At 36.2% G+C, this 61,883-nt stretch overlaps 4 protein-coding genes across 6 annotated transcripts; all 4 read right to left on the bottom strand.

Annotated features, from left to right (window-relative positions):
- Nucleotides 1–16,362: 16,362 nt before the first annotated feature.
- rragca (Ras-related GTP binding Ca) lies at nt 16,363–31,000 on the bottom strand. Its single transcript, XM_056475337.1, has 7 exons — nt 30,652–31,000; nt 25,741–25,944; nt 24,260–24,459; nt 21,974–22,088; nt 21,563–21,705; nt 17,921–18,069; nt 16,363–17,839 (listed from the first exon to the last, which is right to left on the bottom strand). Exons 1-7 carry the CDS (start codon nt 30,829–30,831, stop codon nt 17,688–17,690), a joined length of 1,143 nt encoding a protein of 380 aa, XP_056331312.1. The 5' UTR covers nt 30,832–31,000; the 3' UTR covers nt 16,363–17,687.
- Nucleotides 31,001–33,882: 2,882 nt separating this feature from the next.
- LOC130243073 (gap junction alpha-9 protein-like) lies at nt 33,883–36,826 on the bottom strand. The gene is made up of 3 exons (XM_056475121.1): nt 36,739–36,826; nt 36,086–36,325; nt 33,883–35,886 (listed from the first exon to the last, which is right to left on the bottom strand). Exons 1-3 carry the CDS (start codon nt 36,824–36,826, stop codon nt 34,973–34,975), a joined length of 1,242 nt encoding a protein of 413 aa, XP_056331096.1. The 3' UTR covers nt 33,883–34,972.
- Nucleotides 35,891–38,489, bottom strand: LOC130243902 (gap junction alpha-9 protein-like). The gene has a single exon (XM_056476205.1). The coding sequence runs from the start codon at nt 38,475–38,477 to the stop codon at nt 36,981–36,983; it is 1,497 nt and encodes a 498-aa protein (XP_056332180.1). The 5' UTR covers nt 38,478–38,489; the 3' UTR covers nt 35,891–36,980.
- Nucleotides 38,490–43,273: 4,784 nt separating this feature from the next.
- On the bottom strand, nt 43,274–54,584 carry rhbdl2 (rhomboid, veinlet-like 2 (Drosophila)). Of its 3 annotated transcripts, none has more exons than XM_056476068.1 (9): nt 54,232–54,584; nt 53,909–53,964; nt 53,564–53,790; nt 52,583–52,731; nt 51,928–52,040; nt 47,392–47,492; nt 47,247–47,307; nt 47,078–47,139; nt 43,274–45,418 (listed from the first exon to the last, which is right to left on the bottom strand). In XM_056476068.1, the coding sequence occupies exons 3-9, from the start codon at nt 53,780–53,782 to the stop codon at nt 45,236–45,238; spliced, it is 888 nt and encodes a 295-aa protein (XP_056332043.1). In that variant the 5' UTR covers nt 53,783–53,790; nt 53,909–53,964; nt 54,232–54,584; the 3' UTR covers nt 43,274–45,235. The 3 variants fall into 3 exon arrangements, with proteins under 3 accessions (XP_056332043.1, XP_056332042.1, XP_056332041.1); XM_056476067.1 differs by having other exon boundaries at nt 53,909–53,983; XM_056476066.1 differs by lacking the exon at nt 53,909–53,964 and having other exon boundaries at nt 54,232–54,583.
- Nucleotides 54,585–61,883: the final 7,299 nt, after the last annotated feature.

Genomic DNA, 61,883 nt, shown 5'->3' on the forward strand with positions numbered 1-61,883 from the left:
GAGACTAGGCTGAAGGAAAATGAATGAACTTTAAGATGTGTCAATTATTCTGAATTATTCTGAATGTTTCTTCTACACACCAAGGTTACATTTATTTGATCAAAAAAATGCAGTATAGACTGTAATATTGAGTATTATTAGTTATTATTATTATCAGTGATTAAAACTGCTGCCTCATATATCTGTCTAGATTTTTTTAAGAGCTATACACACTGTTATCCTGTACATGTTTTGTAACTGTAATTTAATTATTTTTAATAAACAATTGTAACTGCTGTAATACTTTAATAAAAAATATTAGAGATGCTCTGATCGATTGGCCGGAGATTTGTATCGGCCGATAATCACATTTAATGACTCGATCGGTACTTTCTCATCTGGCCTGTCCATGAACCGATCCCAAATGTTTGTTTATGCGTTTACAAGCAGAGGAAGATGCATGTGTGTAACTGGGTTATACATACAACAGCAACTGCATTTATTTAGGCCTTTTTACATATAAGAACTGAAGGTTTTGTGTTTTTGACAACATTGCAAACCTGGCTGGAAATATTAGATAAATAAAAAAAAACGTAAAAATTATTTTTAACATGAATATTTATTAATATAACTTCTTGTAATTTACTTATTGCAATAAACAGTAGCTTATAGAACTATTTCCTTTTAGTAAGTAAGTAATGGATTTATAGGTGTGCCTTTTAACTTCTTAAGCATCAAATATGTGTTCCAATCTTTTTTTTGATTGAGATGAGATTGAATTCTTCTTTCATCATTTGCCGTGTTTTCAAATTGAATTGTTAGTACATTTTCTTACCATTTTTTTTTATCTGTGCTATCTATTATGTTCTGTAAAGCTGCCTCTGGCAATGACATATTCACATCTAAATGGTTAAAAGAGACTCTTCTCTTGGGTAAGGAGAGATCTCCACTTAAGCATCATAGTTAGAGGGAAAATGTGCTTAATGCATTACAAAGCTTGAAGCATCAGAATCGTTATCGGCCGATCACCATGAAAAAATATCGGTACTTGGTATCGGCTGCAAAAATCTGATCGGAGCATCCATAAAAAATATATTATATAATTTAATGTACTAAAGTTTTAAAATGTACTTAAACATAGCATAGATGTAAAAATTACATTTTACAAAAACGCCATTTCTAGTTTTAACTTAACTTCCAAGCTACATGCAAAATGTCTTTTTAATATACAGTTTAATGCTTAATTCTTTCACATTTCTGCCATCAATGGGAATAATATTTATGGCGAAATGTGATCTTTGTTCATTACCTAAGGGGAACTTTCCAACTTTCCAACACAAAGAACAAAAGTGACTGCGAAAGAACTGAAGAAAAACTTTGAATATCAATTCATTTCAAAAATAGTACAGCCTAACTCTACAGAATAAAAGAGATCCAAAGAGAAGGGAGAGCGAGGGAGTGAGAAACGAGGCCATAGGATTAAAAGCTAATAGCCAGGGGTGCTTGTCCTGTCTGATTTGCTCTTAGTACAAAATGTTTTCACACAGTAAAACCGCCCTATCACCACAGGTGTTGGCACAATGCTGTGATTGCCCTTGACAAGAGAAAACAGCGGAAAGGCTCCAAAACCTGGAAACTTTGAAAGACAAGGTCACAACTTTGCTTGACATCAAAGGTTAATCCAAGAAAAAGAAGAAAAAAAAACAATAAACCAGCAAGTTTATTCAGCATCCTTGAGACATCACCTTCACCCAAAGCGAATAATGGCTCTTTTGTGTTTGATATTTTTTTCAGTTCATGTTTCTTGGACAATGGTGAAGATTTAAATGAGAATCAGAGTGAGGGAATCTACTGGTAAAGATCCAAAGCTCAAATAACGAAAGGGCGGCACGACTCTTGACTTGCAGAGAAAAAGGAAGAAAGTGTGTGCAATCAAGAAACAGCATAAAGCAACATTAAAACAAAACTGTCTAGCAGAAACTGCATTTACAGTTTGAGCCAAAATGTCTCTATGTGAAGCCGGCTGCATCCATCCTGCTTTTGTCTTATATACATTTACGCTCACAGCCAGGGCCTGAATCTAACATTTTGCCAAACCTGTCAACCCTGGTGACCTAAGAAAACTTTTACAGACATTTAGGAGGAAAATCAACCAAAAAATGGTAGATGACTTAATGAGCAATAGCCAGTGATGAACATTTTATTGTTTTTCTTTATTTTTTTTTACTGTAAGAACTAGGGATTTTCTGATCAAGATTTTTGTAGCCGATACAAGTACCAATTCCTTGTCATGGTGATCAGCCGATATCGAGTACCGATTCTAATGCTTTACAATGCATAAAGCACATTTTCCCTTTAAATATGAAACTTCATTGGAGATCTCCCTTTACCTAAGAGAAAAATAAAGGATGTTGCATATAATCCCTTAAACGCATCTCTTATAACCATTTAGGCAAGAATATGTCATGGCCAGCAGCAGCTTTACAGAAAACAATAGATAAAACAGATAAACAAATTGGTAACAAAAATGACAAACAATGCAATTTGGAAACATTGCAAATGATGAAAAAAGAATTTATCTCAATCAAAAAAGGTTGGGTTAATTTTCCATTACTTCTTTACTTAAAAGACATGGGCCTATAAACCACTGTTTATTGCAATAAATAAATTACAAGAAGTTATATTATTAAATATTAATGCTACAAATATCATTTTTAAGTTTTTTTATTTATCTAATATTACCAGCCTGGTTTTAGTGAACTTGCAATATTGTCAAAAACACAGAACTTTTAGTTCTTATATGTAAAAAGGCCTAAATACATGCAAGGTCATTCAAATATTATGCTTATCTCCAAATACTGACCACAGCTTCAGACAGCCTCACAGCAGCTCAATGAGAAGTAATTCGGTTGAACACTAGTTAGAGGTAACTGCTCCGCTCACATAACAGCAGCTCAAAACACTGAATCGATCTTCAGCCGATCGATTGGAGCATTCCAAGTAAGAAGTTCATGTATGTGTAGTATAAAAAAACTTTAGATCATCACATGACCAACCAGTATCACTTGCAGTCGACTTACTGCTCTTCCTATTTCCCCTCCTTTGACCTCATGCTGGGGGCATTTTATAGATCAGGCACAAAAATAGCATTGCAGTCTCACTCATAATTATCTATTCACTCGTAATGATCTAATATCTATTCATATTATCAATTCATATTTTACTCTTAGTTAAAGTTGCGATGATATCAAAATGTACGTTTTGTTATAAACAATGTTAAGTGCACTTCATTATGTTAAAATTAATTCACCCTGACAATCGTTTATCGAATACCATACCTTCCCTCCTGCCTCGAAATAATTTTTTATACACTTCTGGTCTCATAAAATCCCTTTAGGGCGGGGTTAGCAGGGTGTGTCTTGGTTTTGGCCTGCCTTCATAGGAGGCAGTGGTTTGAATGATTATGATACGATTCCATCTGTAAAATGTAGTTCTCATTAGAGCTGCTTATTAGAAAAAAACTGACATTGCAATATGTTCATTCACTGCCATATATACTGTGATATAAATGAAATTTCAGCAGATGACTTGAATCGCTTGTAAAAAATTCATAATTTTAGATCAATTGGGATGATTCTGTAAGGGAGCGTATCTGCATAAAATATCAAATATAAAAAATGACAAGCTTAATAACAACAATAATAATAGTATTAACACTGTATCATTTTAATTATGTAATTATATAATGTTCAATAAATCTTTAAGCTACAAACGTTTAATTTATTGTGCCCAAATGGCTCAAGTTTGCTTCAAATTCTTACAGTCAGGCCTTAAAAACACATGCAAATAATAAACTTTCCCTCAAAAGTTAAAATTTGAAATGACTCCACTATGTTGTAACTAAAATGTCTTGTCAACTATAATCCAGACTACATGGCAAATGCATGCGATATGACTATTGCAGACTCACGCATTGCGATATCGATGCTGAAACGATATATTGTGCAGCCCTAGGTCTCATCATCATCAGGCATCTGAAAACCTTCACAACAGGGAGCTTGCCATGGTGAATGCGTTGGAGAGTAATCCTCAACAATTGAGTGCAAATTATCATTTAAATCTTCCTGCATTTTGTTAGCAACGGTTATCTTCCAATGATTCTATTGATTCCCAAAGAACAAAATCATGCAGCGCCCTACATTTTTTCTCATTTCAGAAACCATTTCAATCAAATATACGTCATGAGAGCAGAAAAATGAACAATCTAAACATCATTCTAGTCTCTTCATTCAAACTTTCAAAGTTTCATTCCAACTTTAAAACAGCTCTAGTCTGGGACAAAATAACCAAATTTGGAACATCCTTTGATCATTTCCTTACCCTGACTCATGGATAGCAAAAAAAAGTCCATAACTCAACAGACAAAATAAGTCATCTAGTTCATTTTCACCAGTACATATAGCAAGGAAGTGTGCATTTTCAGATGCAGCACATGTTATAAGTGACTCAGACTTAAAGCCCTTCCAGAGTTAAAGGTCATGGGGTAGAGTTTTAAGAAAACCGAGCCACTTAACACATTATTAACGTCAGGATTTTTTAATTCACAATGCTGCGCATAAGAATACATATGTCTAATTACAAAATTACCAAAAAGTTACCATCCAACTGACAATAAACATTCACAGACTATACTAGCATTTTGTACTTGCAGAGTCTTAATTTTAGGCCCAGCTCACAGCATATCTTGTTTAGGTCTCTTGTTCTCCATGATGTATATTTCATTTGTGCAGTCAGTCTTTGCTGTAATTCTCTCCGTCCTTTGCTCTTGCTTAGTTTGCAGCTTCACTGCTATGTAAGCACTCTCAAACGCACACTGTGCCCACAGCAGCAGGTCTCCAACTGTCACTTCTCTTGCTCCACAGTCGTTCACACTCTCTATCCGTCATCCAGCGAAGGTCTTAAGCCTGACAGTTGCAGCAAACACCATCACGTACAAAAAAAAAAAAAAACCTGGGAGTCATCACTTTTAAATCCAGCAGAAAGAGCATCAATGAAAACGGTATGTTTTCCAGAGATCTGACATGCACTTGCACAACTGGCTGCTCAATTATAACCTTTGGGCTGATGTATAAAATTCTGCTGATGGATTCACTGGACCAGGAGAGGCACATGCGGTACAGTAAGAGTACAGTAGCAATGTCTCCGTCATTTGCAGCGGTTAGCATATTTGACTTGTTGAGCTGTGGTTTTCATTTCCAGCCCTCCAGTCCAATTTTAATATGAGTTTGTAAACCCCCCGGCAGCAAAATATGGTGAACATAAAAAAAATCATCCTAAATGTTGAGGTCACTGCTTGGTCCAATTTAAATTATTCTAACAAGAGTAAGCATTTTAAATCCTATTTTATGAGTTACATATATTCTAAAGCACAGCATGAACATCTTAAATATCTGAAAAAGATTCAAGTTGAGTCGGCGCAATAGCCAAGTGGTTAGCGCGCTGACATATGGTGCAGTAGCACATCAGGGCGTCCCGAGTTTGAATCCCGGCTTGAGGACATTTCCCTACCCTACTCCCCTCTCTCTCTCCGACTTTGCTTCCTGTCTCTATACTGTCCTATCTAATAAAGGCCAAAAATAAATCTTAAAAAAAAAAAAAAAGATTCAAGTTGAGCCATCCCAGTTATTAGTGTTAACCTGCACATGGTGGTAAATTACAAAATAATCTGACAACCCCTAATTAAGGGGGACCTATTGTGCAAAAATCTCTTTTATAAGGGGGTTAAACATAGTTGTGTGGCAACAATGAGTGAATATAGCCAGCCTGTAATAATAAAAATAAATAATATTTTTAATAATCGTACCTGATAAAAACAGTCTGCAGAAACACTTTGATTGACATTCTCCCTTTGTACATGTCATTAGAGGGGGAAAGCCCCACCCATTGATGACAATCTTTTCCTCATTAACAGAAACAGCCCTGAGTGAGAAGCATTTAGCTGCCATTGGATTTTTCACCTGCTGCAGATAATGTTAGCAACTAAGAAGCATTAAAAAAATATGAAGTTTTAGAAGGTACAAATGAACACTGTAGCCTCCATAGACTGCCTTATTCTGAGTCACTTCTTTTGACATAAAAGTGTTTCACAGAGATAACGTTAGTCCTGTTTGAATCTGCCACTATGCTGATGCACATGCCTTTATAGTTCCGCCCCCTTTAAAAAAATGTTTTTTGAATTATTTTATTATTTGAATTTACAGTGACAGTCTTCAAAATAGCACCATTAGGATCAAAGCCTAAAAGAAGCTATAGTCAAATAGTTATTAAAAATTATGTGTGTGGTATTTTGAGCTGAAACTTCACGTACACACTCTAACGACATTACTATTTATACATCTTGTAAAAGAGGCATAACAGGTGCCCTTTAACTGGCAGCTTAATTGTCCAGTTTTCACTAACTTTGAAAGATTGTGAGGTACTCTAAAGTAAATAAAACCCCTCTGACCGCAGGTTGTTCAGATGAAGGTCAAAAGGAGGCTTTTTCAGCCACAGAGAACCTGATCATTTCAAATATGAGATTTCTAGAGTTTTATATCTTTACAATGTCATTAACTCATTCGAGTACTATAATCTAGTGTCTCAGCATACAGTTTCTTGTCTTTTTAAGATAATTTGAACTAAAAGTCCACCTTGTAGTGACCAAAACTCCCATAAGCAGAAGAAAATCATTACGGAGCATGTTATGAGGTTAAATTACTGGTCCAAAGTTCACTACATTGATTAAAGTGAGTTTAATTGACTTGGTTATTATGGGAAACATTATTGTTTATTCCCTCCATTCATCGTTAATCATGATTGCTGTTCTCAAACTAAAGGATTTTTGTTGAGATTATATCAACAAACCCTGTTTTACATGCATGGTCTAGCCGCATCTAAAATTCTTTAACATTCTGAATTATGCAGTTTACAATATTTCTGAAAAATAAATCAACACAAAGTTCCGAAAGAAATAAACTTTCTATTGAATTAAACTTCGTATTGATTAATTGCTTTTATGTACATTACAATACTGTTATTGTATCCATTGAAAAAAAACAGAACTGGGAATGGACATTGTGCATTGCCATTTGAAGCTGCTCGAGTAGGCCACATTTCTTAGGGAATCAGCTGAGTGCTCTGGCAGTGACCATGCCCTTCCTGACCGTCTGAGAGGTGTTACTGTCTGAGATGTGGTTTCAGTGGGATTTATTACCACACTAGTGTCTGTCCTCAACTCTTACACTGCAGTAAAATACTGCCCACAATCTCTGCCTATATCTCCAAGAGGCTGCAAGCATTTTCATTTATTAATCAATGTTTTTATTGCAAATGTGTGAAAATCTCAGATGAGAATTAAAGATCAGTCCTTTCCCAACTTCATAGGTGATCTATGAATACTGTTACATGCATGTTTAACCTGATTATGCTTAATGAGCAAGCAATGCATGTCATGTAAAGTCGTTGACCTGTTTTCTTTTATCAGAGTAAGGTTATAAATGGCTCAAACACAAACGTATCGTCGCAGCTAGATGTTGCCCCTTACAGCGATTTCGCCCAGCATGTAAACGCATTAGCCTGCTTTCTGTCATTTTATTACAGTGCACACGTGTGATATGTGACAGAAAAGCATCCTTACTGTGGATTTAAGCACATCCAGACAGAGCAAACATTTTGCTTTAAGGGAGGAGGAAACACACTGCAAATTCAGACGTTTTCTTGAAGCAGAAAACTGTAAGAATGTGTTCTTATCTTGTGCAGTAGAAGTAGTACAATCAAAATGTTGCATCTCGAGAAAGCAATATATGAGCTGTAAGCTTTCCTACTGAAATGTTGTAATACTCTTTGGTTTTTATTGATTTTCTTTTTAAATTGACATACGACTTAAATGAAGTACTTAAATATAGATATGCAAATTTGGGGGTGGGTGGGAGTTAGCTATCAGCATATTGCTATTCACATGTACATTTTTTAAAAGCCTGTGAACTGATTTTCATCACAAGAATATGCTTTTTTCTCCCCTAATATACAGTATAAAATATTTGGTTAAGTTAAAGAGCCCCTATTATGCATTATAAAAGGTTATATTTTGGTTTTGGGGGTCGCCAACAACAGGCTGATATGCATGCAAGGGTAAAAAACACCTTCATGTTCTTGTAATATGCATTTATTTTTACCTAATTATCCCAATGACTCCCATATGATTTGTTCAGCAATTTATTTGTTCCCAATCCCTCCTTTGCATGAGACTAATCTGCTGTGATTGGTCCGATGACCCAGTCTGTTGTGGTTGGTTGACTGGGTTCTGTCACAAGACAGAGAGAAATTCAGTATTAATCCACACAGTGGCAAAAGTTGAACTATTTTGAAAATTGGCCGTGGCGCAAGTGTGAAGAACAGGTGATGTTGGTCAAATCAAAGATAAACTGCAGAGGATCACGAGTTCAGAAACACATTTTCAAAGTGGTTTTGGACACAATATGTGAATAGCCCCCTGAAGGTTTAACCTGAGATATACAGTACAAGCACAAGATCTATAATAGATAAGTGATAACAAGCTGCGCGGAGTTACAACACACTATTAAATACATATTTTGCAAACTACAGAAAACGAGGCAACAATTTTAATCACACTTACATGTTATGATCTGGAGGAAGAAGAAACTAGTCCATATGAACTGCAGCAGTTACTCTGTCAGTCTCTGTCAAAGTCCGACAAAGTCCCATACATAATAGTCCCTACTGCTTCTTCCTTTAATAGCAAACGATCGACAAATCCCGCGCTGCAGTGTAGGTTATTGTATCAAAAATCAGAAAAATTACAGGAACAATCACAGCAGTAGGTTGGCTATACTGTAGTATTGTTGTAAAAATAAACGTTAACCCTTTATTTCCCACAGCCGAATCTCCATCTGTCAGTGATCGTCATATTCATGTCATGATCAGTCCCGTGATCCCCCGCACTCTGCTAGTGTCTAAAGGGAAAGGCGCGTTCACGTTTTACCAGATACGACACTACATATTTGGTGATGTACCGTATTGACATCAACGCAATCAAGAAAAATATCCGAACCCAACACGATTTATTAGTTATTGACTATTTCGTTAAAAAATCAATAGTTTTAAAGTGCACTTTCAGATTTAAACCTCAGCTGGATCCCATAATCGGGGCTCTTTAAATATCTTTTTTTTTTTTATCATTTCATGCATTCTTGCAAACACCCATTTTCTTTTAAAGATTTTTAAATCATACTGACCTCAAATGGTACACATACATTTGGAAGTAAATGAACTGTGCAATAAATGCAGTATAAAATATGGCATTGCGATTTTGGATAAAATTGAGCATTTACAAAGGATCTACTATAGTAATAAAAGCTAAGCAATATACGTCTTGCTTGCAACCTAAATCCTAAATGGCTGCCAATGAAAAAAAAAATACACTTTTTTTCCAATGGATCATGCTAGCCAGCCAAAACCTTGACCCGTTGATCTCAACAGTTGTGAAAGAATGTGTAGGAGTTGGACCACCTATCATTGTAGCTGCAAAAGATGTAGGAGAATGCAAGATCTTAGCGATCATCTTGTCGGTTTGGATGTCCAAGATCTGTCACCATCATCAATAGCGTATCGGTAAGGACTGCCACCCCACTAGTGCAGGTAGTTCTGAGCTGACAAGACACTGAATGGAGGACAGGAGAGAGAAAGGGGACTCTAGGGTGAAGGACTGAAGGACGAGAGGCTTCAGGAGTCTTTGATTAGTCCAGCAGTGTCAGGATAAACCTGCAAGACACCAAAAGACCCAGAAGAAAGAAGAAAGACAGTCGGTCGAAGTGGCAGCAAGACAGCCTGGTCACTTCATCTGCCACTGCCTGTGGAGGAAGTGGAAGTAGAGGAAGAAAAAGGGAAAGAGGAACGGCATTCAAATGCATATGCCTGTTCTTCCCCTCTCTGGTTAGTCTCGGCAGCTTCACGTCTGACTGGAGACTCCAGCAAATGACTTGATGGGTGCCAATCCACTGTCAACACCCATATAGCTGTCCCACATCACTGCACCAAAGCGAGCACGGATCACATTTGTTATACCCCCAAAAAATGTTGCCTAATGACTCCTTCTCGCAGCCTGGGTCGCACGCTCTCTCGCCCCACCGCCAGAACGTCCCTGGCCATGCGAGAAGAACATGTTTTAAACCCGAGCTTGATGAGGGTGGAAGGCCAGCAATATGTTTTTCATGATGCCTGTGAATAGGCAATGAGGAATGGGTAAGTTGAGCGACATGTCTCATGTGTGTATGTGTGTGCACCGCTTCGGACAGTGCAAAGAAGAACCATCCGATTACCCGATCCATCGTGTTCCATTAAGTTTAAACAAGCACTCACATGCAACCTCGGCACTGGGCTGAGATGTCCGGGACGCTGTATCTGCACGAGGCTGAGATAATGGCATCTGTCGCTGTTCCTTTAGTCACAGTCGACCCAGCGCTGCCCATTAGCCGGCTGCTGGCTGACTGCCCCAGCTCGACACGCTCTGATGGCCCAACACAAAAAAAAAATACAGGATCCGACCGGCGCTCCTGTCTCGCTCCTTACTTCCCCTTTTTTCCCTCCCCCCCAATTCCTACTGTCATGACTAGAGGCTGTCTGGTGTTGGATTTTGTTGGCAAAGCAGCGCTCTAATAAAAGAGGGCCCTGACAGTGCTGAGGTATGACTACTGCTTCCCTCTGATCCATACCAGAGTAGGACAGGCCAGCGGATCAGGTCCCTAATTCACAATCAGAGCGCTGCTCCTGTAAGACAGATCTCTCCTCACAGGACACCTCGCTTGGATCGCGGAGCTGCCAGACAGCGTTGTCTTGATGTAAAAAATAACCAGCACCTGGCGAAATGGCAACCGGAGCGCTTTCCTCAAGTCACATCGCTTTGTTTGGGAGGAACAGAGCGTCGTTTCATCTCCTTGGGTGACATGAGATAAGAGCAAATGCGCAGCTGACAAATGTCTATCAGTTTCCACTCCAGTGTGGCACTTTCTAAACTTAGCATAACCAGCCATCAGAAAAGTTACAGTCGCTTTGGTGTTAGCACTGTAGCATAACGGTGTCAACATTACAGCTGGTGCAAGAGGTGTGGAGCGATAAGCGTTCCCAATTATTAGCCAAGTTTGGTCATTAATGTTTGAGAGAAGGGGGGGTGGAGGTGGGGTGTGCAGTCACGTCAGTTTTGATAAAGCAAAGCAATTTCGGCTGCTGCTATTCAGCCAAATTACAGTTGTACATCATGCTGGTTTCTCCCTCATTGTACAAGTGTCTGATGTTAACATTTCATTAGCATGTTGGTCGCCGCTGAAAGGGTGAGAGAGAGAGACAAGACAAACAATAACTAGGCATAATGAAAAAAGAGAGTATTCAGGTCTAATTCACAGACATTGGCGACATCTAGTGGATTAAATCAGCACTACCAAGCAAATCTATTTGACAAAAAAGCCTAGGTTAAAAGAAAAAGTTTTAGGGGAAAGCCTAAGGGATAGTTCAATCATTCATTCATTTTCCTTCGGCTTAGTCCTTTTTCATCAGGGGTCGCCACAGTGGAATAAACCACCAACTTATCCAGCATGTGTTTTACATAGTGAATGCCCTTTCAGCTGCAACCCAGTACTGGAAAACACCCATACAATTCACCTATAGCGCATGTCTTTGGACTGTGGGGAAAACCGAAGCACCCGGAGAAAACCCACGCCAACACAGGGAGAACATGCAAACTCCACACAGAAAAGCCAACTGACCCAGCCGGGACTCGAACCAGCAACCTTCTTGCTGTAAGGCAACAGTGCTTACCACTGAGCCTTTCCAGTTGTAGAGGCTGTGTATTCAAGGTAATAATGCTGTTAATATATTTAATTTGTGTGCACAGACTGATCTTTTGAATTGATAAGACATCAGTGTTTATCTTGTATATCATTTTTCAACTCAAAGTGCTGGTAAAAATCAACTTGGCATTCCCATAAGACCATAGTTTAAACCAGGGGTGGGGTACCTAATCTTTTTCATATAAAGGACCAAAAACCAAATACCATTATGAGCTGTGGGCCAAAGATAAATATACCAAACTGTATTACATTAAAGTTGCCATGGTTAATTTCCTAATTTATTTCATAATATTTAAAAATAAATAAATAATAAAAACATTACTTTAAATTGTATTAACCAATGCAGTGTAACTTTTAAAAAGATAACTTACTGCAATAAAAACATCGGAGTTCAATGTTGAATAGACTAGTTCAGCAGAATCTGCCTTGACTTTAATTTGCTCACCAAAGACTCTGCATGGTCCTCTATCCATCATGTGACAGTATGTACATATAAACTAAATCTGATTCATTTGCAACATTTAATTGAAACATTTCATTTCAATTAGCTTTTAACAATAAAACAAGGTTACATTAGATTTGAAATGACAATCTTTAACCCATCCCCATCATTCTTCCTCTCTTCTCAGATGGGATGGTGGGCCAAATCATCAAATCAAAGGTTTCCATGGGCCAACTTTGGCCCGCAGGCCATAGTTTGGACATCTCTTGTTTAAACTAAACATCTTTATTAATGTTTTCCTTAAGAACGGCTTTGGGCTTAAGCATTGATGGTTTGAGAATATATACAGTTGAAGTCAGAATTAACAGCCCGTCTGTTTATTTTTTCCCCAATTTCTGTTTAACAGAGAGAAGATTTTTTCAACACATTTTTAAACATAATAGTTTTAATAACTCATTTCTAATAACTGATTTCTTTTATCTTTGCCATGATGACAGTAAATAATATTTTACTAGATATTTTTCAAGACACTTCTATACAGCTTAAAGTGACATTTAAAGGCTTAACTAGGTTAAGTAGGTTAACTAGGCAGGTTAAGGTAATTAGGCAAGTTATTGTATAACGATGGTTTGTTCTGTAGACTATCGGGAAAAAACAATTAGCTTAAAGGTGCTAATCATTTTGACCTTAAAATGATTTTTAAAAATTAAAAACTGCTTTTATTCACGCCGCAAGAAGAAAAAATATTATCAGACATACTGTGAAAATGTCCTTGCTCTGTTAAACATCATTTGGGAATTATTTTAAAAAAGAATAAAAATTCAAAGGGGGCCAATAATTCTGACTTCAACCGTACAAAACAGCATTTTTTCTTTGGGTGAACAAACTGTTTAAATGCTTAAAATGATGGCAAAATAAAATGTATTATGACTGAAGATTTCCCTTTGCCGATTATTGTAGTCTTTTCAAAATATATTACAAAAAATATTACAACAACTAGTTGTCATGTCACTGTAGTTGTTATTGATATAAAGCTGTTTGTTACTTGGCATAAAAGAGCACTGAAACCTATCAGTTTATCAATTCTGATAGTTTGATAGTCATCTCATATCAATCTGTTGTGATTTACAAAGTAGTTTTTACAGTAGCAATAATAAGTTAAGTAACATTATACAACAATATTAATAAAAGCTGTAACTGGGTTAAACAAATATAGTTGTATAGTGAGAAGTTATGTCCAAGTAATGAATCATTGTTCATGTAAATATTATAGTATGGAGTCAGATCAGTCTCAAAAATAATACATTTACAAAATACAATTCATACATCCACAGCATAATTAACATTTACAAAATCCCATTTGTAAGTTTTAAACAATTAGTAAAATACTTAAAACCAATTCATACATTCAAAACGTGATTTGTAAATACAAAACACGATTTAGAAATAGACAAATCCAGTTTGTAAATTCAAAATAGGATTCATAATATATACAAATCCAGTTCATCTGGTGAAACTATTTATGATTTTTACTTGTGACTTCACAAATTGTGTGTTGTATTTATGAACTGTGATTTGAATTTACCAATTGGATTTTGTAAATGTGAATTGTGCAGTGCATGTATGAATTTTATTTTTCAGATGTATTATTTTTGAGACTGATCTGGCTCAGTTTTTTAGTGAATTGATTGACCTTAAAAAAATGTGTCTGAAAGATGAATTCAAAAAAGTTAAACACACTGACTTAATGATCCATCCCAGACATTATAATTATATGAAATGAACAGCTTAATTAATATTATACATAATTATATTACAGATATTTTGCCTATATTCAGTACCACAGGATAATGTGTAATGCTGATATGATGAAACTATAAAATTTGAAGTAATTAGGCATAATTGGCTTGTGAATGCTTGTTTTTTTAACTTGTTTCTATATTGCAGAAGCCATTTATACGGATAATCTTCTTCATAACAAAATTTTAAATCTAAACCAGACTCCTAATTGACCAGAATTGTTTAATTATTCTTTCACAAGTTGCAAGACGAGTTGCTTGTTTTGACCAAAATTTCTATAGCACATCAGAGCAGTAGCCATTTGAAGGATTTTTACAAGAAATTAGAAGCTTAATGAAGTGCACAGAACTGCTGTCGGTGTTTTATTGCCAGTAAATTGCATTGACGTGGAGGTCTCATAATGAGTCTTGACAGTAGCTGCGAGGCGTATCTGCTTTTTATTGGCTTCATGTGATACAACTGCGTTACTCAAGCTTGTATTTAACAAGACTCCACGAGTAATAATGTCTGAGCCAATAGTGTTCCCATAAAACTGAAATAAGCTTCAACACTTGGAAAAAATATATTTAACTAATAAAATGTATAATTATTAGCATTATTATTAATTGGCCGCCAAGCAGAGTACCAGTTGTTTAATGAGGCTAAGTCATTTTGTTTTGAAGTATAAAAGATTAAACTGCTTGAGCAGTAGCTCAGCACAGGAATAATACATAAGGGACATTCAACCAGAAACGTGCATTTTCACTTATAAAAAATGTGACAGGGCCTGACTTAAGCTTGTTGTCTGGAAAATCATACAAAAAAAGCATAAAATTATACAATTCAATGATAGAAAGCTTCCTTGATCACTGTCAGCTGTTCCTCCATTAAATGATGTCACTTCCGATACACACATTTTATGTTTAATTTAATGCAAATGTGACAGGACTGACAGAAACATGGGGACAATTGTAAAATAATATTTATTTTTAGAATTTATTTATAATTGCATGTTTTTAAATTAATTGATGGGAATGAGAACAACTTAAACTTGCTATTTTTTTTCTTCTTCTTCTAAATAACAGTTTTTAGCATAATAACAAAACTACTGGGTTCAATTGGGTTGAGGACAACGACAATAACAGGGTTAGATTTGTAAAGCGTTTTAAATAAAGAAACAAATCTGAGAGCCAAATAAATGACATATTCATTTACAGAACAACTCACAGAAATCAACCATCAGTCCATTTTAGATATTTTTGAGATGCATTTTATTCGCTCTATTTATGTTTTTATTTTAGGAACAGATAATGTTCGTTCCTGGTAGAATGCCCTATGAATAAAAAGGATAGTCCACACCACGCCATTTGTGTTGTTTACAACATTAATGGCCGTTTAATTGCAGACAGTCCTCTGGCGCCCTCAACTGTCAACAAACGGAACGTCGAACCGAACTTCAAATGAAACGGGACAAATTTGACATAAAACAAATGTAAAACATAACACACAACTTGCCATCTCTGTTACTGCCCTGTGATTTAATCATACTGCTCATAGTCTATGTTTTGTCATCGGTTAATTTTACCCGTCAAAATGACACTAGAAAATGAGGTAATATTTACTCGAATGTGCTATATTTTCAATCCATGTTATAGTTTTTTGAGGAAAAACGTCGAGTATATCAACTGTTAAGTAACTTACTTATCGATAATCCACTTAGAAGAGAATGCGACCGACGAGACTGGATTTGGTGTCTGTTGAATGATTCGTCAATGAATCGTTTAAAACAGTTGTGTGAACTGCAGGCGTGAACTACTAGATTGATGAACTTAAAGATTCGACTCTTTAAGAACATGAACAAAACTAGTTTTCGGTAAAAAATGTAGACCGTACAATTCAAAATGTTCAACGAACCCATCATAGTCTACATGTTTTACAAGTGTTATTTGGACAACTTTTGTGCAAATTAAATTGGACCGTGACGATACGAGTGTTACACTTGAGAAAATTAACAGGCGAGTACATTTAAAAATATTAAGGCATACCTGCCACATTTACCTCATGACATACATTTTAAAGATTTAAGGAATAAACCATAATCTTAGCATGTTATTTGAGCAAAAATGCTAGATTTCAGTGTAAATTTTTTAGACTTTCAACAATTGTGTATTTCATTTTTGCTCTTCCAAGTTTAGTAACTAAGCGTTATAATAATCATAAGATGTCCCCATCTCAGTTGTGTGGACAATGATAGCACAAGAATACTGTTTTCAGTGTGTGTTTTATTTCTCATAAATGATAACACCTTTGGCAAAATGCTAGACAGGCATAACGTGTATCCTATAAGCCTATGTAGTCTGAGAAACAAGAAATCACCAGCAAGCTTGAAGATAAATGTGTTTTGTGTTCTTTAAAGTTAATTCAGTTGCTGTTAAACAAAATTAGATTATACTGAACTGATTGTAAGACAAAATGAAGCATCTCTACGGACATGCTTGGAATGGGTTTAACTGATTCAAATGTCCTGCCACTTCAGCCATCTTTAATATCTTTATTTTACAGCAGATTTCATCAGAATTAAAAACAACATGCTGATTGGTGATTGGGTAAAGTGAAAGCAAAGATTATGGAGTTTTAATGTGAGCTAAACTGCATTGGCACCTCAGAACCGGAATGTAAGTAATTAAGGTTCATCCTACAATGTCCTAGGATTGCATGATCTATCCGCCAAAGATGCTGTAACGTAACTAAAGGGCAACAGTACAGCAATAGCAGTTTGAATTTTGTTAGTTAGGATCCCTGACATCCTCTGAGGTAAGTGCAATCACAGTGTCCCAGAGGTCAGTTGGAACAGCACAACTCCTCATACTTCAGAGTCTTGTGTGTGACGTCACAACATCTCTGGGCCCCAAGCCAGTGTGCATACACAACACCCACCCACCACACACATACATTTGCTCCCACAGTCGAGACACATTAAACCACATTTCAATCCCTTTCATACACAAAACATTTGGGTGACCGAGTGTGCATATGTGCATTAGGGGCTTGCATTAGGACAACTCTACGTAAGGCTTCAGAAGTATACACTCAATATTGTTGTGCACCGCAAAATTTTCACAGACGTCTGCCACATTCATGTGTTTAGGAGTAAACCAGTTTAAACTTGGCTACTGTGTTAAGTGACCAGCAACATATCATACAGCATTCATCCAAGTTGTCAGGCGGTTCAGCTTGACAGGGTGAGAGGTTTCTTGCTGTGCTTTTTTCCCCAGTGACTTGCACTTTGTTTATCATGTTTTCTTGAGGAACAGTTTGTTAATGCCTTTTAGTCACAAAAAAAGTGTTCCACCTCCTTTTGTGCCTCTTCCCTTCCATGCATGCGTGACTTTGCAAGCTTACCCACATTACATTTCTGCCCCACACACTGCAGCATGTTTGTTTTAGTGACTCTTTTGCTTATAAAGCTTCCAGGAGCATTAATGATGGTCGGCATATTCAGAATGCGGCCCATCCTGTAGTCTTTCTCTTTTATTACCTCATCCATCATCTCCACACTTTTCATCATTGTCTTTATCACCTTCTCTCTACACAGTGCTCCTTGGGGTTCCATTTAAGGCAACAGTTTTCATAAGAGGGGTGCCAACTGGCTGGTTGCTGGTCCTTGAGGTGGAAACTCCCACCTCGAACACCTCATGAATGGCTTTCCGGAAACAGTGGAAATTGTAGTCTATTAATCCTGTGGCACAAAAAGGAGAATCAAAACAACTGTCGATCTAGAAAATTAAAGACTCCAATATAATGTATTGCTGAGGTGTACCTTTGCGCTCAAAGCTCTCTTCTCTCAGGATGCAGACCAGGGCGAGGAACTTGGTGACCTCTTTCAGGTAGAGCACTGTGGTGTTGTTGAGTTTGATGATGGCCATAGATTCCTTATCATATGCGCTGCCACTGCCATCCTCTTTTAACCTACACAATCAAAGCATACACTTACAATGCAAAACAGTCACAAATTTTGTTTGTCAATTCTTCTTCGTCTTCAAAAGTTTTCCCACAACAGGGTGCATGTTCATAACAAAGACAATGTGTAACAATGGTCTCAAACTGAATTTCTGGAGGGCCGCAGCTTTGCACACTTTTGCTCCAATCCCAATCAAACACAGTTAATCTAGTAGTGTCTAATGCTGCGTCACAATTCGCATACTATAAGTCCTAAATAGCATTTGAAAATGGAATTAGTATGTCCCAAATTGTAGTATGTTAAAGAGTATGCCAAAGGTTCCCGGATGGTTTACTATTTGTAGAAGCGTCCATACTAACCGCTTATATTTCCCAGAATACATTGTGCGTTGGACGTAAATTCGATCAGAACTACAAACTCATGTGAAAAGTGTAAATAAACTACAAATATGGAGGCGCAAGACCAACCGTCAAGTAGAGAGGCTTCTGTAAAGATGTTTGTATGACGTAATTAATATCTAGCCAACTGGAACATGTTTCAAATCGCGTTTCCCCATGTTATATTTCATTAGCGACAACAACATGAACTTCTACGCCATTAGCCCACCCAACCGGAAGTATACAACATGAACTTCTATAAAGACGTGTTTCAACAATAACTTTTAAATGCAGAATTATTCAAAGACCTGAGGAGATTTCTCTGCATGAAAGACTTGCGAATGGGAGATTAACCTGCTGCTAAATCTCCAATAAGGTAGGAAATTAAATATGAAAGAAATGTGGATGATTGACAGGGCGCAAAACGAAGCAACATAACAATCGGTTTACAGGAAAGTGGTGTGTCCTAAAGTTTGCATACTCTTCTGTTACACACTCAGGCTTTTATATTTTTCCTTTACAAAAAAAGAACATACTTTTAGGGCGTAGTATAAGTATACAAATTGGGACGCAGAGTAGTAGTCTTGAACACCTTGGTTAGTTGGATCAGCTGTGTTTGATTAGGGTTGAAGCAAAACTGTGCAGAGCTGCGGCCCTCAAGCAACTGAGTTTGAGTCCTATGATGTGCAATGAGTGTGGAATCATGGGAGTTGTCATCTTCATTACATCTTATGGGACTCCTACATAAGATTATGATGAGCTAAATCTGTGTTTCTCAAGCACATTCCTGGAGGACCACTAGCCCTGCACATTTTCTGTCTCTTTAACCAAACACACCTGATTCAGATCATCAGCTCATTAGCAGAGACCTGTAATGGGTGTGACAGACAAAGGAGACATCCAAAACATGCAGTGTTGGTGGTCCTCCAAGAACACAGTTAAGAAACTGAGCTAAAGTATTCCCTTTTCCAAACTTATGAAGCAGAGTAGGGCTGCACAATATAGGAAAAATCTGACATTGTGGAATTTTATTTTACTGCGATATAGATTGCGATATACTGCATCTATATATATAAAAATAAAAAAAGTTTTTCCAAATGATTGAATACCATTTTTGGGAAAGAATTTCACACTTTATTTAAAGTTTCAATTCTTGCTACTAGCAAACCATTAAATATGACTTTTGCTTCAATAAACTCCTAATTTTGTCCTTATTAATAGAGCTTGAGGTAGTTTAGGTACTGGGTTTGGGAATAAGATCACGCAGAATATGTAGTTTATACGTACAAATAAGTACCCAATATCTCAATAACATGCATGCTCGTAAGCAACTAGTTAATAATGAGAATTAGTTCCTAAAGTGTTACTGAATGTATTAATTTTGATTGATTGGGATAATTCTGCAGGGGAGTCATGCATAAAATGTAATAAACAAACTACAAGCATTGTTGAATGCAATAAAGCAAAGATAAAAGTGAAATAAGCAGTGCATGCTTTATAGTTTTGTATATGTAAAGGTAAAAAATACAAAGTGAACTCAATGTGACTATTGTGACCGGATACACACATTGCAGTATCGATGCTGAAATGATATATTGTGCAGACCTAAAGCAGAGTAAGGCTGAAAGCAATCAAAGCAAAATTACACGGTGTTCCCCATTTTCTATAAAACCAAACCAAAAATCGAGGGTGTGTGATCTCATTAGCACCGCCACAAAAATCACTTATTTCTCAGGATTTGAACATTCCTTGAAACATCTGGGAGAATGCATGTACACAAGCATAATTTATAACATGGTTCTTGTTGGGTTTTTCATTTAAATAGGAAAAACAACAATTCATACACTGAAACTTGTTTTTTTTTTTTTGTTCTCCTAATATGTCATTTTAAAGGTTCCTGGTTTTGTTTTGGAGTTTCCTGTTATAGGATTGCATGCATCCAAAGTCTCAAATGATTCAAATATGCCTTTATAAATCACTGCTTTCCATGAAGCCACTATGTCCAATTGTGACTGCTCTACCACTCACATGGTGTTAAAAATGAAACAACATATCTAAATTTCAGTTCTAAAGGCTTTCTTAATATTCTTACTCACACTTGAAGGACAATAAATATGATAATGGGGCTGTTTACACCTGGGGCCCATTTCAGAAAGGAGGCTAAGTGAAAACTCAGAGTATTTTAACAATGAAATGAGAAACTCTGGGTTTTCCGTTTCAAAATGGCAGGTTTGTCAAACTCAAGAAAGCAGGATAAGTCAAGCCCGTTTCTGAAAGAGAGGTAACTTTAACTCGGAATCAGTGACTGTGGTAACTTACTCTGTGAACCTAATCTGGTCAGGATCAGGTTTTATTCTCTAAACTCCGAGTTTCTGTCAGTCAAAACATATGCGCATAACTGAGAAGTGAACTAAACTTTTATTCGATAAGAAAAGATGCGCATAAACTATGATGGAAACACTTTTACTGAACAAATTACAGTATGTGCATTAAAAAAGGTTTGTTATAAGACATGATGATGAAAAATGTGTGTGAATGGATAAACCAGCAGGCTGAACACACTGTAAAACATCTGAAATGTTGTTTTGGTCATTCTAAAATGCCTTAACCGTTTTAGTATTAATGTATATTATTAGTTACCTCCAGAGCGTCTGTAGCGTGTCAGGAGCGTCTGTTCTCTGCGTCTCATAGCTTCAAATGCCACCACGCGTTCATTGTGTGTCAGCATTGTCTTCTGAGGCGCAAGTACATTTATTAAATAAAGAAGAGATTCACGCAGCTTCTACTACCGCACTAAATTCTGTTTTTACTGTTGACATTTGGCACCAGTTAATAAGGAAGTGATTTTGTTCTCTTTGATTCATTGGATGAAAATGCTTTATTTGCATCCTTAATGCGTTATTCAAGTTTTACACATAAATTTAATTAATATTTTTGAACGGAAACATAGCTATCGCCTACTTTTTGTGAAATCTTGTGAAACTGTATTTATAATCACAATATTTAATCGCTAGAATTTAAAATATAGCAATGTCCGATTTTTCCAATATCGTGCAGCCTTAATCACAACCATGGACATATTGTTTCCTATATTTGAAAGTAGAAATAACATACAAAGTCTTACCCATAAATACAAGACACGTCAATGACCACATCGATCATGTCACAGCAGAGCTCGTAGGACTGCATGTCCACCGGTGAACTGTCAGTGGCGATATAAATCTTACTGACTACGTCAAACAGGAAGGCCTTCTCGATCCCTGAATTCTATTAGCAGAGAAACACGTATACACATACATTGCATAATGCCCTGCAGGTTTGATATGTGATCCTACAGTATTGGGAGCATAATAAAACATGCATGACTACGACTGAATCAGAGACGGGGAGTGAATAAGCCATTTCCATTGCAACAACACCATTACCATGTTCTTCATAATGCCAATAATGTTATGACCAAAGTGGAATGGAAAATCATTTAGGCACAACAATTATTAGGGCTTCATGTCACATCTAAATCATTAATGGAACATACAGATATAAAGATGTTGAGAAGGTTCTCCAGCGTGGGAAGCTGAGGGATGAGCTTCTGGACAACTTTACTGAAGGCCTCGAAGATGGAGTGATCGTATATACTTGTCAAGTAGAAACTGTAAAAGCACAGAAAAAAAAATATCTAAAAACAGATCAGGCAGGCTGACAAAAAACAAATATATCCAATTCTCATTTTATTAGTTATCAGTAGTCCAAACTGTCTCTATCTTTTACATTTAGTTAAACAGTAATGATAATACATTTCACTATGGCTCCATTTAAACAGTGAATAGGGAAAGGAATTTTCATGCGTGCCTTTTTATTTCCAATGTGTTTTATCAAACTCAGGGTTCTTACACCTTTTCCAAAGTCACTTTTTAAGCACTTCCGAGGTACATTTTCAAGCTTTCAACCCTTTACAATTGTGGCATATTTACAAACATACAATGTAATGATGTATATGTATACTTCATCACATTATATCAGATGCTATTTGGTATAGTATTCTACAGAATAGTAAAGTATTCTAAGGAAAGATTTTTGATGACATGTTAGCCCCAAAATCGAATTACTGTCATTTACTCAAATGCGTCATCATTCATTTTAAATTTAATTTAATTCACCAATCAGTCATAAAGTGGTAATCTCCATGCATTTTGTCTAATCTCATTGCTGAATCTGATCATTACATGCACATCTGGAGATTCCAGAGTCTTCAATTAAAATTCAAGAACTTAAGGATTTTCAGTAGCCATTATACCTCAAAAAAACTAAACCTTCCCTAATTTCAAGGTTATCTATGTGAAAAACTTTTTTGCTGGGTTTAATAGGATTTCTACATTTTACATGGATATCCAAATAAACAGAAAAAAGTTACAGAGATACAGAACAGAAGTGGCTTATAGGCTCTGCAATGTTGGAAAACAGCATTTCACAAATTTCTCAAATATTAGGTTGATTTACACACATCTCTTGTGCAAGTGTAATGAAAAACAGACATTACAAAGCAACAACAGTTTGTAAAGTCAGTAAATGATTAATAATATCCACATTCATTCATTTTCCTTCAGTTTATTCCCTTATTAATCAAGGGGTCGCCACAGTAGAATGAACTGGCATCTATTCTGGCATATGTTTTACGCAGATGCCGTTCCAGCTACAACCCAGTACTGGGAAACACCTATACACTCTTGTGTTTACACACAATCTACACTAAGGTTACCTATAGTTACACCTATAGTGCATGTCTTTGGGCTGTGGGGGAAACTGGAGCACCTGGAGGAAACCCACACAAACCACTGAACCACTGTGCAACCCATCCACATTCACTTAAGGATTATATTATTTAGGCTTATTATCAATAATTAAGGCACTGACAGCAAGATATATCCTTTCTTACATCATACAGTGTTGGGTTGTCTATGAAAACCAAAGAGAAACTGACACTGCTGTTCACAGTATGCAGAACATGCTAGCAATTCACCCATGCTTGTTGTTCACAAGGCATTGACTACTCAAGTCTCCTCATGTTGTACACTTAACTTGTTCTACTGAACAGAGCTGAAGGAAAACAAGCTTCTTGGGTCCAGCAAGTAAAAATACATTTGTCTAAGGGCAAATTTCTTGACAGGGCACACAATAATAAAAGTTCCCAAAAATTATAGCAACCAAAAATACACTTTTTTTTTTACCTTCCTGACAACTTAAACATTTCACTTTTTCTTGTGACACTTGCTTTAAACACATTTTTATAGATGCCATATCAGTATTGATACAAAGCAAAATATAAAACAGATGTAAATGCAAATATTAGCAGATAAATGGACCATTAAGCAGACATTCTTATCTAGATCAGAGATATCAAACAGCAAAATTCTGAAGTGTTTGCAGAAGAACCAAGTAATAAAATCCAGCCATAAGTGGCACATTAATCTTTTATTATCCAAATTAATTTAGCAAATGCATATAATCACTGGGATTTACCAAAGAGTTCGTCATTAACACTATTTTCTTTAAGAAACACTTTGACATTAAATCCATTACACCCATCGTTAGGTCTGAATTAATGGTAAATTATGAATTATGCAAGATAAACAAACCAAGAAACAAAAATCAAACTGACTTCCTTTTCACAAACTCACATATTGATTAGATGTTCTGCAAAATGAAAACAATGACATAAAAAGGGTTTCCATTCCATTATCTCAGATTGCAGAAATAGTGGCCCATACTATTAGTCAAGCATTCAATCAATAAAAGTATCAGAAATAAAAGTGCAAACGTATACCTGAGATGTAGTTTCTCTAAGCTTGCATCTGCCAGGTCATCATTAGCCCTCTGATGTATGTCTCGCTGGGTCTCGATCTTATGGTCATCAGACAGGCCATCTACTTTATGGATGAACACTTCAAAGTTGATCTCAGGGTTCACCCTGTAGGCTCGTGATACTGTTAGGTGGAGTCGACTAAGAGCCTCCACATAGTCATCCTGTAATACGAAAGTGTAAAAGGGTAAGAATTTGCAATGTTCAGTAAATCTACACTTGAGGTTTCCAAACAAACGGAAATTTACATGCATTTATTTAAAACTTTTTATTGTGTAAATAATATGTAAGAAAACATAACAGCTAAACTGTTAACAGTTCTTGCTGATATAATAACACTTCTACAAGTTATTGGTTCTGCAAACCTGGAATATAAGATCATATAATAAAATAGCTTTTAGTAAGATAAACGCTGAAGGCCTGAGAGAAGAAACTGTCTCCCCTCTTTCTCAACAGAAACAATGCACTTATTTTTTTTTTACCTCAAGTCAATGGGCTGAGCCTCTATGACAAACAACATTCAATTAAATGAAACCAGAATGTCTGCACTCAATGCCAAGACTTAAATAAGCTAACTATTTATCATTAACACAATTCAACTGCAGTTAAATGATCTTTAAAACAGCTTCCCTAATGCCTACATGGAATTTTACATTTCTATTAAATAAGAATCAAACTTTCTTTTATTTATTCCCATAGATTTGCATTATAAAAGAAGATTTAAATAATTTCATTGATTTAGCATGACAGCAGAAACATCTCACATTTATTTAAACTCGACTGAAGTTATGAAGTGAGTTTGGAGAAAACATGTAATTATATGTTGTATTTTCATATGCACCATTTGCTACACAGACTATTATTCATAAAGAATCTACACAGACAGCTGTTATGATCACAAAACAATTATTATTATCATCATCTGATTAAATCGATCTAATTTTTGAACACACATTTGCTTAGCTTATCTGTATACAATGAATCTATGTAGCAAATGCTGCTCCATCTTAAAGCATGTGCTGGAGGTTTACTAGAATTGGCTTTACTGACAAAAACGAGCATGAAAACTACCTTCAATTAATTGCCCAACACTAATTCGTAATTAGCAACTACTTTTTGCTAAAGATTCCCCCACAAGTCCAAAAGACATGCACTTTAGGTGAATTAAAGAAGCTAAATTGGCCACAGTGAACGTGTGAATGCAAGAGTGTGTGGGTGTTTCCCAGTGCTGGGTTGCAGCTGTAAAACATATGCTGGATACGTTGGCAGTTCATTCTGCTGTGGCGACCCCTGATTAATAAAGGGACTATGCCGAAAAGAAAATGAAAGAAATGAATTTTGCTAAAGATTCCAGCCATCTCAAATAATAACTAACAGAACTGCATCACTATGTTGTTTGGGTGTGCAAAGTGATTGGTGTCAAGTCTTTCAATTTCCCATTTCACCTGTGCGTCGATGACAAATATCAAAGCCCCAGTTCCTCTGAAGATCATCTCGTAATCAAACGTTGGATCAAAAAAGTCCACTTGACCAGGGAAGTCCCAGATCTGGAAGTTGACAAAGGAACTGCTGGAGATGTCATCTTTATAGATCTTGTTGGTGCTCTCCAGGAAGAGGGTCTCGTTGGGCGACATCTTATGAAACACCACCTAAAGAAGTTACAAATGAAATATAGTATTAAAGCGTTCTAAAAGCACACCATTTTACCTCCAAATGGAGAGCAATGAAGTCAAACAGTTGTGAATCAAACTAAAAGCCCAGTCACATGCTTAATGAGGAGCTTACTGGTGGCAAGGCTCAAGTCCAGGGACTCGCATTCAAATTCTATTAAGTCATAAAGGTAATCATAGACACCTTAAAAGTTCAACTCTGTATGTTTTTATTTTGTTTATCTAGTGTTCAGTTGTTACAGAAAAGGTCCTGATATACTTCAAACAGAAGTTATTTTGCTTTCTTTATTTAAGGGTAGTAGGAAGTTCAAGAAGGCTGACACTATAGTGTTTTTGAATATTCCGACACCTCTGCTGTGAGAAGAACAGGTTTGTAAACATCTGGAAGTAGCATTGATCTGATCATTGGCACAAAAAAAGAACAAGCAACATTGATGGTGAGTTTGCTCTTTTTATTTAGCAAATGTGGAACACAGATAAGAAAGAAAATGCACAGGACAGCAATTTCCACTACAGTGAGACTGGTCTTTACGTTGCGATTACTAGCTTGTCAAAAAAGGCTAGTAGTTCCAGAGTTTCAGAAGACACCCACCGATTGAATAAATCACATTTAGGAGCCAAAAGGAATTCCAATCCATTTCTCAAAAAACAGGCTATCTGAAATTTTTCCCAATATTGATGACAGATGTGACCGATGTCATGCACCAAGGTGTAATTTAAGTCATATGTTCTTTATGTACCATCTGTTACAGAATTATTGGATTAATTATTTTACAATTATGTCTAAGGTGTTGCAGGTAAATATAGACCCATCCCTTGATGTTGCCATTTTTGGGGTTCCAAAGATTTGGTCCCAGTTCAATACTAAAGAACTTGATATTTACATTTTCATTATTAGCTAGACGTCGTATTCTACTTCACTGGAAATCAAATAAGCCTCCAACTACATCCCAATGACTTGTAGATACCATGCATTTTCTATTGTTGGAAAAAGTTAGATGCTCTGGGAAAACTAATTTCTTTAAAAGTGGCAATGTTTTATTACTTACTTTAACTCTCTTAAGGTCTTGCCTTCCAATTACAAGTTGCACTCTCCTTCCTTTTTTATTTATTTTGTAGTAATTGAATTTTCGTTTGTTTTTAACTATTACTATTTTATACTGTTTAATTGTAAATATTTACTTTCACCATTGACAATGTATCTGAACATTTGATTGTGATTAATGAATGTCTGCATTCAGTTGGTTGTAATTTTCTGTACACTTATTAATCGTTTCCATTTTTCTTTTGCCCTTTTATTATTATCATCATCATCATCATCATTATTATTTTTCCTTTTTATTATAATTTTTTCTCTTTTGTAAAATCAAATAAAATAAAAAAAGCAACAACACAGATAATGATATGTAACTATTTGTACTGGTATAGTGTTTGTTTTTTCACAATAAAAAAAAAAATTTAACCTAAAAAGGAATTCTGCCCTATGGTTTAATTTTGTGAAAGTGCCAAAAAAAAAAACAAAAAAAACAACAACAACAAAACAAATTTTATTTTGGCCAAATTTTTGTTCAAAATTAAAATTCTGCAATTTTGTTTCAGGTATATCGGGGCCTTAACAGTTGTCTTGGACTTTATACTTAAACAATTATGGATGAAAGAAGTCAAACAAACATAAAATACTAATAAATTTATATTATAATAATATACGCAAAGCTTTTAAATGTTTTTTTGTTCCAGTAGTGGCAGAATTTAAAATCAGAAGGTAATACAATTATCAAATAAATAATTCCCATCATCAAATAAACACAAGAAAAGCAATGTTCGCTAGAGACACTTGCTCAGACACTTTCCGCTGCAGAATTATTAACTATATTCCAGATTTTGTTATTAAAAAAATCATGAAAATCACTTTATAGTTTGCTGGCTGGTGACACATATTGGTGTGGATGCATGACATTGCAGCTGCTGCTACACAGTACATGTTTATGATTTCTCTCCCTGTTGCATTTGTGTGTTTCGTGGTGCAGCAGTTGTGACGGTCATGTGTTCATGTTCAGTGTTTGATGATGATACAGCATTTTTCACTGGAGGTGTAGAAGCTGTAGTCATGACTTGTTTGATCACACCAACAGGAACTGCTTGTTTGTATAGCTTTTTGTTATTGTTACACTGTTTGGCACTTTCATATTTAGAAAGTGCCATAAAACTATTGACATTGTTAGCAGCAGCATTGAAATCACTTGTTTGACTTTTAAAAACAAAATCAAACACTTTCACTATCCCCTAGATTTTGTGGCAAACTGGCATCACCTGTAGTAGTAAAATCGCACGTATAAACCTTTATTAAATAATTAATTGAAAAGGTATGTATATATTAGATCACGCTGTACCCACATCAAACAAGGAATTTGGATGGATGGATGGATGGATGGATGGATGTTTTGCCGTTATTCTCTAGCCACTCTGAGTGTGCATCAGGTGTACACATCTTTGCTTTGCATTACGGGATTGACTGAATGCACTGCATAATATCCACTGCTGTTTCAGACACTACTATAAATGACTAAAATTGTGCCCCATTTAAAGGTACAGAGAATTTTTATTTGGATGTATTATGTCTACAACACACAATAAAATGTTCCAAATACAATAAAACAGCTTTATCACATAGAAACTCCTCTAGAACAGGGGCTTTCAAACTGAGGCCTGAAGTGGATAGTCCTTAGAATTGTTTGGATAAAGAGCATCATGTAAAAATAGTTTTAAAATAATGCATAAAGCAAAAATTGCAAAAAATGTATAACTTAATTGACAAAATGACAACTGAAAAGATTAAAATAATCACACTTTTTTATGATAAATAAACATTATTAGAAACACATGACTTAATGATTTAGTTAAATGGAAATCCACAATACTTCAGGGTTTCTGCAGGTCTCATCAAGTCAAATTTAAGACTTTTTAAGACCCTTTTAAGACCATTATGAATGAAACCTTAGACTTATACAGGGCTAAATACTAATGATTATTTCTAATGCTTTATTTCTAATTGTTTATACTTGCCATGAAAAAAAAATCTAATGCAATTATTTCTTAGTTGACATACTTTAATGTGTCAAATAACATAATTTTTTTTATAATTAAAAGTTAACATAAGGGAATATATTGCTCTGTTATTTCCATGAGGAACTGTGAAATTGTTTTTAGTTTTCTTTCCCTGATTTTATTGCGATGGATTATTGGTGATTGGATGGATGTCGGCCCAATTGGGTAGCTTTACTTGGACAGAGGAAAATTAAGACCCTTGAAAATGATTTAAGACACACAACTAGGCATGGGAAGATAACCGTATTCAAGTTATACCGCAGTTTGGAAAAGTCAAGGTTATAAAACAGTCACAATTTTCCGCAATACCATTCCTAAGGTACGAGTAAGATTTTTTTAATTTACATTTACAGTGTCTCTGGCAGAAAAGATATCCAAAGATGCCATTTTAAATTGTAAAAAATAAATCTGTTTTTGAAACAAATGAAGACAGCAGAAGTCAATGATTCATTTGAATGATTTAGCCTGACATGTTTACTGTTCCAAAATATCTTTAAAGTTTCCCAAATTAAGATATATTGTGATCAAAGGGGAATTTTTAGTTTTTTACCCAGACATTTAAAAAGAATATATTCTAGATCAGTAATCTCAATACCGTGATAATTATATTCAAGGTTATCATACCGTCAAAATCTTATACCAGCCCATGCCTACACACAACACAATATTTCAGTGAATTTTAGACTTTTTAGGGCCTAAAATTCTGTTTTTGAAATTTAAGACATTTTAAGACCCTGCGGACCCTGTCCTTACTACTTACTGTAAAGTGATGTAAATAAAATATGGATAATAACAAAATAGATTAAAGAAAATAAATACAAATTATATTAAATTAACAATTTCAGTTGCTTAACTGATTTACAATAAATAATAAAATTACATTAGAATAAAAAAAGTGTAAACAAATGAATGAAAACAGTACTATAATGCATATAAAATGTAATGTAACTGAACGGAAACTAATAACTTTCAGTTATCAAATTTAGTTACCCATTTACATTTCCTTACTTTATTTTTAATTTAAGTAGAATTTATTTTATGCCTGTATCTTTGTTGGTGGCTTTTACATTTTAGGATGGGGGTATCTCGAACAAAGCATGATGACATTTGGGGGTCCGTGTGATCTATAAGATGAAAAATCCCTCTATATAAATACTGTCCTCTGGAATTAGCTACTTTAAAATGTTAGAAAAACGTCTTTTGGAGGAACCTTTTATAGAAGTAACCTGCATTGTGAGCCTGTGATGGATGCTGAAAGTATGAATAAGCATTTGAGGACACAGGGCAGAAATGAAGAAGAAGAAATCACGTGCCATATCAATGCCGGTTGAGTCGCCTCAACATGACTATGGGATATGCTACATAATATCTTCATTCACACAGCCATCTCAGTGTTATGTATGTAGGCCTGTATGGCATTACATCAGTAAATCCTCTCAGCTTAATAAATAGGTTGTTTGTAGCGACTCTGGGGGGTGATCTTGACCGTGTCCGGTGACAGCAGACCCGGTTCTAACTCGTTCGGCTGAGAAGTGAGCAGTGGAGGAACACAGACGGTCTAATATCACATATTCCTCCTACCTTCTGGATAGAGGACTTCCCGCTCCTCCTCAACCCCATTAGCAGGATTCTTGGTTTACTGTCGGAGGGAGTAGGACTGTCCTCAATGTCTCCCTCCTCTTCCCCATATCCGAAATCTTTGGGAAACGAGTCCGCCACCCCGTAGCTGTCCGCCAGCGGTGCCTCGTACTGGATCGACATGTTGACCCCCCTCCCCAACCCCGTTAAATTTTAACCTTCGCGATTATTAGTAATCCAATCAACATGAAATAAACGCCGAGTAAACAAACATAAAACCTCCGTGTGCTAAATGGATGTGAGCAAACTTATTATGGATTCTCCTTTAAATCTTCAGTCTCTTGTGTTTCCCTTCTCGACGAAACGCCTACTTGTGAGCGACAGTCGAATTTAATTGGGCAGCCGTGTGGTAACTCAGACGCTGATTGGCTAAAGAAAATGTCACTCTGGTAAGCCGTTGAAATGCAGGCGGATCGTTCCGAGTCATGTGCCTGATGGTCACCTGACAAACGTATTTGCGCGAATGGGTGTTTTTTCCCCGACCTTTCACCTGAAACTTCCATTTCTTATCTTAAAATGTTGATAAAGATTTGAAGGTAAATGTCGTTTATCCCATTTAATGGTGCTTCCCAGCTGTGTCTCACGTCATATGAAACAAATTACTTATTCTAAAACAAGATATAAATAACAATTTTCACATTGTGCATGTCAAATATGCTAAAATGCTCATTTGAAATAAAAACAGAGGTTTGGGGTCAGTCTTTCAGTCCCTGAAGCCTTATTAAACGTTATAAAGCTGTTATATGTAATGACTATTATGGCATAACTCATGTCAACTTGAACAAAATTTTGATTATAGGCCTTCAGACAATAATACGGACTGATCAACTTGTTGTATTGGCAGACCACAGCCACAAAATTGTTATTGTTCAGTTTTACTAATGTACATACCTGCACATAATACTTTAATGTTAAATTGCAATGTCCCAACCATAAAAAGGTAAATACTTAAATAAATAATGTGGCAACACAGTGGTTCAGTGGTTAGCACTGTCACCTTACAGCAAGAAGGTCACTGGCTGGGGTCCCGACTGGGCCAATTGGCATTTCTGTGTGGAGTTTGCATGTATTCCCCGTGTTCGTGTCGGTTTCCTGCGGGTGCCCCGGTTTCCCCCAAGGGGGTTGAAATTACGGGAGTTTTCCAGGATAAATAACAAAAAGGGAGGGTGGCGGGAGATGGGTCTGAAATACGGGAGACTCCCGGAAAAAAACAGGACTGTTGGCAGGTATAGTGTGAAAGTAAGTGTATGGGTGTTTCCCAATACTGGGTTGCAGCTTGAAGGGTATCCGCTGTGTAAAACATATACTGGATAAGTTGGCGGTTCATTCTGCTGTAGCAACCCCAGATTAAAAAGCGACTAAGCTGAAAAGAAAATAAATGAATAAATGATAAAATAAATAACATTAACCATATGATGATCACAAGAAAGTTGATCTTGAAAATTTGAATGCATTCTTCAAAATATCTTCTGTAGCATTCAACAGAATAAAGTCACAGATAAAGGTTTGGAACCATCTGAGGGTGATAAATAGTGAGTAGATGTTAATTTTCAGGTGAACTATCCTATTAAGACATCTAGAAATAGTTCTAGTAAAAATGATAATTCAATAGGAATGTAATTGTCTTGCAGAACAGGTTCATCTGAGTAACTCTTTGGCAAGCCATGGATTGTGTTTTGATATTTAGCTTGTGCTTTGCGTTGCTAAAACTCCAAGTAATTAATGTAACCGATCCAGTTCCTACAGTACAACATGTATGCGAAGACTCAGAATATATCAGCTGGTCTTAAACACTGTATTGTTACAGTTTGGAGAGTGGATAACAACAACTACTATGGATATCGGCCTTATTAATGTGAGGTAACACTTCACAGCACAAGACGTTGTGATTCATTTTACAGTAAAATGTGCTTCAGTTTGGTTTCTTCAGAATAACAGCGCGATGAAGAGATGACAATTTTTTTTAATGACAACAGATATCATCTAGCTGGCAGCTAGCTCTCTGCAACTCTTACATGGTCGCCCACTACAGATAAGCAGGGCTTTGCCTGGTCAGTACCTAGATGGGAGACCACATGGGAAAGCTAGGTTGCTGGCGGAAGTGGTGTTAGTGAGGCCAGCAGGGGGCGCTCAACCTGTGGTCTGTGTGGGTCTTAGCACCCGAGTATGTTAATGGGGAATCTATACTGCTCCGTGCGCATCATCTTTCGGAGGAGATGTTAAACCTGTGGTTGTTAAAAATCCCAGGATGTCCTTTGAAAAAAAATAGGGGTTTAATCCTGGCTAAATTTGGCCTCTGTCTATCATGGCCTCCTAACCATCCCCATATCATAATTGGCTTCATCAATCCACCAATCAGCTGGTGTGTGGTGTGCTGTCTGGCGCAATATGGCTGCCGTCGCGTCATCCAGGTGGATGCTGCACACTGGTGGTGGATGAGGAGATGCAGACTTTGGTTCTTGCAAACAATTTTCTAGCACATTATGCTTTTTAAATCTTTCTGAGATTCAGTCAGTGTAGAAATGTTGATTATCCAGATGCTTTTAAAAGACAGACTTTTACTACAGTTTTTCTTTTTGTTTGTTTGTTTGTTTGTTTAAAATTGCAATGCAAATCAAACTGGCTTATTTATTGGTAATATGACATACACATGAAACGTTTCTTACAGTATCATATTTTTGAATATTTTACAGATTTCTACCATTGCATTATTTTTGACTTCTGATGCAAGAAGTACTCAAGAAAGCAATGTCCAAGTGAGAACAATCCATATATGACCAAATACTACAAATGTTAATTTAATATAAGGTGCGTCCCAAATCGCAAACTGATGCAAATGTGGTTATACTCATGGCAGGTATTATTTGGTCGTTTGGTCAGTTATCTCGCTAATCTGGCAATGGTCAAACGTCATCTGGGAAACTATTGAATTTGCAGTTAGTAAAAAAACCTTAGTGTTTCATTTGGGATGACACTACATTCATATACTATGCTGTTGACTGTGAGTGCATAAGTACATAGTGCATAGTGTGCCATTTGGGATGCAGCCATACTGTTAAAGTGAACATCTGAATTGATATGTATATAGAACAGTGTAAACAATCCAATAAGGAATGCCACAACTGTTTAAAAACTTTACAAAATTTTCATTTTGATTGATTCTGCATTACATCAGATGTAGATTTTACAACAAATCTACTTTTTTTCACCATGAGTCTGTGGGAGCTGTTAGTCTGCAACTGGCACTTCTGAGGTGCTTCAAGCTCAGTTGTTCAACTGATTCAGGAGAGATGGGCCTGCCCACCTTGCAGCTGGATCTGGACAAAGTATATGCCCACACAGTGGCACAGGGATGGCAAGCTTTAATACCTTCCTGGCAATCAAAGCCATAATCTTCTACAACAGTTCCAGGGTGTGCCGACCTATTATTCTTTTCCTTGCTGGATGATGTGCAAGAAGAGTTCCTGGTGTGGCTCGAAGTCTTTGACTCCTGGCCTTTCTTGCGCAGAGGTAACGGATAAATAGAATCTTCCAACTCATCTTGCTTTGGTGAGTTGCAAGGTGACAAGGTCAAGTCACTGCTGGTGTTGTTGGAACTGCTGTTGTGCACTGTGAAACAGTTCTGCAAGTACTTTGGTGCATCAGAATTATTATATACAAATACTGTGTAAACAAAACTTTTAGGAGTACTTTTAGAAGTTGGATATTTATCTTGAGTCTGAGCTTACTTTTGTGCTCATATCAGAGTTGTAAACTTAAACAGTCACTCTGGTCATTATCCAACTGTAAACATGACTTGTCCATAATGATTTTTTTCTTCTATCTGTAAATCTGTGGGCACTGCTTGTCTGCTACTTGCAAATGATGGCATGTTGACACTGGTGGACTGTGCCATGCCCCAAATGAATCAGGAGAGGTGAGCTTGCTGAGTTTTGAATCATACCTGGATGATGTTAAGCCTGCATCACAGAATAAGGGCAGAGAGCTTTGGTGCCTTTAGAGTCTAAGCCATTCGCTTCTACAAATCTTGAGCAGCTCCAGCAGAGCCTGAGCCATTCTGAGCAATTCTTGAGCAGTTCCAGGGTGTGCTGTTCCCAGCTGTTTTCCCATGCTAGATCATGCACGGGAAGATTTCCAAGAATGGCTCAATGAGTTTTAAGTCTTAGACTCCTGGCCTTTCTAGAGAAGAGATAACAGCTAGACAGAATCTTTGTCTTTCTTCTGTTGTGTGACTGAATTGTACGGAGGCCATAATGAGCTTTCCTTAAATCTGTAAGTCTGTGGGAGCTGCTCGTCTGCTGCTGGAACTGCTGGCCAATGAGGCACGATGGCTCGGTGACACTCGTGGACTATGCCGTGACTCAGAGCTCGATTCTTCAACTGAATCAGGGGAGGTGGGTCTGCTCAGCTTGGTATCAGACCTGGAGGAGGTACGTGCCCGCACCGCAGAATAGGGACAGCGAGCTTTGGAGCCCTCCAGGGAATCTGAGTCTGAGCCATTACCTTCTACGACCGTTGAGCAGTTCCAGGGAGCACTACCCTTCCAAGGTTTCTTTCCCATGCTGGATGAGGCATGAGAAGATTCTCTGGTGTGGCCCGATGATTCTGAAGACTTAGACTCCTGGCCTTTCTTGTGCAGTGGTAAAGTTTGGACAGAATCTTCCCCTTCGTCTTGCTTTGGTGGAGTGACAGAGTTGCAAGGTGGTGAGTGCGAGTCACTGCTGGTATTGTTTGAATTGCTGTTGTGCTCTGTGGGACTGTTTTGCAAGTACTTTGGTTCATCAGCACCGTTTTTAGCTGGTAAATCACCCTGAACAGGCAGGAAAGCAGAGGATGGGTTAATCAAAGGAGGATAAGCAGCTCCATCAGGTGGTCGATCAAGAAGAAGGTTGTATCCACTGGGTGCAGATGCAATGGTGGCCTTACGGCCAGTGGAGGTACCAATGCACGTCTGATGCACCACAGAATCTTTCTTCACTTTGTTGGGATAGTAGCTGTCATTGGGATCATCCCTCAGCTGTGGGTAGTAGTTAAGAATGACCTTTTTAAGTTTCTTGTAGCCCAAGTGCAGGATCTCCAGAATGTTGAGGAACAATGAAATGCCAGCTATGCATTGCATGAACACCATGAAGACGCTTTTCTCAGTGGGTCGAGATACAAAGCAATCCACTGCATTACATCAGATGTAGATTTTACAACAAATCTACTTTTTTTCACCATGAGTCTGTGGGAGCTGTTAGTCTGCAACTGGCACTTCTGAGGTGCTTCAAGCTCAGTTGTTCAACTGATTCAGGAGAGATGGGCCTGCCCACCTTGCAGCTGGATCTGGACAAAGTATATGCCCACACAGTGGCACAGGGATGGCAAGCTTTAATACCTTCCTGGCAATCAAAGCCATAATCTTCTACAACAGTTCCAGGGTGTGCCGACCTATTATTCTTTTCCTTGCTGGATGATGTGCAAGAAGAGTTCCTGGTGTGGCTCGAAGTCTTTGACTCCTGGCCTTTCTTGCGCAGAGGTAACGGATAAATAGAATCTTCCAACTCATCTTGCTTTGGTGAGTTGCAAGGTGACAAGGTCAAGTCACTGCTGGTGTTGTTGGAACTGCTGTTGTGCACTGTGAAACAGTTCTGCAAGTACTTTGGTGCATCAGAATTATTATATACAAATACTGTGTAAACAAAACTTTTAGGAGTACTTTTAGAAGTTGGATATTTATCTTGAGTCTGAGCTTACTTTTGTGCTCATATCAGAGTTGTAAACTTAAACAGTCACTCTGGTCATTATCCAACTGTAAACATGACTTGTCCATAATGATTTTTTTCTTCTATCTGTAAATCTGTGGGCACTGCTTGTCTGCTACTTGCAAATGATGGCATGTTGACACTGGTGGACTGTGCCATGCCCCAAATGAATCAGGAGAGGTGAGCTTGCTGAGTTTTGAATCATACCTGGATGATGTTAAGCCTGCATCACAGAATAAGGGCAGAGAGCTTTGGTGCCTTTAGAGTCTAAGCCATTCGCTTCTACAAATCTTGAGCAGCTCCAGCAGAGCCTGAGCCATTCTGAGCAATTCTTGAGCAGTTCCAGGGTGTGCTGTTCCCAGCTGTTTTCCCATGCTAGATCATGCACGGGAAGATTTCCAAGAATGGCTCAATGAGTTTTAAGTCTTAGACTCCTGGCCTTTCTAGAGAAGAGATAACAGCTAGACAGAATCTTTGTCTTTCTTCTGTTGTGTGACTGAATTGTACGGAGGCCATAATGAGCTTTCCTTAAATCTGTAAGTCTGTGGGAGCTGCTCGTCTGCTGCTGGAACTGCTGGCCAATGAGGCACGATGGCTCGGTGACACTCGTGGACTATGCCGTGACTCAGAGCTCGATTCTTCAACTGAATCAGGGGAGGTGGGTCTGCTCAGCTTGGTATCAGACCTGGAGGAGGTACGTGCCCGCACCGCAGAATAGGGACAGCGAGCTTTGGAGCCCTCCAGGGAATCTGAGTCTGAGCCATTACCTTCTACGACCGTTGAGCAGTTCCAGGGAGCACTACCCTTCCAAGGTTTCTTTCCCATGCTGGATGAGGCATGAGAAGATTCTCTGGTGTGGCCCGATGATTCTGAAGACTTAGACTCCTGGCCTTTCTTGTGCAGTGGTAAAGTTTGGACAGAATCTTCCCCTTCGTCTTGCTTTGGTGGAGTGACAGAGTTGCAAGGTGGTGAGTGCGAGTCACTGCTGGTATTGTTTGAATTGCTGTTGTGCTCTGTGGGACTGTTTTGCAAGTACTTTGGTTCATCAGCACCGTTTTTAGCTGGTAAATCACCCTGAACAGGCAGGAAAGCAGAGGATGGGTTAATCAAAGGAGGATAAGCAGCTCCATCAGGTGGTCGATCAAGAAGAAGGTTGTATCCACTGGGTGCAGATGCAATGGTGGCCTTACGGCCAGTGGAGGTACCAATGCACGTCTGATGCACCACAGAATCTTTCTTCACTTTGTTGGGATAGTAGCTGTCATTGGGATCATCCCTCAGCTGTGGGTAGTAGTTAAGAATGACCTTTTTAAGTTTCTTGTAGCCCAAGTGCAGGATCTCCAGAATGTTGAGGAACAATGAAATGCCAGCTATGCATTGCATGAACACCATGAAGACGCTTTTCTCAGTGGGTCGAGATACAAAGCAATCCACTGCATTTGGACAAGGCTCCCGTTCACATTTGTACAGTGTATTCAGTTGAAACCCATACAGGACATATTGTCCAGTCATAAAGAATACTTCTACAGCTGAGCGGGTGACTATGTGAGCCACGTAGGTGCGCAGAAGAGACCCCCTCAATGGAGCCTTGTTTAATTTCCCCTGATCAATCTGCCGAAGCTCACGTTCTATTTTGCGCCGTACCTCCGCCATCTCCACATCCACACCCTCAAGTTCTCGTCTCAGTGCCATCTTTTTGCGCTGACGCTCCTTCTCAAGAGCACGGAGGCGGTAGAGGGCATGGCCCATATACACCAGTGAGGGAGAGGACACAAATATGACCTGCAGAACCCAGTAGCGGATTAGGGAAATGGGGAAAGCTTTGTCATAGCACACATTGCGGCAACCAGGCTGCTCAGTGTTGCAGATAAAGTCAGCCTGTTCATCATTCCACACATCCTCCGCTGCCACGCCAAGCACCAGCATGCGAAAGATGAAGAGGATTGTGAGCCAGATTTTTCCTACCATGGTGGAGTGGATATGCACTTCTTCCAAAATCCCACCAAGAAAGTTCCAGTCTCCCATCTTCACTCTGGCTTTTTTGTGTCTGTAAAAACAAAATAAGGAGAAAAAAATGTGAACTTAGACCATGGGAAATTGCTATTCAATATGAAAATATATTGAAATTAAATCAACTCGAGTACAAAACTGTTATTTGAATGTTTAAGAGCTTTAATTTAAAAATTAACGTTTTCCAACAGTAACCTTACATAAATATGCAAACAATAAATCCAGACAAAAGTGTCAACCTTAAGTTTCAAAACATTTTATGAGCTGAAAGTCAAGTACAAAGACCCAATCCCTCCAAAAAAAAATTGATAACAAAAAGCGTTCCATTATTTTTCCAGATAAACTAGTTATTAATTACTATTGTACCCACATACCCCCGACTATTTTACCCACGCACCACCCACACACTGGCTGTGTATCTAAGATTGTTAAAAAATTGTTTTAAATAGAACATATATATAGATATATATAAATAGAACATCATATATATATAAATGAAGATTTTTCAGCATGAAAAGTCCCAAAATGTACAGCATTAAAAAAATATTAATAATAATCACAATGTTAATGTGTTGTCACAGATAAATATGTAAATTAATAACAACAACTATAATAATAATAATACTATAATAATACTATAATAACGTTAAAGATAATAAATCTATATATTTATTAAATTATTTTAAAATGTTCCAAGAAATTAGGTCATAAATACTCTTAAATATAAGCATGTTTGTACTGAAATACAATTACAGCAAGCTTAATTAACATCTATTAATAGGTCACAAAAAAATTGGTAAAATCAATTGATGTGTTTACAGTTCTACCTCCATGCAACTTTATCTTTAATAGAAAGCAAATAAATCAACTGTAAAGCAACAACGTACCTTAAACAATAGAGGAGAAAATCAAGTAAATCTTCATTGTAACAAGCCACTCCTGCACCTACACATTAGCTACAAAAACCTAGACTCATGCCATCCCGCTTATCATTAAAGGTCTGGGCTAAACACATAACAAGCAGGTCGTCTAGGTGCCAACTTATAGTCATGCAGGAGAAATCAATGTGCCCATTTACCTTACAGCAGTATGGACAGACTGCCGTTGCTTTAAATCCCCGCGGGTCATAGAAGCGCAACGAGGCCACCAAAATATTTAAAAATCGTTGGTGCCCAGCACATCTGACGCAGCACATCACCTGAACTTTTGTGACCCCCTCTTTCCTCTCTGTTGGCACCGAAAGAAGGTTTCCGAGTGCGCAGGGATTTGTTGGCAAGCGTGTTGCTTCTGTATGTGAGAGCGTCAATAATCAGTACTCCACTATCAACATGAAGGGAACACTGAATTGATTCAGCTTGCCAACACTGCCACTGCAAAATAAAACATAAAACCTTCTATAGGCTATATGAATTTAAGCTTGGGTACACTTGATGCCTCTTCATGCTATTGTGCACCCGATATCAATGAAAGTAATGTTAGACAGTCTTGCACAGTTGATTGCTAGTTAACACCCATTGCAGAACGATTTTTTCAGCTGAATTGCAAATCTAGCCCAATATGGGTGCCAACTTGAGTTACACACACACTAAGCCTACTGGTGGATGAGTTTTCTACAGAACTGAAGACCTTTTGGTTCTTTTTAAGACATAAAACTAAAACAATGACACATTTTATTTGATTAATACTTAAAAACCAAAAAGCTGAAGGGAGTTGTTATCATCAAAGCTAAGTTTCTAATGGCATTTGGCCACATGTTGGCACTACTTTTAGCAGTCGATACTTTAGAAAGGAATCAATCGGTCATGTCCGATTTCATACTCTGCTGGGTTCGGTGTAATTAAGTTGTCTCTGCTAGTTGTGGTGATACTTTATTCCATTTAAAAGAAATCAATGGTGCAACCCCATTACACTCACTAACTATGCTGTTGGTTGGTTGCTTTCATTCAAGGCTTGGACATATTTAGGGGCTATGTCAAGTCCTATATTTAACATAATAAATGAGTCTCTTCATTGCACAATCAGATTTAGACTAGAGATGCTTTTTAATAAACTCAGTTAAAGCTTTGATATTCGGCAAAACAGTAAATTTGCAGTTTTCCATTTTTTGTAATTCATGTTTTTATTTTATATTTTCCCTGTTTATTTGTGATTTTGAATTGCATATCTTGATCTTTTAAACTTGAAAAGCTTGAAAAAGTTACTTTTATTAACATTATGAATAGTTTATAGTGACATATTGTCAGGGTTGGTGTTGTATATTGCAGTACAAAAACCTTTTAAAAACGTTGCCATGCATTGTCTGTTATTTACGACACTTATTTTTCTCTATGTTATTTCTCATACTTTATATTATATTATTTCAAACTACTAAAATGTCAATAAATACTCTTTGTTAAACTGTAGAGTTGAATTTTTAATATCAAGTCAACAGAGCAAAGATCAACATCCCATAATCCACAACCATAAATAAAGGGAAAACACTTGTGAATGCCAAAATACAGAAATTGTTAATTAACTTTAATTTTTACAGTGCATATTAGGATATTATAGCTTGAATGCAATTAATGTTTGTTGAAATAATTATATCATAATCTTCCACAAACTGACACTTAATTTGATGAACTGAGAAGATTTTTTTAATGCATACGGTGTTAAAAATATCCATAAATTAGCAGTTCTCCATATTTTGTGATTTCATGTTTTTATGTTTATTCGTGCTTTTGAATTGCATTATGAGAACTTTCTGCCAACAACTTTTAACCTTAAAGGTTATAAAAGTGACTTTTATTAACATTTTTATTAGTTAAGTGACAAATTGTCTGGGCTGAAGTTGTATATTATGGTACAAATCCTTGTATTAAGCTGCCTGTACATATTCTGTTATTTTACAAACTTATTTCTCTACATATTATTTCTTATGCATTATATCATTTCAAACTACTAAAATTTCAATAAAAGTCACTTTGTTTAACTGTAGAGTTGATTTTTCAACATCAAAAGTCAACAGAGCAGAGATCAACCTCCCATAATCCAATTCACCACCGTAATTAAATGGAAAACACTTGTAAATCACAAAATACAGAAACTGTTAATTAACAAATATTTGTTACAGTGCATATTAGCTTGAATGCATTTGATGCTTGTTGAGGAGTAAAATAGTCCTCCACAAACATTAATAAAAGGGAATGTTTTATGTACACATCGTTGGATTAAGAAGTGACCTCTGTTGCTGAGACACAAGATTTCTTACTAACCTAAATCTGTGACCGATTAAACATTTATAGTAGTCTCAATGTACATCCCTACACTGTATGGATATAGCATGACTGAGCATGACACAGCAATTATTACAAGTCATGACACATCAGTGCATCCATCGTTGATGGGGTCAGCAAAAACAAAATGACCATAACATCCACAATATAAATGTATATACAGTTAAAGCAATACGCAGACACGGGGTTAAACAAAATTACTGACAGAATTATTAGTTCTCCTGTGACACCAGTACATTTTCAGATATTTCCCAAGTGATGTTTAACAGATTTTTTCCAATTTCGCTATTGTATTTCTTCTGAAGAAATTCTTATATCGATCAGTTTGTTTGTAGAATATTAATAAACAATATGTTTTCAACTGGCTACAGAACAAAGCTCTGATGTTCAGTGATTTGCTTAATTAACTTACTAAATTAACAAATTAACCTCCAAGTTAAAAAAAAAAAAACTCCTCAGCATGTGGAAAATATCTGAAAAATATCTATTTTCACATAAGGCAGGGGTGTCCAAACTCGGTCCTGGAGGGCCGGTGTCCTGCAGATTTTAGCTCCAACTTGCCTCAACACACCTGCACGGATGTTTCTAGAAAGCCTAGTAAGTGCTTGATTAGCTAGCCCAGGTGTGTCTGATTGGGGTTGGAACTAAACTTTGCAGGACACCGGCCCTCCAGGACCGAGCTTGGACATGCCTGACATAAGGGCTAATAATTCTTGAACTGTACATTATGACAGTAGATGCATTTCTAAAATAGATTTGCACAAATTATCTGTTTGTAGAAGCAAACGTCCTATTGGTGGCCGATCAACACATCTGACTGTTAGTCATGGCTAAACTAAACAACAGTTAGTTGAAAACACAGACCCAGACATCAGTCAATTATCATCAATAGCCCAAATTTAGATGAATGTTTTATTCCTGGGGTCAGTACATCACACATCGACTTAAATCACAACCCAAATTCTGTTCTGTAGTGGAAAGTACTGCTAGACAGTTACCTAATAGATGTGATTGGTCGGCAGAAGCCCCTCTTCTCATCCTCAAATGCCCTTCACAGGTCACATCAGTGGTAGGATTTATCTGTAAATTTCAGAAACATGCACTGATTACTCAAAGGCGTATATATATTAAGTATTATTGTGTAATATTTCACCCTAAAATAAAAATGTACCCACCATTTACTGAGCCGCAAGTGATTTTAAACTTTCATAAGTTTCTTTTTCTGTGGAGTTTGCATGTTCTCCTTATGTTTGCGTGGGTTTCCTCTGGGTGCTCCGGTTTCCCCCACAGTCCAAAGACATGCGCTATAAGTGAATTGGGTAAGCTAAATTGTCTGTAGTGTATGGATGTTTCCCAGTGATGGGCTGCAGCTGGAAGGGCATCCGCTGTGTAAAACATATGCTGAATAAGTTGGCGGTTCATTCCGCTGTGGCAACCCCTGATAAAGGGACTAAGCCGAAAAGAAAATGAATTAAGTTTTTTTTTTTTGCACACAAAAGATGTTTTTTATTTATTTTTATAAAGATTTTATTGCAAAAGATTTGAGAACAATTCTTAACATCAGTAGACATTTGCCACTTTTACAGCTTTTGTAGTTTAAATTCCCTAATTTTCTTAAATTTACAGCAAAGGGGATGTGGAAGGAATATTTACAGTAAAATAAATCTTAAAGTTCTGTAGCAAAAAGATATTAGATTCAATGGGAGTAATGTACTCAATCCGTTTGGACCAAAAGTCAACAAATGTATCTTTTTGGTTACGCACACACAATGTCATTTTCACAAAAGATGTTTTAGGAATGTTCCTGACCAGTAGCTATTGTTTTAAAAATGGGGTAATAAACTTTTAAACGTAGTTAAGAACTATAATAAGATAACTTCATGAAAGATGCTTGAATAATCAGTGTTGCGGTTAGTTTGTTATAGGATTCTGATATAGGATTCTACTACTTAATTATGAAAAACCTCAGAGAACACGAATATCATATCCCACAAAGCTTTGTTATAAAATATTTTTGTCTGTGTGTGAACTGAAAATACCTTTATGTTCTGTTTAGACTGGCAAGAACACTGTATCTGTATTGGCTGGTGATCAATGGTCTGTTTGGGGGGAACTAACCTTGGCTAATTAGAACAGAGCAACAGAGGACAATGTTTGTTGTTGGATAATTTCCTATAGTTTCCTCACTTCACCTTCTGCAGAGCACAGCAATTTCCTCACACATGAATGCATAAAACAGCTATATCTAAAACAAGTGAATAGAATTAATGATTAAATCAATATGGACACTTTGGTTTTAAAGCATTTACACACTATTATTTAATTTAATTTAAAAAAAGACAATTTTCCATATGGCCAAAACATTCCCGTCCCAAACCCATTTCTGAAAATAAATGATATGACAATTAGAAATAAACACGTAGGGTAAATACAGATGCATGTCATTAGCACTGATTTAACAATTTTCAACTGATTATAGGTCAGTGACTTCCTCTGCCCACATGCTGATCAATGCTGCCCTCTATTGGTATCAAAATGACACCTCCAGCTTTTTTTAAGGGATAGTTCACCCACAAATCTAAATTTACTCAACAAATTCATCACCCTCAAGTGTTTTTTTCTTAGCTTTATGAGTTATTTTAAATACAAATGAGTTCTCTAAAACACAAATGAAGATGACTTCATGACTTTGAAAGTCAATGGTTACTGGTTTTCAACACTTCACAATGTCTTGTTTTGTGTTTAACAGAAGAATGAAACTCAAAATGTTTGTAACAAGGGTAAGTATATGATGATAGAATTTACATTTTTTGGTGAACTATATATACATTTATCTCCCCACAAATTAACTGAATTCAAATAAACCAAGCTGATTTTGTAAAACCCAAACAATTAAAAAATATATACTTTTTTTCCCCTGAGGCAATTACTTGTAGACATGTGTTAAGCAAAACAATACAAAACTTAAAAAAAAAACATTTAAATTACATGACATTTTTAAAACAATTACATAAAAAAAATATCCAATATATGACAGTTACTTTCTTTAGATGTGCTTGTAGTGTGTTAGCATTTTTCCTAAAGGGTTAGTTCAGTGTAAATTGTAAATTCAAAACACAAATGAAGATACTTTTAATGAAAGCCTACAGATTTCCAAAATCCATATTTCTGAAATGTAAACCAAAATTAAATCTATTCAGTCATAAAATGTGAACCTTTATTTATATGGATTCTGATCCTTTCATAGTCAAAGGTGTAGGGTAAACGGACTCTGAATGGAAGAAAAAAAACTAAGATTTGACAAAAAAAAAATCTTTGTTTGTGTTTCAAAGATGTGCTTTTTACCTGAGGGAACAATATGGGTCAATAGAGTTTTGATTTTAAGTTTAACTAACCCTTTATGAGTTTATAAATACCAACAGGATTGTCTGACAGTTGTGTTGACCTGATTCTTTTATAAAAATAAAAAAAAAAAGCTTATACTGTCCATTGATGACCTCACGCTGGTGCTGGGGACAAGAAGATGTTGAAAATGACTGCAAACAGTAAGAAGACGATGTATCCCACAATGCACATCCAGAAGCGTGGGTCTTTTAGAAGCTCTTTATTGTAGTTGGTGAAAAACACATAACCAATGGTCATGCCTGCTATACCACCGCCAATATGGGCCACAAAAGAGACCTGCCAGCAAACAAAACGATAAAAAAAAAAAACATTTTAAAAACATTTTCAGACAGAATAATCGTGGTGAGACATCTTAAAGATATACCAATTTAGCTTTTAACATTCCAATACAGCATTGGTCAAAAGACCTTTTTAAGACCACTATGAACAAAATGTAAGACACATACAGGGCTCAATGCTATGGAGGGTTTTTTTCCCAATGGCCTGGTCGCAAGTGGTAAAGATCTTTACTTTCCCCAACAAAAATTTAAAAATTCATTGTTTCTTAGTCACATTTTTAATGATGTGTCAACACAAGCTAACTCTATTTGTATTCAATAATATTAAGTTTTGAACAGGCAAATTACAAACCTTTTTAATGATGCAGCATGAGTTCACATGGACAAAGGAAAATTAAAACTTGCTTAAAATTATTTAAGACTTTTCGCAAAGGTCCCGTGAATTTTTTCGCAAAGGTCCCGTGAAGTGCTTTGAAATGTTTGCTCTTTTTTTCGATGTGAGAATGAAAAGTGAAGATAAAGGAGGGACAGATTAGCTCCTCTCTCGTTTAAAAAAAAACGAGACAGTAGTGTTTAGTTTTATCACATCTTTGTTAATGAGAGAGGTTGATTTCAAGTTTAAACTGCAAGCTTTGGATGTTTAGATCTTCTAAATGTGGATTTTGTCACTGTTTCAGAGCACACTAGCTTACAGATATCCTTAATACCAGTGTTGGGTGTAACACGTTATAAGTAGCGCACGTTACGTAATAATATTACTTTTTTTTCCAGAGTAACGAGTAAAGTAACACATTACTTTTAAAAATAAGTGATATTATTTTAGTTACTTAAAAAAAATACCTTTCTTACCTTTAAGTTACTTTTTACCTTGTTTAAATGGCTTTTGCACAATATATTGCGGAATAAAAATTACCCTAGTTAGGTTGAATCGCACGCTCAATAAAAGAGCGTGCTGCGAGGGAAGAGACAGCCTGCTTGCACTCATCATCAGGTCTCTTTTTTCACAGCAGATGAGTCAGTGTACTGTTCTAGTAACTGAAAAACTCAGGATATTGGTTTATTTCAGAGGAGGTATCCAGTATGTTAGTACTGAAGACGCAAACCGTTTCACAACTCATCAACAACTGAAACGATTCATTCATGAAACGATGGCAAGCCGGAGACTTACATTGTTGCAATGGATTCTTGTTATTTTGAACTTATCGAAGAAAAGAAGTGGATTGTTGTTAAGTGTAAGTTCTATAGGTGTTTGCTAAATGCAGAACTTCTCTATAAAAAGGTGAAAACACCAGCCAGTTCTGAAAGAGATCAAACCTTATCCAGGTAAAGAAAAGTAACGCAAAAGTAATATAACGCATTACTTTCCATAAAAAGTAACTAAGTAATGCAACTAGTTACTTTTTTGGGAGAGTAACTCGATATTGTAATGCATTACTTTCAAAAGTAACTTTCCCCAACACTGCTTCAGTCTAACATGCTGATAGAAACACCGAAAAAATATTCTGATTTCACAGTACTTTGCTTTTTAATGCCTTAAATTTGTATATTAAAATGGAACACTTACCAGCTGATACCCTACTATACAGTATATTAACACTTTAGATTCCTGTTAAATATATGTTTGATGCATTTTGCTTTAGACTCAAAACTGTCTCACCTTCAGGCCAGCCTCGTGGACAATGAACCTTCTATAAAGAGCAAATCCAACATCTGTTCCAACTGAGAAAAACAATTAAGCTTTCAATAGGTTTGAACAAATGCTTAGCTTTATCAACAGAAGATAATCCAAAACATCAATCAAATGGTAAAATAGATCAGTGACGCACCAATCAGAACAATCACTAGGATGCGAAACACTCCTAGAAGAACTCTCATCTCCCGGAAATTCTACAGGAAGAAGAAAACCTTTTGGTTTTAGGAACATGAGTATATAATCTGATCTGCATCAAATATTACTGTAAATCTACTCACCACAATGGCATTCATGAAGTAACCACCCATAAGGGCATAAACACCGCCGGAAGCTCCCACAAGAGCACTGAAAGGATCAAAGATGGAGCTGGCCAGAGACCCTGAAACAGGATGCACATCTGTATCAAACAACTGTATCATGAATTTCACAAAAACAGCTGTGATTATTTATAAAGAAATGTTCACACAAAAAACCCATCCTATAACTTACCTCTCCTCAAGCCTTCCTGGGTCTATATGCCTTTCCTTTTTCAGATTAGCGAAATCAGAATTATATTAAATAATAAACTGGCTCTTTTCAGCTTTCTAATGGCAGTGAACGATGCCCAAGATTTTGAAACGTCCATCAAAAGGTGTCCATTAAGGTTAATCAATATGATTTCAGTGTAATGAATTGTTTCTAAGAAAGTTTTTCTAAGAAACTATCCTGGTTTAAAACTGCATCAGTGTCATTCATTGACCTGGTAAATGATGTATGAGGATGATGATTTGTCACCAGTTTTGTTATGATGAATGACATGAGACCATCACAGACACATGCATGCACCATTTTAACAGTACAGCTAAAACAAAAGTCACTGTTCACTCAATCCAAAGAGACGCATCAATATTCACCTTAGCTTGTGCTACATCACATCACATGTTATAACAGAACTTTGCTGAACATACATATGAACTTTGTTGGAAGCCAGTGATAATAGTTTGTAAGTTTTAAACATTGATATTTGTCTAGTACGAAGCCATAGCTACACTTCAGAAATATTTTATTAGACCTCTGGAGCCAGATGGATTACTTTTATGATGAATAGATGCATTTTTGGAGCTTTGAAAAATGTAGGCACCATTCAATGCTTTTAAAAAGGATGGATTCAAGGCAAGTAAATTATGGGGTATTTTTCATTTTTTGAGTGAACTTTTCCTTTAATGAGTGATTTCTGAAGGATCATAAGACACTGAATAATGCAGTATTGACAAAACTGGAGCATGCATGCATGCATGGATGGATGGATGGATGGATGGATAGGTAGACAGACGGACAGATAGACAGGCAGACAGATAGACAGACAAAGGTTTCTAAAAACAATATTACTGTTTCTATTGTATTTTTGATCAAATAATTGCAGCATTGATTTTTTTAAAAATCAAGTAGGTAGTAAGAATGTATTGTGTTTTTTGTTATTTAATGCCTAGTTCACACTAGAGGATTTTAATCCTGATTTTAAGTTGATACGTAATCATGGGAAAATCTGTGGGTGATCGGTGCTCGGCAGTCTTTATGTGTGAAATATCTGAACATTAAAGAAGCTTGCTAACACATCACTGACACCTCACAGATGAAAATCCAATTTCCAGCATGCAAAATATTCCTGACCAGTCAGCCAACTCAACCTCAATAGGGTCAGATGTAGTGATGAGCTACAGCCAATGAGAAGTCATGGGCTGACTGGTTGTTGTGTTTAATTACGACCTCAACAGAAATGTCAGAATGGCCATCAATGCACTTGCTTCACCCTGTGTTTACACAGACAGAGCATACGAAAGTCACTTCAGATTAATCCGACAGATCAGGGGTCTGTTCTTTGTACGTGGATTACTCTGGATTTGGTTATTGATGATTTGACATGATGCAGGATCGTTTCGTTCTTTAAAACTTATTTGAGAGTTGTTGTCATAGCAACAGTTCTGGTAGCTCAAACCTGCTCAGAAGCAGTCGCTTATTTCATATTTATTTCATATAAACAGGATTAGATTGGGCCTTTTCAAGCAAAGGTAATACTGAAAGTATGTAGTAATTAATTCTGAATAATTCTGATATTTTCTTGCAGTAGTAATTATGTACACTTGGGAACTATATATAGTTTCAGTTTAAGTATAAAATTTAAAAAAACATATAAATAAAACTTATGCAATCTGCACTCAGAAATAAAAGTAAAAAAAAACATCACGAGGTGGTTCTCCACAAGGGGTTCAAAGAGAATATTTATTAATATGGACTTTTTAGTTACAAACATGTTACTATTTTAGGGTACCTGGTTTTAGTACAATTTGTGTATGATAATAGACATGCACAATATTGTTGTTTTTCTTATTTAAAGGAATATTAATATATACAGTCATGCACATGTTGACAGCTAATATTACGGTGATTTGATGTTTCGCAAAATTTGTTTCGCCACCTTTACCAATATCAAAAGGCTTTTTTGATATAGAACTAATTCTATAAGCCAGTTATTCCTTACACTGATTAAGAAACTTTAATAGGCCTATAGGCTACTATAAGAAAGAAAAAAAAACAAATAACACAACAAAGGTGGAAAGTTATTGCGTATCATATTTAACAAACTACGAATTTTTTGTAATTTTGTTCACAGGGATAACTGAATATTAATCAGATGATGTCATTATGCTGCTGTGCCGTCAGCCAATCCTTGGATTGCTGATCATGATTTCGAGGATCGATAGATCAGTCCTTCACAACACACGCAGTGATCTCAGATCAGTTCATCCAGATCCAGTTCATCTTGTTTGAATAACCAAATTAGCCAGGGATAAGTTATCAAGATTAAAAGATCAATATCCAGGATTTGTCAAATAATCTTAGATCATTTAAGCGAGGTACGAAGAACAGACCCCAGCTGTCTGACAATGCTTTCAAACATTCCCTTGAAAGCTTTTAAAGAGATTTCAAACGCTGTGTGTCAGTGACGTCAGCATCACACAAGCAGCCAATAGCCTTCTGCGTAGAATACAACAAAACATTGAGGTATAACTTTGCATCAACATACTGATAAGTACAGCTGCGTGATTAATGAATAAAATTGCAATAGTGTTTAAGAAATGCTGTCAATAAAGCACAGTTCTTTGAAATGTCCTTCAAAGGGCAGAGGACGCCCTCAAATGAAAACTCCAAACACCCACAAAGAAAAAACTGAAGGCACGCCATTTTTACTGACAAAATACACATCAAAATTGCCTTTGATTAATTGACCAACTATAATGCGCACTTCCACCTGCATACTGAATACTACTTTGTAAAAAGTGTATAACGGCTGGGCGATTAATGGAAATCGACATTCAAAACCTATAATCGATCAAATTTTTTCAATAATTTTCCCTATCACTTGTGGAGTCACGTGACCCGGCTATGTTAAGGCTGATTTATACATCTGCATTGAACATATGGGTATGGTCCAGTGCAGCCTTCGCGCACCTCTTAAAAAGCATCACACGTCACACGTTTGCATTACATTGACGATGATAGGGTATATGCGGAGCTAGTGTTTCTTCCCATACTGATAAACTTCCGGTGAACGGTTAATGTGACCTTTTTTCCATTTTATACGGTTCCTTTTACAGCATCAATGTTGTTATGTAATTAAAATACAATCAGTTAAATAGACTTTGGCATTCATATACTGTAGTTGCTTAAGCGTAAAACGAGACAAAAAAGCTGTTTACTTGCAGGAGCCCGTCAAAATCGTCAGACTAGCGCAGAAGCTCCACTGAATATACTCTGTGAAATAAATGTTCATATCCTAAAGACATGGCAGGGAAAAATGTAATTTAATGCAGTGCTTCTTGTTCAATCTGAGACGTACTTTATATAGCATATCACTCAGCCAGTGGAGATCGCAGATTTTTTAAGAAAACAGACCTTAAATGCGCCGATATTGCAATAGCATAGTTCACTGGAAGCACTTAACCTAAGTTACTGACAAATTAAAAGTCCTTTAGCAAACTTCCGCATATTTCCGCATAGCTTATTGGAAGCTGCACCAGAGATGCCTTGAGACAGCGTATTTTCAATTACAGTCAAATTATTATTTACATTAAAATCTTTGTTAACAGAAGATGCAAGAAATGCACTGTTTAAAATATTATTTACAGGATATACAAGAGTTATTTTATTTAGAATTTTCTACTTTTATTATGAAAAACTTAATATTAAAATAATTAATTTTGTTTCCAAAAATGCAAGTTATTTAATTTCACTTATTTAAAAGAAAAAAACTGACTGTTGGTTTTAGGCAATGCGTGTTTTAATTTCAGTTGTTCAACGTTGATAATAAATAATCATAGATGGTAGATAATGTGTGTTTCCTTCAATTATTTTAAAATCAAGTAATGCACCCTTCATTCAAAGATCTCTCACTTGTTATATGTGAGCATATTTTATGTTCAAAACTTGTCAGTGAACTATGAGGGGCAAAAAATTTAATAAATAAATAAAATAATCGTTCATTAATCGTAATCGAGTTAAAATGTTCAATCAATCGAGACTTTGATTTTAGGCCAAATCGCCCAGCCCTAAAGTGTATGCAAGACAATATACAATACCTATACGTATTTTAGAACAAATAAACAGCTGCAGTATATTTATTTATTTATATATAACTTGCAGTAAATGTTTGTAGTCTGATAATATAATAATAAAGTCACATTGAGTGCACTGCAATGTGAGGCACCACATTGTGAACACTGAACACTGATTATACTCTACCTTAATAAAAACTTTTTAAATATATAAAAACCCACCTGCGAGGACCCCAGACATATACACCATGCCAACTTCAAAGCCTTTATGGACCAGTTCCAGAGGAATACCCAAAAGAAGCTGCATTAATAGGTTTCCAATGATATGCTCCACCCTAAACAAAACAAAACAGTCAGATGAATACAAAGTGTCACCTTGGACATGTGATCCACAAATCAATGATTGTGATTTGTCATTTTACAGTAAATCAGCAGTTTAATGTCACTGAAATTAACTGCAAAGGAATAGTTCACCCAAAAATGAAAATGTCATATCAAGGTGAAAGGTGAATTCACACACACTCAGGTGGTTGTATGAATTTCTTTCTTCTGTTGAACACAAAACAAGATGGTTGAAGAATACTGAAAAAAACAACTATTGATTTCCATAGTAGAATGAAAAACTTCTATGGAAGTGAATGTCTGCTTTTTTTCCCCAACATTCTTCACAATAAATTTCCTTTGTGTTCAACAGAAGAAAAAAACTCAAACAGGTTTGAAATCAGTCGCTGAATTTAAATTTTTGGTTTAACTATTCATTTAATGTCACTCAAGATTGCAAGGGTATACAAAGATCAATTTTCATTAAGCATTTTCATGTGGAAACCCAACTGCTGAAAAACGCGTTTAAATGAAAAAAAGAGCAAGATTCTCATACCCGGCATGTACAAACATGTAGGAAACAAAGCGCCAAGCCTCCTTGCGTAGTTCTGGCCTATAGGTTAGAGGACTATCCCAGATCCCAGTTCCTAGAGTTATCCACTGCTTTTGAGGCTTCCATACAGCGTAGTAGATAAACACGGCCAGCTGTCAAAGGTCAAAAAGAGAGTGTGAGACTGAATAAGAAAAGTAGGTGAATGGCCAATTGAGAGGCTATAAAAGGGCCTGGGTGACACTGGCCCACTAAGACTGAAAGCTGACAGATGACAATAAACTCTTCCTCAACACATACTAATCAAAAGTAATAAGATCCTGGTGAAGGATTGTGGATTTTCCACTTATCCATTTAGTTTTTTGTTGTTGTTTTCAATCCAATTCACACCCACAGTTTTTGATTGGTCTTTTCTTTTTGACTCTTCCTACACTCTTAAAAATAAAGCTGCCCAAAGGGTTTTTAGTAGGAATGCCATAGAAAACCATTTTGGCTTAACAGCATAACTAATTATTACGATAGATCAGCAAACTAACATGCAAATAAAAAAAACATGAAATTATTAGAAGTTCTCAAAGATTTCATTTATATTTAAAATACTGATTTGTCAGTGTCTAGAGAGGTTTATTCTGAGAAATGTGTCTGGAAACAAGGATGAATCTGGCTTTTCAAACACTGTGGTTAAGACTTGCCATTCGGGAATGGAAAAGTGGAAAGCTGGAAAGCAAGCTGAAAAGAAACTCAGTTCTTTTACCATTTCTCAGGGAACATAGGCAATGTATTTTGGTGCATTTAAAATACATACATACATACATACATACATACATATATATATATGTGTGTGTGTGTGTGTGTGTGTGTGTAAGTCATATTTTAGTCACCAAACATGTTTAGAAATTGAAAGATAAAACAATTAACCAGGCACAAACTTTAAGAAACAGCAGCTGTTTTGACAGTTGGTGTTTTGCTCCCAACCTTTGTCTTTACCTCTGCTAAACTGATGAGGATGATGAAGATCGGCGGCGGACAGCAGTTAGCCCGCTCCAGATAAGTCTCATGTAATTCCTCGGGAAGCATCCATTTAGAAACATTCTTATGAAACTTCTCGACCCTCCGAACTCTTCTGCGCGGATTGTCTCGGTTACCAGCTTCTTCGTCCGTCTGCACGGGAAAAGAGTCTTGCTCTTCGGCGTCATTATCGCCCATTTCTCTATCTTAAAAATGCAAATCCAAACGGTCGGTCTGAATGAATTGACAAAACTAGAAACGACATAGCGTTTTATTGACAACATGTTATTAAGTCTGTGCAATGGACGCAAAACAAAAACCAACCTAAAGTAAACTAATGACTGTGTGTATTTCAACTCTTCCGGTGTTGTTGGCTCTTCCTGCACAAACAAATCCATCCTGTATGCAATAATTTACGAGGTTACTAAAGGGCTGTGTTGCTTTTCATGTTAAAAACTACTTTATGTACAAAAGCGTCATTTCTGAATTAAGTGTAATGTGTATTACACGATTTTTATGTATTTTAATATACAGTGATGTGTTGTATATTCGATGCTTTTTGTAAATACTTAGAAAGTTAAATGTAGTAGTAAATAAAACGACTCATTACCGAAACTATTCAGTATGTGTAGTATGCCAATACTTACCCAGTATGGATCCACCACCTCACGCGACCACAGAAGTTTTCTCAGAGAGCGCGCGCTAATCAGGGCTCATTAATGTTTTTGGTTATTTAAGTAAATATTGACGAAATATTGTCAGTTTTTTAACAAATATGAACAGGGTAAACAAAAGACACTCGTGTGACCACCACGGACTGAAATACGCTCTCCCTGGACAATAATTACAGGCTTCATCCAGCTTTTCCGGTTTCAGTCTTCCTTCCTTAAGCTTCTAACTGTAGGGTCTGCAGCATCAGTTTTTGTTTACTTTTCTGGAACAAAAAAAGGCTCGGTCGGAACCGCCAAAGTTTTGCAGACTGTCTACCTGCGCTTCCTCAAACCGACACACCTGAAGTCACGTGATGTAATCAAAGGTTTTGTGTCGATTTGATTTTAATATTATATTTCACGCCACTAAAATATTTCAGCCACGTCTATCAATTGACAGATAGCCTGCTGTACAATTTACGTACGTTATATGAAAACACATAAAAGGGTAACTTTAATTCATTCAAAGTGAACGTGACATTCTGTATGACCACGAGAGGCCGCCATTGCCATCGGCATTTGTGTAAAGGGATAGTTCACCCCAAAAATGAAAAGAAGGCCTATTCACTATATTTACTATGGAACTTCTAAGATTAAACAAGTAGCATATAAAAATTGTCAGTTGACATCTACCCATCTAATATTTTTTAACATAAATAATTTAACTGGTGAAACAATTCATGCAGCTTTTGTGAGAAAGATATTTAAACTGTAGAACATTTTTTTCCAATGTGAAGTTACTAGTTATAAAAGATTTTTGGATGCAAATTCAGAGCTGGCTGCATCCCAAACAGATACAAATATACTCTTGAACTGTGATCTCAATCAAAATTTGTATATTTTTGAAGGACAAAGACCTAGACTTTTTGGTAAATAACCTATTTATTCTAGCTAAACACTTCATTCATAGATGCAAATTTGTAAAGGTGAAACCCCGCTTTAATGGATGGAGGAATGATCTAAAGATGTTCATAAAGCCTCTTCATTTCATGAGGAACAGAAATGCCCGAAAGCTTTCACATGCCTTGCACTCATTTCTACTACTTGTTTAAGACCCTTACCCCTTGTTGTTCCTAGTCATGTACTTTTATATCAACAGTAACACTATATGTATTGGATTGTTGAATATGGCGTAATGGTTTGTACTTAAATTTATAGTTAATAAAAAAAAAATTTACTAAGCCCGTTCCAGTCACTGAATAAAAAATAAATAAAAAGGTTATTGTGACTGAGTTATAAAGTCAGAATTCTGAGATAAAACTTTATATCTCTCAACTTTGGGTTAATAAAGTTGCAATTGGGTGATATAAAATCAGAATTGAGAGTTAAAAACTAGCTTCCTGTTACAGCAACTGACCTTAAATAGGGTGTTTAGATGCATGCGCGGATGAATTGCATAAGCCCAAAATCACAACATAAAGCATATATTGGACTGTTTATTGTTTATCAGACTTTCAAAAAGGATATAGTTGAACTACACTGTCTATTTATTTGTCTATTTATTTTTTAATTCTAACATTTGCACCATTTGGTCTAAATAGCAATAATAAAGCGTTAAACAGAGCACCTGAAATTATTAGCTGTATTTGTGCGATTCCTCCAAAAGCCAAATTAAGATTTCTATATTATTTATCTATTATATGTGTAACTAGATATTAAAGTTTGAGGACAAACTTTATGGTGGCTTGAAAAGCAGAGTCTGAATTAGCATGTTACTAGCATGAATTAGCAAGTAACTAGCATGATTCTAACATAAATTAGCATGTAACTAGCATGATTCTAGCATGAATTAGCATGTTACTAGCATGTTTCTAGCATGAATTAGCATGATTCTAGCATGAATTAGCATGTTATTAGCATGTTTCTAGCATGAGTTAGCATGTTACTAGCATGTTTCTAGCATGAATTAGCATGTTACTAGCATGATTCTAGCATGAATTAGCATGTTACTAGCATGTTTCTAGCATGAATTAGCATGTTACTAGCATGTTATTAGCATGATTCTAGCATGAATTAGCATGTTTCTAACATGAATTAGCATGTTATTAGCATGATTCTAGCATGAATTAGCATGTTACTAGCATGATTCTAGCATGAATTAGCATGTTACTAGCATGTTTCTAGCACGAATTAGCATGTTACTAGCATGTTTCTAGCATGATTTAGGATGTTATTAGCATGATTCTAGCATGAATTAGCATGTTTCTAGCATGAATTAGCATGTTATTAGCATGATTCTAACATGAATTAGCATGTTACTAGCATGATTCTAGCATGAATTAGCATGTTTCTAGCATGAATTAGCATGTTACTAGCATGATTCTAGCATGAATTAGCATGTTTCTAGCATGATTCTAGCATGAATAAGCATGTTATTAGCATGATTCTAGCATGAATTAGCATGTTACTAGCATGATTCTAGCATGAATTAGCATGTTACTAGCATGATTCTAGCATGAATTAGCATGATTCTAGCATGGATTAGCATGTAACTAGCATGATTCTAGCATGAATTAGCATGTTACTAGCATGTTTCTAGCATGAATTAGCATGTTATTAGCATGATTCTAGCATGAATTAGCATGTTATTAGCATGATTCTAGCATGAATTAGCATGTTACTAGCATGATTCTAGCATGAATTAGCATGTTACTAGCATGTTTCTAGCATGAATTAGCATGTTACTAGCATGATTCTAGCATGAATTAGCATGTTATTAGCATGTTTCTAGCATTAATTAGCATGTTACTAGCATGTTTCTAGCATAAATTAGCATGTTATTAGCATGATTCTAGCATGAATTAGCATGTTACTAGCATGATTCTAGCATGAATTAGCATGTTACTAGCATGTTTCTAGCATTAATTAGCATGTTATTAGCATGTTTCTAGCATAAATTAGCATGTTATTAGCATGATTCTAGCATGAATTAGCATGTTACTAGCATGATTCTAGCATGAATTAGCATGTTACTAGCATGTTTCTAGCATGAATTAGCATGTTACTAGCATGATTTTAGCATGAATTAGCATGTTACTAGCATGTTTCTAGCATGAATTAGCATGTTACTAGCATGATTCTAGCATGAATTAGCATGTTACTAGCATGATTCTAGCATGTATTAGCATTTTACTAGCATGATTCTAGCATGAATTAGCATGTTACTAGCATGATTCTAGCATGGATTAGCATGTTACTAGCATGTTTCTAGCATGAATTAGCATGTTACTAGCATGTTTCTAGCATGAATTAGCATGTTTCTAGCATGATTCTAGCATGAATTAGCATGTTACTAGCATGTTTCTAGCATGAATTAGCATGTTACTAGCATGATTCTAGCATGAATTAGCATGTTACTAGCATGATTCTAGCATGAATTAGCATGTTACTAGCATGATTCTAGCATGTTTCTAGCATGAATTAGCATGTTATTAGCATGTTTCTAGCATGAATTAGCATGTTGTTAGCATGATTCTAGCATGAATTAGCATGTTTCTAGCATGAATTAGCATGTAACTAGCATGATTCTAGCATTAATTAGCATGTTACTAGCATGATTCTAGCATGAGTCAGCTTGTTTCTAGCATGAATTAGCATGTTGTTAGCATGATTCTAGCATGAATTAGCATGTTACTAGCATGACTAGCATGTCACTATCGTGTTGCTAGCACCTTTCTAGCAAGATTAGCATGTCAGTAGGATGTTAAAACTGTTAGCGTGTGTTAGAATAGCTAGTCACAGTCTCTGGGACAGTTGCTAGGGTGCTGAAATTGGTTGCTAGGGAGTGGCTAGTAAGTTTAAAGGTAATCAGGGATTGGCTGCTGGCTAGACTGAGTTGAATGAGGCCAGACTCTAGTCTGTAGGACAGTCTGATGCAGAGTTATGAGCTCACAAAGGTTGATCCAATGTTAAGTAAATGGGAGTCTTTTACAATGGAAGTCTATGGGACAGTTGCTAGGGTGCTGTAAGTGGTTGCTAGGGAGTGGCTAGTAAGTTAAAAAGTCATCAGTTATTGGCTGCTGGCTAGACTGAGTTAAATGAGTCCAGTTAGAAGTCTGTAGGACAGTCTGATGCAGAGTTATGAGCTCACAAAGTTTGACCCAATGTTAAGTCAATGGGACTTTTGGGTTTTTTCTGGGTCGTTTTTCGGAAAACCCAAGGTCGGATCAGTTAGAAAAGATATAGCAACCCGAGTCAGACCAGTTTGAAGGTTTGACGAAAGTTTGAAGTATGTAGCTTGAAAGGCCTAGGAGGAGATACACTTAGAAATTAGTCTCAGAAGAATAAGAAGAAGAAGAAGAAGAAGAAGAAGAAGAATAATAATAAGTTTAAGATAGATAACAGTATGCTGGCTTTTCAAGCCACCATAACAATGACAGGATTAGGCATGGGCCGGTATAAGATTCTGACTGTACGATAACCTTGCAAAACATCACAGTATTGTGATTACTGCTCTAAAATATATACTTTTTAAATGTCTGGTTAAAAGACAAAAACTTTTTTCCCCTTTGAACACAATAGATTTTAGTTTGAGAAACAATAACATTTTGGAGCAGTAAACATGTCAGGCTAAATAATTCAAGTGACTCATTTATTTCCACTATCTAGTTTCAAAAACACAGATTTCTTTCCAATTTAAAATGGCACCTTCGGATGTCTTTTCTGCTGGAGATAATGATGTCCTAAAAAAAACAAGATTTTACATGTACTGTAGGAACGGTATAGCACAAAACTTTTTTGATTTTAAAGCCTTGAATTTTCCAAACCACAGTAAACCCTGAAAACTGTTATTGTCCCATGGAATTTTTTCATATTTAATTCAGTAAAAGTGTCAATTAAATGCTGTGTTCTCTCGGCCTTTATTGGGAAAATTGGGCTCACGAATCGATACCAGATCACAAGCAGATAACTTAAAGAAAGAGTCTTTAACACTCCATCTGATCAGTTGCCATAACAGGAAACTCTTATAACTCACAGATGCAACTATTTCTCTGAATTGTGACTTTTTATCTCAGATTTCTGACTTTAAAAGTTAATCACTTTTTTTAGTATTCAGTGCCGGAAATTGGCTTCCATAATTTACTTACTCTGATGTGGTTCAAAACCTTCGAGTTTCTTTCTTTGTGTCTGACAGAAGAGATATTTTGAAGAAAGCTGAAAATTATCCCTTATGCCTATTAAAAAAAAATCTCTTCCAGAAAACAAGAGTTAAAAGGAAAAAGAATAATCCCATTTTTATTTTCAAGACTCGTGTTTTATTTATTTTGTTCTATTTTTATCCATTTAGTTTTTGTTTTATTATTATTAATGGAAATAATCTTTTCAAAAGAGCATAAGGCTACTTCAGTGTCACAATATCCTTCGGAAATTAATATGCTGGTGATGACGATTTCATATTATATATTTTTAAAACAGTTGCACTTCTTAGTGTATTGCAAAAAGCATGATCCATTTTCAGGATTCTTTGATAAAATATCCAAAAATAATTTGTTTAGGGTTAAACAGAGAGTCATGCAGAGAACATCTCCTGACAGCATAGGTAGAGACACAAGGATGAACACATGGGCAGGCAGAAGTAAATGATAAATTACATGACCACATTATTAAAATGTTTATTTTCTCACTGCTCTACTTCAGTGACTTAAAAATTAATACCATCATTTTCTGCAAGCACATGTGTGTTAGATTAGAGGAGCTAAAAATCAAAGGACACTGGTCCTCCAGGATCAATGTTCTTCGCCCTGGAGTTATTGCCATCTCAACATTATTGAAGCTCTTTTTTTATGGCTACTAAAAAGGATGCAGAGCTGTCTCCACTGCTCTCATGTCAGTACTTCCAGCCTTTGCTCCCCCAGCAATTCCCACTACAAAAAGTTCTTGAAAAGCTCTTGTTGTTGCGGCTGCTTCAGAGGATTCTTTAATAGCCTCAGTCTAAGCTATCAACTAAAGTATCTCAGTCCCAGAGATCCACATCTTTGCCACTTTGCTCCTCAAGCTTGCGGTCACATACATCAAACAGCTGTTTGAGGATCACAGCACCACATCTCCAGCTGATCTGGATGTTTATCCAGCCATTAAAAAGAAAATCTGAAATATGTTCGTTTCATCATTTTGCATTTTAACCAAAATAGGGCACATCATAAATTAAGAAAAAGGATTAAATCGCTCAACTCTAATTAGATCACAATTAACAATGATAAAAATTTCAGTCAGAGGTAGAGCCAAGTCTAATGCTAAAGAAAATGAAGGTAATTTAGTAGTTCTAACACCATATGCTGCTCACTTCATGTTTACTTCATTATACAGTTTTTTCTTGACATTTTTCCAGGACTGTACACTGTAAACATCAGTGTATTAACAGTTTCCGTATTTTGTGATTAACAAGCGTTTTCAATTTATTTATGGTTGTGAATTGCATTATGAGATGTTGATCTCTGCTCTGTCGACTTTTGATGTTGAAAATTAAAAATTTGTTGAAATGTTGAAATTTTTAGTGGTTTGAAATAATACAAATGTATAAGAAAATGTATGTAGAGAAATAAGTTTGTAAAAAAACAGAAAATGTATGGGCAATTTACAAGGTTTACAAAGTTATTACAAGGTTTGGTTCAGTAATAAACAACACCAACCCAGACAATACATCACTTTAAACTATTCAAAATGTTAATAAGTCTTTTTTTTGAAGGTTAAAAGTTGTTGGAAGAAAGATCGAGGTCTCAATGCAATATAAAAGCTTGACTAAACAATTAAAAAATAAAATAAATAAATAAATCACAAAACATGGTGAACTGCTAATTTATGGATATTTTTAACAGTGTATGCATTAAAAAATATATGCCCAGGGCATCAAATTAAGTGTAGTCAAAAAAACAAGTTAATGTTTTGGAGAGGTTGGTCTTAGTTTTTTGTTTGTCATGGAAACAAATTAATTTTAAATAAAGTAATAAGGATTAAAACTAGTGTCAAAAAGAAACCTCTTACACGTTAAAACTTTAGTTTAGTCTGCATAAACTGGAAGCTGCGATCACGTTTTGTTTTTTGTTTTTTTTTTCACATTGTGAGTTCCTAGAGAAGCCGAATAGTAAATGAAAAACAGTGGGCATGGCATGGTTTTTTCTACTGCAAGCTGATTGGTAGTAGTAGCAGGTTTCAGGAGAGATATTTCAACCTAACAGACACCTCCTCCCCCCCATTTCTGTTTGTTGTCAAAACTGACAGTTAGAGAGGCGTGGCTAAGTATGTTAACCACGCCCAAGACCTCAGACAGATAGAGAATTTAACAGAAAACAAACAGTAAGTGCATTTTCAGATTTCAATTTCAGATTACAAGGGCAAACATGTTTTCTTGATGACATGCACAGACGAATTGTTCACCACCAAACTAGTAATGTGAGCTAACATAAAATCTGTACGGTTAGTTTTGATTTCATGTGTACGTTAACCACCTTCAACTTTTGAATTACCTTGAAAAGAAAATAATAACTTAAGTAGACTTAAATTTCTGTCACATAAGGCAATCATGACTCCACGCTACAACATTTATAAGTTAACAGACTTTTAGTTAACAAACATTTTAATGGAGCTCTTGG

Source organism: Danio aesculapii, chromosome 16 (assembly GCF_903798145.1).
Source record: "Danio aesculapii chromosome 16, fDanAes4.1, whole genome shotgun sequence".
Taxonomy (NCBI): Eukaryota; Metazoa; Chordata; class Actinopteri; order Cypriniformes; family Danionidae; genus Danio; species Danio aesculapii.

Bases quoted from the DNA above. Each gene is read 5' to 3' on its own strand.
- rragca (XM_056475337.1), bottom strand. From the start codon at position 30,831: ATGTCGATCCAGTACGAGGCACCGCTGGCGGACAGCTACGGGGTGGCG. The intron at 18,070-21,562 runs GTAAGACTTTGT...TTGATTGTGTAG, and splicing joins GACGTGTCTTGTATTTATGG to GTTAAAAGAGGATGGCAGTG. The intron at 17,840-17,920 runs GTACACCTCAGC...TTTGTGCCACAG, and splicing joins AGAGAGCTTTGAGCGCAAAG to GATTAATAGACTACAATTTC.
- LOC130243073 (XM_056475121.1), bottom strand. From the start codon at position 36,826: ATGGGAAAACAGCTGGGAACAGCACACCCTGGAACTGCTCAAGAATTG. The intron at 36,326-36,738 runs GTAGAAGCGAAT...ACTGTTTCACAG, and splicing joins GCTGGAGCTGCTCAAGATTT to TGCACAACAGCAGTTCCAAC. The intron at 35,887-36,085 runs GTATTAAAGCTT...TCTACATCTGAT, and splicing joins TGGCTTTGATTGCCAGGAAG to GTAATGCAGTGGATTGCTTT.
- LOC130243902 (XM_056476205.1), bottom strand. From the start codon at position 38,477: ATGGGAGACTGGAACTTTCTTGGTGGGATTTTGGAAGAAGTGCATATC.
- rhbdl2 (XM_056476068.1), bottom strand. From the start codon at position 53,782: ATGGGCGATAATGACGCCGAAGAGCAAGACTCTTTTCCCGTGCAGACG. The intron at 52,732-53,563 runs GTAAAGACAAAG...GACCTTTGACAG, and splicing joins TCCTCATCAGTTTAGCAGAG to CTGGCCGTGTTTATCTACTA. The intron at 52,041-52,582 runs GTATGAGAATCT...TGTTTTGTTTAG, and splicing joins TACATGTTTGTACATGCCGG to GGTGGAGCATATCATTGGAA.